Genomic DNA, 72089 nt, shown 5'->3' with positions numbered 1-72089 from the left:
AGAGTTGGTTCTTTGAGAAAATCAGCAAGATAGACAAACCCTTATCCCAACTAACTAAAAGACAGAGAGAGAGCATCCAAACTAACAAAATCAGAAATGAAAAGGGGAACATAACAACAGACAATGAGGAGATCCAGAGAATCATCAGGTCATACTTTAAAAACCTCTGCTCCACAAAACTGGAAAATCTAAAAGAAATGGATAATTTTCTGGATGGGTACCACATACTTAAGTTAAATCAAGACCAGATAAACTATTTAAATAGTCCAATAACCCCTAAGGAAATAGAATCAGTCATTAAAAGTCTCCCAACCAGAAAAGCCCAGGACCAGATGGTTTCAGCACAGAATTCTACCAGATCTTCAAAAAAGAGTTAATACTAATACTCTTTAAATTGTTCCACACAATAGAAACAGAAGGTACATTACCAAACTCCTCCTATGAGGCTACAATTACCCTGATTCCTAAACCAAACAAAGATGCAACAAAGAAAGAGAACTACAGACCAATCTCCCTCATGAACATTGATGCAAAAACTCAATAAAATACTGGGAAACAGACTTCAAGAACACATCAAAACAATTATTCACCATGATCAAGTAGGCTTCATCCCAGGGATGTAAGGGTGGTTCAACATACAAAAGTCCGTCAATGTAATATACCATATAAACAAACTCAAAGAAAAAAACCACATGATCATCTCACTAGATGCTGAAAAGGCATTTGACAAAATCCAACACCCCTTTATGATAAAGGTCTTGGAGAGATCAGGAATACAGGGTCATACCTAAACATAATAAAGGCAATTTACAGCAAGCCAACAGCCAACATCAAATTAAATGGAGAGAAACTCAAAACGATTCCACTAAAATCAGGAACAAGGCAAGGTTGTGTGCTCTCCCCATACTTATTCAATATAGTACTTGAAGTTCTAGCCAGAGCAATAAGACAACTTAAGGAGATTAAGGGGATACAAATTGGAAAGGAAGAAGTCAAGCTTTCGCTATTTGAAGATGACATGATAGTATAGATGAGTGACCCCAAAAATTCAACCAAGGAACTCATACAGCTTATAAACACCTTCAGCAACATAGCAGGATACAAGATTAACTAAAAAAATCAGTAGCCCTTCTATATACAATTGACAAACAGGCCGAGAAGGAAATCAGAGATACATCACCCTTTACAAAAGCCACAAATGATATAAAATACCTTGGGGTAACTCTAACTAAGCAAGTGAAGGATCTATATGACAAGAACTTTAAGTCCCTGAAAAAAGAAATTGAAGAAGATGTCAGAAAATGGAAAGATCTCCCATGCTCATGGATAGATAGGATTAACATAGTAAAAATGGCAATCTTACCAAAAGCAATCTACAGATTCAATGCAATCCCCATCAAAATCCGAACACAATTCTTCACAGACCTGGAAAGAATAATACTCAACTTCATATGGAAAAACAAAAAACCTAGGATAGCCAAAAGAATCCTGTACAATAAAACAACCTCTGGAGGCATCACCATCCCTGACCTCAAGCTCTACTATAGAGCTACAGTAATAAAAACAGCTTGGTACTGGCATAAAAACTGACATGTGGACCAATGGAATCAAATTGAAGACCCTGACATTAATCTGCACACCTATGAACATATAATTTTTGACAAAGAAGCCAAAAGTGTACAATGGAAAAAAGAAAGCATCTTCAACAAATGGTGCTGGCATAACTGGATGTCAATATGTAGAAGACTGCAAATAGATCCATATCTGTCACTGTGCACAAAACTTAAGTCCAAGTGGATCAAAGACCTCAACATAAATCCAGTTACTCTGAACCTGATAGAAGAGAAAGTAGGAAGTAGTCTTGAATGTATTGGCATAGGAGATCACTTCCTAAATATAATACCAGAAGCACAGACACTGAGAGCAACAATCAATCAATGGGACCTCTTGAAACTGAGAAGCTTTTGTAAAGCAAAGGACACGGTCAACAAGGCAAAGTGACAGCCTACAGAATGGGAAAATATCTTCACCAACCCCACATCTGACAGAGGGCTGATATCCTGAATATATAAAGAACTCAAGAAATTAGACATCAAAATGCCTAACAGTCCAGTTAAAAAATGGCCTATTCGGGCGGTGGTGGCGAACGCCTTTAATCCCAGCACTCGGGAGGCAGAGGCAGGCGGATCTCTGTGAGTTCGAGGCCAGCCTGGGCTACCAAGTGAGCTCCAGGAAAGGCGCAAAGCTACATAGAGAAACCCTGTCTCGAAAAACCACAAAGAAAAGAAAGAAAGAAAGAAAGAAAGAAAGGAAGGAAGGAAGGAAGGAAGGAAGGAAGGAAGGAAGGAAGGAAGGAAGAAAGAAAGAAAGAAAGAAAGAAAGAAAGAAAGAAAGAAAGAAAGAAAAAGAAATGGGCTATATAACTAAACAGAGAATTCTCAACAGAGGAAGCTCAAATGGCTGAAAGACATTTACAGAATTGCTTAGCATCCCTAATCATCAGGGAAATGCAAATCAAAATGACTCTGAGATACCACCTTACACCCATCAGAATGGCTAAGATCAAAAACACTGAAGACAGCTTATGCTGGAGAGGATGTGGAGCAAGGGGTACTCTCCTCCATTGCTGGTAGGAATGCAAGCTTGGACAGCCACTTTGGAAATCAATGTGGCGCTTTCTTAGAAAATTGGGAATCAATCTCCCCCAAGATCCAGGTATACCACTCTTGAGGATATAACTAAGGAATGCTCAATCATACCACAAAGACATATGCTCAGCTATGTTCATATCAGCATTGTTTGTAATAACCAGAACCTGGAAACAACCTAGATGCCCTTCAACTGAAGAATGGATAAATAAATTGTGGCACATATACACAATGGAATACTACTCAGCAAAGAAAACAATGACATCATGAGGTTTGCAGGCAAATGGATGGATCTAGAAAAAATCATCCTGAGTGAGGTAACCCAGACTCAGAAAGACAAATATGGTATATACTCACTCATAGGAGGATACTAGATGTAAAACAATGGATGACTAGACTGCTACTCACAACTCCAGGGAGGCTACCTAGAAAACAGGACCCTAAGAAAGACACAGGGATCTCCCAATGACAGAGAAATGGATGAGATCTACATGAACAACCTTGACGTGAGTGGGGGTAATGAAGGGCAAGGGTCGAGGGAAAGAAAGCTTAGGGGAGCAGGAGATCCCAGCTGGATCAAGAACAAAGAGGGAGAACAAGGAATAAGAGACCTTGATAAATGAAGACCACAGGGAATAGGAAGAAGCAAAGTGCTAGAGAGGTCCCCAGAAATCCACAAAGATACCTTCACAATAGACTATTGACAATGGTGGAGAGAAAGCCCAAGCTGACCTACTTTGGGTGATAGGATGGCCAAATACCCTAACTGTCATGCTAGAAATCTCATCCAATGACTGAGGGAAGCGGATGCAGAGATCCACAGCCAGGACCCAGGTGGAACTCCAGAAGTCCAATTGGCGAGGAAGAGGAGGAATTGTATGAGTGAGAATTGTTGAGACCAAGATTGGAAAAAGCACAGGGACAAACAGCCAAACTAATGGAAACACATGAACTATGAACCAATAGCTGAGGAACCCCCAACTGGATCAGGCCTTCTGGATAAGTAAGACAGTTGATTGGCTTGATCTGTTTAGGAGGCATCCAGGCAGTGGGACTGGGTCCTGTGCTCATTGCATGAGTTGGCTGTTTGGAACCTGGGGCTTATGCAGGGACACTTTGCACAGCCTGGGAGGAGGGGACTGGACCTGCCTGGACTGAATCTACCAGGTTGAGCTGAATCCCCAGGGGAGTCTTTGCCCTGGAGGAGATGGGAATAGGGGGTTGACTGGGGGGAAGGTGGGGGTGCAGGAGGGGAGGACAGGAGAATCCGTGACTGATATGTAAAATTAAATTAAATTATAAAATAAAAAAATTAGACCCCAAAAGGTACAACTCAGGAGAGATGGATTGCAGACTCTTAATGATTTTCAAAAATTGTTAGGAAGCATTTCCAACTTATAGGGTATCATTGGAATACCTAGAGATGGACTAAAAAAATTGGCTATTACCCTAAAAGGGGACAAGGACTTAAATAGTCCAAGAGAATTATTAGCCGAAGCTGAGATGGAATTGGCTCTAGTAGAAAAGACAATTTGAGAAGCACATGTGGATTGTGTGAATCCAGAACGTAAATGCATTCTGGTCATACTCCCCTCCAGACATTCCAGGTATTTTGATGCAGAGGGAAGATATTATATTGGAATGGATATTTGTACCATGTAAATCAAGTAAGAAGTTAAAGACTTACGTAGAAAAGATCTCTGATTTGATTCAAAAGGGAAAATTAAGACTTCACCAGTTGACAGAAATGGACCCAGTAGAAACTGTAGTACCTTTAACTAATGAGGAAATTTTCTCACTATAGAAAGATAATGAATACTGGCAAAGAGCTTGCAGTAACTTTTTGGGAGAGATTAACAACCACTATCCCAAAAGCTTGAGAATAGAATTGATAAAGAGAACTGAATGGGTCATTCCTCACATTATAAGACAAAAGCCAATTTCTGGGGTCCTCACATTCTATACTGATGCAAATAAATCAGGGAAAACAGGATACAAATCAGGAGACTTAAGTAAAGTGGTTCAAATCCCCTACAATTCTGTACAAAAGGCAGAAATATAGTGCCATTCTTATGGTACTTGTGAACTTCACGGAACCCCTCAATATAGTCACTGACTCTCAATATGCAGAGAGAGTTGTTTTACATATTGAAACTGCTGAATATATTCCTGATAATACAGAATTAACTTCATTATTCATACAATTACAGGAAATCGCCAGAAATAGGGAACATCCTATATATATAACACATATCAGATCCCATACAGGTCTGCCAGGACCTCTAGCACAAGGTAACGATGAGACTGATCAGTTGCTAATAGGGAAATGTGCTAGAAGCCTCAGAATTTCATAAGAAACACCACGTAAATAGCAAGGGTTTGAAGAGGGATTTCTCTATCACTTGACAATAAGCCAAGGAAATTGTAAGAAAATGTCCTACTTGTTCTTTCTATAACCAAACTCCATTAACCATTACCCACAGGAAGCAATCCAAAAGGTATACAAAGAAGTGAAATTTGGCAGATGGATGTGCTTCATTTCACAGAATTTGGAAGATTAAAGTATATACACTACACCATTGACACTTATTCAGGATTTCAATGGGCAGCTCCTTTGATTTCTGAACAGGTTGATTCTGTGATTACACACCTATTAGAAGTTATCATGGAAATACCTGTACAAATTAAGACTGACAATGCTCCAGCACATGTCTCCAATAAAATGAGACAGGTTTTTTTGCTTATTACAATATAAAGCATGTTATAGGTATACCACACAACCCCACAGGCCAAGCAGTCATAGAAAGATCCAATCGAAGTTTAAAGGATATGCAAAATAAACAGCAACAGGTGATAATGACTCCTAGAAATAGATTATATAATGTTTTATTAACCTTGAATTTTCTCAGTGCTGATGAGAAAGGAACAACAGCTATGGAGAGACAGTGGATGACAGAAAAAACTCCTGAGCTAAGTCAACCGGTTTATTTCAAGGATGTGTTGACCTCAGAATGGAAACCAGGATACGTCCTACATGGGAGAAGAGATTTTGCTTTTGTTTCTGCAGGAGAAGAAAAGCTATGGATACCAATAAAATTAATAAAAATTCAATTCAAATAGGAGAAACCCCTTGATGAGAAGTAAAAGCTCATCCACCAATGTGATGTCTCTACAAGTTGTAAGAAAAATTTAACAAACAAGGGTTGTGGCAGGGTTCTGTTTTCTGTCTTTACAGGATAATTGAAACACCCATCTTCTAGAAATCCTAAGACCTTGGACACCTAGATGTAAACAACAGAAGTAAAGAACCTGTTGGTACCAACATACTCTAATGGGTAATATCTCACTGCCTGACATCAATATCTCTTTAACTCTAGAATAGTTGTGGCCCTGATTCAATTATAAATTAAGCTGGCTTTGGAGTTGGAATGTGGTTCCCTCCTTCTCTAAATCCAAGCATGTTGCTAAAAGAAAAAGGTTAAGAGATTCTGTCTCATATCAGAAGAGCTGCCTGGTGTAAGACAGAAGAAAACGAATAATTTAGAGACCATTGCCATCTAGACTCCATTTCTTTCTATGCTTTTCCTTGCCTTTGAATTATCCTAAAAGCTTAACAGACTGTCAGATACTCTAGGCCTGTAGCCAATTTGAATGCACCAATGATGCTGAGAAAGGTGACTGTCCAGGCTGTCTCTGTCTGCTCTCACAAGATTCCTGAAAGTTGCTTGCGTCCATCTCCTGTTTCTCAGGTATTATTATATTCCTTCTCAGGTCTTTGGATGGGATTAAAGACTAACAGTTACAGTTACAATCTTCTCATATCTTAGCTAGAACATATTAAGTATTAGATTCAGGTTCTTCAGGATAGGACACCTTTTGGAATGATCTTTGTAATGTGCCATTTACCTATGCTCTAGACTTCTCTGGATGTTAGTATGTGTCTCTTGTTTGATGTTGCTCTTGTTGGTTGTAGTTCCATTTGTTTATGTCATTACCCATTATTTCTTCTTGGTGATTATTCATAATTGTATATAGTTTTGTGTTAAGTTAAAACTTTCTTTCTTAGACAAAAGGGAGAGGTATAGTGGTGGTTGTCTGTGCTTTACCCCTGAAACACCACCCCTAGTAGGCAGGAGGTAACTGTTAGGTACCTGCCCCCCTCCTGGGCATGGCCAACGAGAGACCCCTTAAGACCTGAAACATGCATGTGCTCATTCTCTTGACTACTTTGTGGTCTTGGATGCTGGGTGCTGGTATGGCGAACCAAGGCAGAGTTCTCCAGAGAACTGCGTTGGACTGTGCTTCACCTCTCCTGGATCCTGTGACCAACTTCCCCTTGCTTATTGTAAGTTAACTAAAAATAAATCCCTTTGACTACCAGGCAGACTGATGGAATTGCCCTGAATTGCCACTTTAGAGACTGGTCCTCAATTACAATGGAGGATCTGGTGGAAAGATGAGGTGAAGCCCATTGAACAATGAAGTAGGGCTAGAGGTTTGTAAATCTCCCAAGACCAATTTTTTGGAGAGGGAGATTATGCTAATGTAGAAAAGCAATCTGTATGATGACCACACCAAGGCTTTATGCAATGTGGCAGCCTTGCATGCTCGGGACAGAATTTAAGAAGTAGGCAGAAAACAAAACAAACAAACAAACAAAAAACAAAAACAAAACTGAGTCATTTACTAAAGTTATACCAGGCCCCAAAAAAACCTTCATTGATTTCTTACAAAGATTGACTTCAGCAGCAAATAGAATGATACCGAATTCAGATGCTAGGCAAATAATAATTGAATATCTGGCTTTTGAAAATGCTAATGCACAATGCAAAAGAGTCTCCCAAAGACCAAAGATCTATGCAAAACTTGGTTCAGGAAAATCAGAAAAACATGGTACCTGATAAATTGAGGAATTTACCCTTGGCATTGTATTTTTGGGAGCTCCTTTCAGGTAGTTTTGAACATATAAAAATCAACTGACGCCGGGCGGTGGTGGCGCACGCCTTTAATCCCAGCACTCGGGAGGCAGAGCCAGGCGATCTCTGTGAGTTCGAGGCCAGCCTGGGCTACCAAGTGAGTTCCAGGAAAGGCGCAAAGCTACACAGAGAAACCCTGTCTCGAAAAACCAAAAAAAAAAAAAAAAAAAAAAAAAAATCAACTGGCTAAATTGTAAATATAGAGAAAAATAAAAATACCCTGGGTGAAGGGAAAGTGCTTCAGTCCTTCGAGACTAGAACCCCCTAGAGCTGTAAAAGACTAAATTGATTCTTAAGGTGCCTCTGAGTCTTCTTTCCACAGGTCCATGTGAACCCACACACCTGTGCTATAACAATTCACGACAGAGCACAAATAAAATATCACCACAAGCTCCCAAGAACTGCATCAGGATTATAAATAGAGGACCTCAGAGTAGCAAGGGCTTAGGAAAAAATATTTTGTCTATCTAAAAGTCTTTAGGAAAAAACAGGCTCACACATTCTGAAGGTAATTCTCTTTTTTTTTCTTTTTTAAAAATTTTTATTATTAAGAAAATTTCTATTTATTTTACATACCAACCACAGATTCCCCTGTCTTCCCTCTTCTTGACCCCCCCAAGCCTTCCTCTCCAACCCACCCCACCATTCCCACCTCCTCCAAGTAAAGTTCTCCCATGGGAAGTCAGCAGAGCCTGGCACATTCAGTTGAGGCAGGGTCCAAGTCCCTCTCCCCTGCACCAAGGCTGTCTCACCATAGGCACTGGGCCTCAAAAAGCCAGCTCATGCACTGGGGACAGATCCCAATTCCCCTGCCTGCAGGTCCCCCAAACAGTTCAGGCTAAACAACTGTCTTGCCTATCCAGAGGGCCTAGTCCAGTCCCATGGGGCTCCACAGCTATTGGTCCACAGTTCATGCATTTCCACTAGTTTGGCTGGCCATCTCTGTACATTTTCCCATCATTATTTCGATGTCCTATTTGCTTATAGAATCCCTCCTCTCTCTCATCGATTGGACTCCTGGAGCTTGGCCTGGTGCCCGGCCATGGATCTCTGTTTCTGCTTCCATCAGTCACCGGATGAAGGCCCTATGATGACAGTTAGGGTATTCACTAATCTGGTTACTGGAGTAGACCAGTTCAGGCACCCTCTCGACTATTGCTAGTAGTCTAAGGTGGGGTCATTCTTGTGGATTCCTGGGAACTTCTCTAGTACTCTGTTTCTCCCTATTCCCGTGATGTCTTCATTTATAATGGTATCTCTTTCCTTGCTCTCCCACTCTGTCCTTGTTCCATCTTGAACCTCCCATTTCCTTATGTTTCCATATCCCATTCCTTGTCCTCCATTACCTCCTTCACCCCCAGTTTGCTCATGTAGATCTCATCTATTTCTCCTTTGCTGGGCTATCTATGTGTCCCACTTAGGGTCCTTCTTGTTAGCTAGCTTCTCTGGAACTGTGGGTTGTAGTCTAGTTATCCTTTGCTTTAAATCTAGTATCTACTTATAAGTGAGTACATACCATGTTTGTCCTTCTGAGTCTGGGTTACCTCACTCAGGATATTTTCTAGTTCCATCAATTTGCATGCAAATTTCATGCTGTCATTGTTTTTCTCTGCTGAGTAGTACTCCATTGTGTATAAGTACCACATTTTCTTAATCCATTCTTTGGTTGAGGGGCATCTAGGTTGTTTCCAGGTTCTAACTATTATGAATAATACTGCTATGAACATAGTTAAGCATGTGTCCTTGTGGTATGATTGAGCATTCCTTGGGTATATGCCCAAGAGTAGTATAGCTGGGTCTTGAGGTAGATTGATTCCCAATTTTCTGAGAAACCACCACACCGCTTTCCAAAGTGGCTGTATAAGTTTGCATTCCCACCAACAGTGGAGGAGTGTTCCCCTTGCTCTGCATCCTCTCCAGCATAAGCTGTCTTCAGTATTTTTTTTTATCATAGCCCTTCTGACAGGTGTAAGGTGGTATCTCAGAGTTGTCTTGATTTGCATTTCCCTGATGACTAAGGATGTTGAGCAATTCCTTAAATGTCTTTTAGCCATTTGAGATTCTTTTGTTGAGAATTCTCTGTTTAGCTCTGTAGCCCATTTTTTTTTTTAATTGGATTGTTCGGTATTTTGATGTCTAGTTTTTTTTTAATTCTTTGTCTTTTTTGGAGATCATCCCTCTGTTTGATGTGGGGTTGGTGAAGATCTTTTCCCATTCTGTAAGCTGTCATTTTGTCTTATTTACTGTGTCCTTTGCCTTAGAGAAGCTTCTCAGTTTCAGGAAGTCCCATTTATTAATTGTTGCTCTCAGTTTCTGCTACTGGTGTTATATTTAGGAAGTGGTCTCCTGTGCCAATGTATTCAAGACTATTTCCTACTTTCTCTTCTGTCACATTCAGTGTAGCGTGATATATGTTGAGGTCTTTGATCCACTTTGACTTGAAATTTGTACATGGCAATAGATAGGGATCTATTTGCAATCTTCTGCATGTTGACATCCAGTTATGCCAGCACCATTTGTTGAAGATGCTTTCTTTTTTCCATTGTATACTTTTGGCTTCTTTGTAAAAAATCAGGTGTTGATAGGTGTGCGGATTAATTTGTCAGGATCTTCAATTCAATTCCATTGGTCCACATGTTGGTTTTTATGCCAATACTGAGATGTTTTTATTATTATAGCTCTATAGTAGAGCTTGAGGTCAGGGATTGTGATGCCTTTATTATATAAGATTCTTTTAGATATCCTGGGTTTTTTTTGTTTGTTTGTTTGTTTTTCCATTTGAAGTTAATTATTGTTCTTTCCAAGTCTGTGAATAATTGTGTTGGGATTTTGATAGGGATTGCATTGAATCTGTAGATTGCTTTTGGTAAAATTGCCATTTTACTATGTTAATCCATCCTATCTATGAGCACAGGAGATCTTCCCATTTTCTGATATCTTCTTCAATTTCTTTCTTTAGAGACTTAAAGTTCTTATAATACAGGTCTTTCATTTGCTTAGTTAGAGTTGCCCCAAGGTATTTTACATTATTTGTGACTATTGTAAAGGGTGATGTTTCTCTGATTCCTTTCTCAGTCTATTTATCATTTGCATATAGGAGGGCTACTGATTTTTTTGAGTTAATCTTGTATCCTGCCATAATACTGAAGGAGTTTATTAGCTGTAGGAGTTCTCTGGTAGAATTTTGGGGGTCACTTATGTATACTATCATATTGTCTGCAAATAGTGAAAGCTTGACTTTTTCCTTTCCAATTTGTATCCCCTTGATCTCTTTTTGTTGTCTTATTGCTCTAGCTAGAACTTCAAGTACTATATTGAATAAGTATGGGGAGAGCAGACAGCCTTGCCTTGTTCCTGATTTTAGTAGAATCGTTTTGAGTTTCTCTCCATTTATTTTGATGTTGGCTGTTAGCTTGCTGTAAATTGCCTTTATTATGTTTAGGTATGTTCCCTGAATTCCTGATTGCTCCAAGACCTTTACCATGAAGGGGTGTTGGATTTTGTCAAAGGCCTTTTCAGGGTGGAATATTCTGTAGATATCTATTAAGTCCATTTGGGTCATAATAACTGTTAGTTCCCTTATTTCTCTGTTAAGTTTCTGTCTGGCAGATCTCTCCATTGGTGAGAGTGGGGTGTTGAAGTCTCCCACTACTAGTATATGAGGTTTTATGTGTAATCTAAACTTTAGTAATGTTTCTTTTACATATGTGGGTGCCCTTGTGTTTGGGGCATATATGTTCAGAATTGAGATTTCATCTTGGTGGATTTTCCCTGTGATAAATATTTAATATCCCTTTCTAATCTCTTTTGATTGATTTTAGTTTGAAGTCTGTTTTATTAGATATTAGGATAGCTATACCAGTTTGCTTCTTAAGTCCATTTGATTGGAAAGTCTTTTCCCAGCCTTTTACTCTGAGGTAGTGTCTGTCCTTGAAGTTGAGGTGTGTTTCTTGTATGCAGCAGCAGAAAGATGGATCCTGTTTTCATATCCATTCTGTTAGCCTATGTCTTTTTTTAAGAAAATTGGGACCCTTGATATTAATGGATATTAATGATCAGTGATTATTAATTCCCATTATTTTTTGATGGTAGTGTTGTGTGTTTTCCTTTTTTGGTATTTGTTGGTGTGGGATTATTTATTGCCTGTGTTTTCATGGGTGTATCTAACTTCCTTAGGTTGGATTTTTCCTTCTAGTGTTTTCTGTAGGGCTAGATTTGTGAATAGGTATTGTTTAAATCTGGTTTATCATGGAATATTTTGTTTACTTCATCTATGGTGATTGAGAGTTCTGCTGGGTATAACAGTCTGGGTTGGCATCCATGGTCTTTTAGTATGTGCATAACGTCTGTCCAGGACCTTCTGGCTTTTAGAGTCTCCATTGAGAAATTAGGTGATATTCTGATGGGTCTGAATTTATATGTGTCTCTCCTGGAGGATTCCAAAAAGTTCAGAGAAAAATTTTACATTTGATAACATTTTTAAAAACTTTTAACACTTCTGAGAGTCATCATTCTGTAGCCAGAGATTTCTCTGGTCCTGCCTTGCCCAGCACTCTGGATGAATCTCTCCCACCTGCAGTACCACTGCCATTTATAAAATAATTACTCTGAGGCTTATATTAATTACGAACTGTATGGCCTATGGCTTCAGCTTCTTGCTAGCTAGCTCTTTCATCTTAAATTAACCCATTTATATTAATCTATATGCTGCCATCAGTCTACTGATATCTTGTTGCTCCTTCAGCAGCAGACTGGCTTCTCCTCGACTCTGCCCTTCTCCTCTCTCTCTCTCTCTCTCTCTCTCTCTCTCTCTCTCTCTCTCTCTCTTGGATTTTCCTCCCTGGCTCCATCCTGCCCTCTCATAGGCCCATGTAGCTTTATTTATTATCCAATGGGAGCCACACATATTCCAAACATACAGAAAGACACCCTACAGTAAAGTTCTTTTCATTAAAGCTTATGTAAAATAAATGTACACAGGGAGGGGGGGATCTTCCTATATAGTTCTGGCTTGCCTTGTGTAGAACAGGTTGGCCTTAGACTTGGGAGGACTCTCCTGCTCTGTCTTTGGAGTGCGGGGGTTTGGGATTACAGGTGTATGCTCCATACCTTGGTATTTTCTTACAACAAGTATACACTGAGGCAGATTTTATACCCTACCCCACTGGTGCCTGACTGTGGTGGTATTCTAATTGTACTGAAATGTGATTTTGATTGTATGTTAATAAATAAAGTTGCCCGGGGGTCAGAGCTATTAGAGCCATAGACAGAGTGTGGCGGTGGTGGCACACGCCTTTAATCCCATAGATCTCTGTGTGTTTAGGGATACAGCCAGCATTGGAGACATATGCCTTTAAGACCTAGGGGGCTGTACATTCAGACAGTGACGAGGCAGTCACGTGTTTGGGTTTACAACCAATGAGAAGGCAGAACAATAATACTATAAAAAAGACATACAGACAGGAAGTAGCCCTCTTTCAGGAAGCTGGGACACCGCAGGCGGAAGGGTGAGATTTTAGCTCTGAGCTCTGACCTCTTGGCTTTCTCTTTTACATTGTTTCTGTGTTTCTTATTTAATAAGATGGTTGGTTACATCAACACCTGACTGTAGACAGATGACAGTAGTTAGGGCTCAGAAAAAAAGAAGAGAGAGAAAGTTCAACCTTGGTTAAGATTTCTGAGCATTCCAAGGCGGTATTTGGTTGTTCCTGTGTCACTGGGCATGGGATTATATGACTCTGGCTTCAGTAAGCTCCAAGATGAAAGACAGGAAAAACATACACAAAACAAAAACCAGTAACTGATACAAAAGGTGTTTTATTTATTTTGTGGAGCTACTGAATCAGGATCACTGAGAGATTCTATAGAAGATACAGTTTGAAAGATGCCAAAAACAAAATTCAAATCGGAGAATTCCGAGGGTCTGTGAGCTGTGAGGGGGGAACAGCCTCAGGTCCAAGAGAAAAGATGGAGGACACTTGGGGAAGACAACATGATGAACTGGATCAGAAAAGACACTGTGCCAAGTCATCCAGGACACCACTTCTGCTCTGGAGAGGGCCACACACCTACAACAAAACAGACAGGAGAGGGGTGTGTTCCAGAGCCTCCCGAGTGTGATCACAGCAGTGCACAATCCTCCAACAACGTTCCAACCACGTTTTCATCAGCATCCCCTCCCCTTGCTTCCCCTGTGTGGTGACTTCGGCTCCCACAAACACAAACCCTTACCTTCCTTTCCAGGGTGTGGCTCACAAAGGCCCTGGGTGTCTTGAGGGGCCACCTGATCGCAGGCCTTGAATGATGAAGACGGTGCCCACCACGATGCCCACGATGCCCACGGACAACCCCAGGGCGCAGACCACAGTCTCCGTCAGCTCTGACATGGGCGCTGGAACCTCGGGTTCTGGGAAAGTGAAGTGTCTGAGTCAGAAGGGAGTGTGTTCATGTATGTGTGTGTAAGAGGGCCTGTGTAAGGACGGAAGTCAATTCACAGAGATTTTAGGGCTGGGCTTATGGGAGAACATGAAGTCTACCATTAGAAACTCTATAAGAGTGGAAATGAGTTTGGTCACCAGAGCCAGAAGACAGGCTGTTCTAGAGACAGAGGACAAGAAAGTGCAGAGGTGGGTGGAGCTCACACACACCCCAGTGTTTCAGCACCGGCTCCTCCAGGCCCCAGTGCTCCACCTTGCAGTCATAGACATCATCCTCAGAAGGGATGAAGGTGAGGTAAACCATCTTGTGGAAGGAATAGTCACTGTTGGTGAGGAAGCTGGTCTCATAGACACCTTCTGTGACTGACTTGCTATTTCTCAACCATGTGACGTTGACCACAGGAGGAAAGATCTTGTCCACAAAGCAGATGAGGGTGTTGGGCTGACCCAGAAGCACAGGGGACTTGGGGAAGACAGTCACCTCAGGAACCTCTGGAAAAGAAACAGCCTGGATGTGAGTGGTTGATGAGAGTTTCTCTCCCTGATGTTCTGCATTGTCTGGTGAGGGAACCCCCTCAACAAGACTTGAATATATGATGGTCAAAGAGCCTGAGCATCCCTCCTGCTTGGAGCTGATGTGTACTGCATCAACTTTATCCCCATGTCCTTCAGATGTCTGTCAGAGCCTCTTTGAAATATTCAAGGAAAGATTCCAAGGGTGCATTGTGGGAACAAAGAGTTTTATATTACATGGACTATGTGATTTGTAAGAAGAGAGGATGAGGGTGATGAGATCTGGGCATGCCTTGGAAAGGAGAGGGCTTTTTGTTGTTGTTGCTGTTGTTTTTAATTTTATTGATTCTTTGTGGATTTCACATCATGCATCCCACTTATCTCCCTGTCCCCTTGCATCCACCCTCTGCCCTTGAAACCTCCTCCCCCCAAAGACAAAACTAAATTAAAAAGAAAACCCAAAACCAAACAAAACAAAGAAACAAAACAACAACAAAGAAGAATCATGTCATGGAAACTGTACTGTGGCCTGGTGAGTCACACAGTTTACCCTTTAGTCCATTCATCTTTACTTGTAAGTGTTCATTACCATGAGTCATTGGTCTGGCTTGAGGCCTCTGGCTTCTGTTATACCACCTGTAATGGGCTTTCACTGGGGCTCCTCTTGGATATCCTGTTGTCCTGTGTCATGGAGATCCTGCTGTTTTAGATCTGTAGATTCGTCCCCTTCACATGCTCCAGCAGTTTACAGATGAGGTGGAAGTTGAAGTGGGCCAACTCATAGCCCAGGTTCTGAGCCTGGGTGGTAGCTGGGTTGGTCAGATTGCCAGCTTTCCCTCATTGTCACTATCCAGGTGAGCTCTCCAATACTGCCTCAGCTAGCTCACCCAGTGCAGCCTGCAGCAAGGAGCGGAACCAGTTCTCCTGCTCTCAGGCCCTCAGATCTGGGTTCCCCTCACTTGTATTGCCAGGGCCAGCTCTGCTATTTTGCCCAGGTAAAGTGCAGGGTCCTCTCGCCCAATTGCTGTAGGGGGCTATGAGTGGGGAAGCAGGGTCAACTCTCCCACTGTCACATCCTCAGAGCTGGTTCACCTGCCTCCTGACAACAGGGTCAGTTCTAGTGTGCTGCCCATGAGGGGTGAAAGGTCCCCTGTCCTGTGTACTGTAGCTGGTGTAGGGCAGGGCTAGTTCTCTTACTCAGGTGACCCCAGGGCCAGCTCTCTCACCTGCAGCAGGTGGTAATGGGTGAGGGGGGAGGGCATCTTTCCCTCACCCATGCCACCACATGGCAGATGAAGGAGTGCAGGGTCAGCTCTCCTGCTCTTATGCCCTCAGGGTTGGCTCATCTGTGTCCCCAACCACAGGGTCAACTCTAGTGTGCTTCCCAGGTGAGGTTCATGCCTATGGTGAGGAGTGGAATTATCTTTCTTGAGTTGGTGGGGGAAGGTGGAGGGATGAGCTCTCCCTTGAGGGGTAGGGCCAGCTTGCCTGCCTGCTGCAATATCCAGCAAAGGGCAGGACTAATCATTCCAGGCCTAGTGAAGGGCAGGGCTGGTTCTACACAGCATGGTTCCAATGATCCCCGTGCTAACACCAGCCATGAACATCACCACAGACTCCAGCTGCAGCAGGACCATGGACCTAGACTTGGCCCTAAGCAGCTGCCCATGCCCAGATGTCTCCATGGCTCCAGGTGACAGCCACCCAGATCAGCATGGCCCCAGGCATGACATAGTTCTCAGATACTGACATAGTCCAAGGTAGCCAATTAGACCTTGGTCCTCTATATGGCCCTCGGTGACAACAGGAGCCCTGGATATCAATTCAGATATTGCTACTGTAGGGCCAAGGACCCAGATATGGCCCTTTGCAGCAATCCTGGCCCGGATGATACAATGGCTCCGGGTGACAGTGCAGGCCATTCAGATTAGGATGTCCCTGATGGCATCATGGTCCTCAGATGTCCTCATAGCTACAGATTGTAACCCAGACTCTGGGCATCTATGTGTCCTTCAGTGGCAACATGGGCCATGAACATCAATACAGACTCTGGCTGTGGCAGCACCACAGGCCTAGTCATGGTCCTAGGCAGCAGCCCAGGCCTAGATGTCACCAAGGTACCAGATGGCAACCCAGGCTATCCGGATCCACATGGCCCCTGCAGCAGCATGTCCCTTAGATACCAATGTGGCCCCAGGTGGCAGCCTAGATTCCTGACATCAGCACAGTCTTCAGTGGTCTCAGGAGCCACAGACATCAACACAGACCCTGGATGCAACAGGATCATGGACCCAGACATGGCCCTTGGCTGAGGCCTTGCTCCAGATGATATCATGGCCCCAGTAAACAGCACTGGCCACCCAAATAAGCCTGGCACCAGCAGGAGAGCAGCCTTTAGACATCAACATGGCCACAGGTTATAGCCCAGACCCTGGGCATCCATGTGGGCACTGGGCAAAACATGAGCCAGAGACATCAACACAGACCCCGGCTGCAGCAGGACCAGGGACCCAGACATGGTCCTCAGCAACATCCCAGATCATCACCATAGCCCCTCGGTGGCCACACAGGCCCCCCAGATTGGGATGGCACCTATGGCAGCATAGCCCTTGGACACCAACATGGCCCCACCACAAGCCTCTGTACAGCCACTAGTGATGACAAGGAGCCACGGACCTCAACTCAAGCTCCCTCAGCTGCTCAAGGGCCCTGAATCAAGACCCAGCTCTTGGTCATAGCCCAGGCCAAGGTATCTTTCTGGACTCAGTGGCCAGCTGACCATTCATGTCAGCCCATTGCTCATCACCCTCACTTCTCCAGATCCGCCTCTCTCCCCAGCCCACAAGCCATTCCACCTCCCCCTCTCTTCCACCTGCCCACCTTGCACTCTCTCACCACAATGGTGCCTGACTGCCCAGTGCCAGGGCTCTTGGTTGGTTAAATACTGTCCTCCCTAGTCATAAGGGATGGTGTGGAGTGGTTGCCTTTCCTAAATGAAAGGATTTTATAGAGCAGTGTGTCATATTCCCCACCAGGGAAAGGAGGGGGAACAAGGAGCTGAGCACCTACCATTGGTAGCTGGGGTATAATTGGATCTCTTGATCAAATTGTCCAAGTTGTGTTTTGCTGTAGCTGTCTCTTGCAGTCCACCTTGTGGGTCGAAGTTCAACAGTTGGCCAAACTCAGGAATACTCCAGACTGTCTCCTTCTTATCCAAGTCCACATAGAACTCCTCATCGCCATCAAATTCAAATGTGTACTGGCCATTGGGTCCATAAGACTGATAGACATTTATACCATATGAACCAATGTGGTCGGCTGGTGAATGGAGATGGATAACCAAAAAAAAAAAAAAAAAAAAAAAAAAAAGGAAAACAGAAAGAAAAAAGAATGTTATTGCCGGGCGGTGGTGGCGCATGCCTTTAATCCCAGCACTCGGGAGGCAGAGGCAGGCGGATCTCTGTGAGTTTGAGGCCAGCCTGGTCTCCAAAGTGAGTTCCAAGAAAAGTGCAAAGCTACACGGAGAAACCCTGTCTCCAAAAAAACCAAAAAAAAAAAAAAAAAAAAAAAGAATGTTATTAAATAAATTGATAGAAAACACTTTTTAAAAATACCATGAGCTTCATTTTTGGTACATTTCCATCACCTGCTTCTTCCACCCCTCTCAGTGTTGGCTACAGTCCAGTCTTTCCCTCTATGACACATGCTACAGGATGGCAGAATGTCATGTGTGTGATTTCTGCTGTCCTGACTCCATCAGTATCTGGTACATGATGGCCTAAGCCAAGGAGCTCACAATTGAATGAAAGAGGAAAGCGTCCTTCCAAAGAGTCAGTCAGTCTGCTTGCTTCTCTTCTTAGGTTTTGTCTCATTGATCTTTCATCATTAATAACACATCTGTTACATTTCATTTTTCTTCTAAAGAAGGACACTTTCCACACAGGGATCCCTTATCATTTTTTTAACAAAAGCATATAGAATCCTATAGAAAGAGAACAATGATATCATTACAAAATATGTGGAAACTGCTATGTCTAAAGTTCCTGCATTGTTAACTGTGGGGACCTACAGAACAGTTTTCTGATGTCTTCTGGAATAAAAGAAATGGAGACTTTATTAGATTTTACTCTTCTGTCAATCCTTACCTCTCCCCATGCCCCAAAATCAACCCTGACATTCACTTGCAGATTCATGGTGAGTTAAAGCTTTTTCCTTAAACAGTGAGTGTGTGTGAGATGCCATAGCAAATGGCCACCAGTGCAGATGGTCCCACCCAGAGGATGCCAAATAGACACCATTGTGAAGGCATAGATTTTAGCATTTAGTTTTTTATCGTTTATTCCTTCGTCATTTATTGAGTTTCAGCAAATGTCAGACATGGTGCTAACTGGCCAGCCAGGCCTGGTCTCTGCAGTCACCACATTTGCTGAATGCTAGGAGAGGTTGTCAGTAGACAGAGTACATGTAATGTGCTGTGAGCAGCTGTGGACAAGTTACCATCAGGTGTTCTGCACAAGCAACTGCCAATCAAAACTAACTATACCATCCTCTCATGGTCCTGCTGTCTGCAGGCACCTCATCCTCTCAGGGTCCTGCTGTCTGCAGGCACCTCATCCTCTCAGGGTCCTGCTGTCTGCAGGGACCTCATCCTCTCAGGGTCCTGCCGTCTGCAGGGACCTCATTTTCTTAGGGTTCTGCTATCTGTAGGGGCCTCATCCTTTCAGGGTCTTGCTATCTGCTGGGGTCTCTTTTTCTCACTGAAATGAAGGTTGCTGTTATTTTTCAATTTGCTGAAACCCTCCTCTCCTCTGAAGGTTTACTGTTGTGGAATACTAATTTAAGATGCCTTGGATTTTTTTTACCTTGCATGCTTAAGGCACCTGATTGGTATAATAAAAAGTTAAGCATCTAATAGCTGTGCAGGAGGTATAGGAGGGACTTCTGAACAGCAAGAGTAAGGAGGAGGAGGAATCTAGGCTCTGGAGACAGACATACAGAGGGAGAGATGGACAGACAGAGATGTCTGGGGTCACCCAGACAGACAGACATGGAGGAAGAAAGAAAACAGCACATACAAAATGAAAGAGATGTAAAAAACCCAAGGAAAAATGTAGATAAAAAGAAACAGATTAATTTAAGTTAAAAGAGCTAGCTGTAAATAAGCACAAGCTAGGGCTGAACAGAGAAGGACTCAGCTACAGTTTATCCTCAGTTTTAATTAATAGGCTTTCAACCACATTATGACCCCCAACTCCTCTGTCTCTCTATCCACATTTGACTGCTCCTCCGGCTATTCCCTTCCCAGTGTGGCCATCTTGGCTGGTATTATTAGCTCCCCACACACGCACACAAACCACACCTTCTCCTCAAAGCTTTCTTATCCATTAAAAATCATCTTCTTGATTTCTTCTCCAAATGTAGATGTACACAGCATTCACTTCAGCAGATTCTTGTCCTGGGCCACAAGTGTTGCTGAGGATACTGTAATGCCCCCTGCCACTACAGTTTTGGCCTTAGCTGGGGCCACTGTCCTCGGTAATGGTCTTTCTGCTTCATGACCTTCTTCATCCATCACGAGTCTGCACACTTCCCAGGAGCAGGACACTTCCTAGGGGCAGGACACTTCCTAGGGGCAGAATACTTCCTAGGGGCAGGACACTTCCTAGAGGCAGACAGTAGTATATATATATATATATATATATATATATATATATATATATATATATCAGTACCCACAACTTAGCTGAGCAGGTGCCTTACAAGGGAAGCATCGAATAATTATTGATATTTTTGAGGCCCATGGAGACTCTGGAAATGACCGAGAGGTGGCAGAACCATGTGAAGTCAGGGTCAGCAATGAGCCAGGATGCATCAGGACCTGTGCACTCCATACATTTAGTTCTGGGGCCCTTTCTTGATGAAAATATTGAAAGTCATATTTTATATATAAGACAATTGTAATATAGGCTGAGTTAAAATCAAAACATTTTCTTAGATCTCGAAACTTCACTTTTTTTTCTTCTAAACTCAAAAAATGTGGCGGCGGCGGCGGGGGGGGAATATTTTCACACAGCCCCCCAGTTCTGTGGTTCCTTGGAACGGTGCCCACTGTGCCTGCTCACACCTGGTTGGGGCACTCTAGTGTGGCAGTGAAGAAAGAGACTGGGGACAAAAGAGCCAAGCTCCCTGGAGAAGCAGGTGAGACGTCCACCTCCCCACGGAACTAGAGTGAGAGCAGCCTTGATTCAAAAGGTCCCTCCATCCCTTTCACTTCCTGTTTCAAACATTGGACTTTTCAACCAACGTTTTACAAAGCTGCTACTAACATCTGTAAAATGGCTCGGAGTTAAGAGAGAGGGAAAAGAATTACACAGAGAGTGCAGAGAGGGGGCAACACAGGCAGCTGGACTACAGGCTCCTGTATCTTGTGCTTGCCTGTGTTGCTGTTACAGAACTTCATTTATATGGGATGTAGGACAGGCCTATCTATTCCTTACTTTATTACAAAAATATGAACCAATATTTGAAATGAGAACAAGGAAGAAAATTTGACATTTAAAGGCATTTAGTAATGTTTTAAGCAGTAAAAGTCTCACTGTGTAGCCCAGGCTGTCCTTGAACATCTTCCTGCTTCTGCACCTAAGCACTGGAGTTCCCGGCATGCACTGCCAGGCCCAGCCTGTTTTTCACTATTTTTAAAGCACATCTACGTATTTGTTTGTCTTGGTCACTTGTGAGGTGACACATGAGGAAACCAAGATTCTGGAGGACTGTCCTGTAAAATGGTGGCCCCTTCTCTCACTTCCCACCAGGGCCAGTTCCTAGCGTGAAGAGTATAAACCCCAACACGAGAGAAGCGTTTTCCGTACATTTGTATACGTGATTCACGGAACTGTTTTCCCTAGGATACACTACAGGAGATGGGTACGAAGGGCTTCGACACTCTCATGGAAATTTGAGAGTTCGTGGATTTTTAAAATGAAAAATCATCCTTTCGTGGAAACACCCCCATTCTTGAGACACCCCAGCCTATCACAGAGCCCTCCACACTGTCCTCACTGGACCCACTATCAGGATCATAGCTTGATGAGCACAGCTCGCCAACCAGAGCCTCCTGAAGATGGGGTCACAGAGTTCTTAGACCGCCCAATACTGAGAATTCGTATCTCAGCTGATTCGTGTCTCCCTCTTCTCTCTTCCCATTTCCCGGCTCCAGGCGTCCCTCAGCCTGGCCACTCACCCTTAATGTCGTCGTCACCTCCGCAGGGGCTGAGCGCGGTGGTCAGGGCGAGGATCCCCAGAACCAGAGCTCTGCTGGGCGTCATCCTCTTCCCTGGTGGTCTCACAGCTGCTGCTCTGAGTCCTCAAGAGATTGTGAGGATCAAGCCAAGGTCTGACGCCAACCCAAACCCGCCACACCCAATCAGAAAATTCCATCGTGGTGACGTCACAGTTGCCAGGTGCAGAGTTTGTACTGAGAGGCCTGGAAGAGGCCAGGGAAACCCCCTGACCTGCTGCAGCCTCTGCTCCTAGAGGACCTGAGGGAACTCCCTGGGAAGGAGGGAGGTTCCACTCCAGACTCTTTCTCCTGTGCATGTGTGTGCGGCTGGCAAGAGAGGAGGGAATTTCTGAAAAGCCTCATGGATAGGTGAACTCTTCGATAATAATGACGTTCTTGAGAATTTTCTGGGCTGTATGGTCCAGGAGGTCTCCCCTGAATTTATTCCTTTCTTGTGACTTCCCCAACCGCAACATCCAGCCACTTACTCAGGCTCATATACATGCGTTAGCTGTTGTTTCTTTTATTTCTTTTCACTGTGTGTACAGAACACTTGAGATTGTGAGTCGACACCTCCCCAAGGGTCCCCACAGACGGTGGACAGTCAATGCCTTTGATCTTCCTACTGTGTAAACTCGGGTGGGGAGGCTCTTTGCTCCAGATCAGAATCCCTGGTGTTTCCAGTCGGAATGCAAAGGTTTTGGGACCCTCGGTCGCCATCAGGACTGCACTGAGTTTTATCCAGATGTCCCCCTTCTTTTCAGTAAATTTCGTGCTCTGTGTGTTGATGCGCCGACCACGTCTAAAGGAAGTTCAGGGGCACTGAACACACAAACAAGTCCGTCCAGTTCAATTACTTTTAAAACATGTTTTAATGTAAGAATGTTTAATCAAATATTGAAAGGCATTCTTGTAACTTAGAAAGTATCTTTCTTCCACAAACTACTAGGTTTCCCAAATTTGTTAACTTTTTATGTGAATATTTCAGATAATGTGAGGGACTGAGAATTAAGTCAAGGCAACCATGAGGGGTTATTTATATACATATTCTTTATAGAAGACAGTTTTCTGAATTTTGTGGAGGCCACAAGCTCTTGATCATTTAGGACCAGCTATTCTGTCCTTGTTAGAGTGTGTGAGCCTAGATCTTCACAGAGGTAGAGACTGTGGAGGCGGGAGACAGGGCAGCCCAGCGCCTGCCTGGGTCCAGTGAACTAGGTGCTGATTCAGCCTTAGTCGCACTGTGGACTTGGCTCCTCCTGGGCAAATTTATTAAGTAAATAATAGAGTTTTCCTACTTGTCCCCACTTGTTGATGGAATGAGAGAAAATTCCCTTTAGATTACGTAGGGACCAGTTTTGAGTGTCTGGATTACAGCCCCCTGTTATTCAACCAAACGCCCATCCAGGTGACTGTGAAGGTATTCCATGGGTATTCCATGATTAATTCTGTAACCAGTTGTTTTAAGTATGAGAGATGACCCTGGACAATCAGGCTGAGTTGGCCAGAGCTGGGAAGAGTGAGAACTGAGACTTGACTGAGGAGGGAGAGTCACTGTGGCCTCCGCCCTGCTGAAGACCACCTGCCCAGGGGTCCTCAGAAATGCTAGTTCACCTCCACATCTGTGTAAGCAAATTTCTTGCAATAGTTTTCCTGGTATATATCCTCACGGGCTTTACTTCCTTGATTCCAACAGGTTGATATCCAGAGAAGCCCTGTGTTTCCTGCTGGTGAGCTTTCTCTTTCCTTTCTCTGCTGATTGTTGTCTGGAGGTGTTAACAGACCTTATTAGATGTTGTATGACTTCCTGCAGAGACCTGAACAAATGTCTGTTCACCCAACAGGACACAGACATCACACTAATGAGATGACTCCACCCAGGTCAAGCTTGGTGAAGCAGCAAGTTTGTTGGAATTACTGACAGGATCACAAGAATTACTTACAGGCGCGTGGTGACCCAGAGGCAGCTACACACACACACACACACACACACACACACACACACACACACACACATACACACACCATCCCAGCATGGGCAATGTTCATGAAAACTGCATCCATGAAGTCCCCTACACAATTTGCCTGCAGCTGCATAGGAGAGCACCCTGTGGAGAAAAGAGGGACGAGCAAACCAAGATAAGTTCTTACTGAGGAGCTCTACTCAGCAATAGACAGGAAAAACTACAGACAGAAATCCAAAGCAGAGATGAGGGTTGGAGGGACAGCTCGGCCTTAGAGAAGAACACTGGCTGCTCTTACTGATGCTGGGAATTCAGATCCCAGCACCCACATGTTGCGGCTCACAACCACCTGAAATTCCTGCTGCATGGGATCTGATGCGCTTTTCTACCACTGGGGGCACAGCACACACACATGTGGAAAAGCAGGCACACACACATACAAATAAATAAATGTAAAAATAAATAAAAATAAAAGCAAAGATGAGCACACACAAAAGAAAAGAAGGCAGGTCCAGGAAGACATGCCATGAGGCCAGAGAGATGGCTCTGGGGTTGAGAGCACTGACTTCTGCTGCGGAGGACATGGGCCTTCCCAGCAACCACAGGGGGACCACAACTGACTGAAACTCTAGTTCCAGGGGACCTTCTGGCCACCCTTGGCACCATAATGTGTGTGGTGCACATGAACTCATGCAGGCACACACACACATATACATGAATAAAAACAGTAAATGAATCTTTTAAAGAGAATATATGCTCTGTGATTCCTTTTATTAGAAATCTTAGAGCAGGCACACTAATTCTATAATGTAAATTGGGATAGTGGTCAGATGTGGTAAGTCCACGGTGAACTCTGTGTGAAGTTCGTGAAGCATATTTCTCTATTTTAACCGTTGTTTTTATTTTTAATTATGTATATTTGTGTGTCTCTGTATGTGGATATGTGTGTGCATGTGGATACCCGTGAAGTCCAGAAGAGACATTGGACTCCCTGGATCTGGAGTTACAGGCAATTGTGAGACACCCAATGAGAGTTCTGGAAACTGAACTCAGGTCTTCTGAAAGAACAGTCAGTGCTCTTAACCCCCGAGCCCTCTCTCCAGCCTCTGCATCTCTTTTAAAATAAATTGTCACTGGAGCACATTCCTCATACATAGTATTAGGTTTTGTCAATACACTTTAATACAAGTGTGTCATGTACCTTGACAATGTTCCCCCACTGTTCCCATTTTCCTCCTCTGTTATTCCCAAACATTCCCCTAGACATTATCACTTCTATCTGTCCCACACACATATAATTTTTATATGTATCTAGAAAACCATATCTTGATAGAGGTATGAGTATAATTATTTGTCAAAATTTATTGGATATTATTCTTAAGACCTGTACAAATGTTATCGATATAATAAAAAGTTCACACAGTTGCATAAAACTAGGTCTAGTTCACAAACCATACAATGAGAAAATTATAACATTTGAAAGTTTTTCCTGCATTTGCTTTTCTTTGATCTCTGTATATCGGAGACATGTGAGGTTTATTTATCAGGTTTACTGCATAAAGAAGGATGACCAGCTGGGTGGTAGTGATGCTCACCTTTAATCCCAGCAGAGACAGAGGATCTCTGTGAGTTCAAGGCCAGCCTGTTCTACAGAGTGAGTTCCAGGACAGCCAGGGTTACACAGAGAATCCCTGTCTCAAAACAAAAACAAAAACAAACAAAACAAAAAGAGCCAAACCTTTAAGGTCCTTCAGCCAAGCATGGGTTATGATTCCCATGTTTGATTTATTTGGGGTCTGAGGACACAGCAAAAATAAGACAAAGCAATAACCTCACTAGGCTGGCCTCAAACGTGAAATCTCCTGCTTCAGCCTCTGAAATGTGGAATCACAGGCTTTCTAGAGCCGCCACGCCTGACTCTGCAGCTGAGGTTTCAATGGATGACGCAGTGCTGGCATTTCGCTGGTTTGTTGAAGGCAGGCATGACTGTGGGGATTGATATAATTAGTTATTTTATACATAATTTAAGGCCTATTTATCATCCCTACTGGTTTTCAGATTTAAGCTGTTGATTTTGGAATTTCATTTATTTGATTCATATCTTATTTCTTTCCCAGACCCTGGGCCAGGGCTTCAGCTCTCCATGTTTTGCTATATGTTTCCTATTTGCCAGCTTTTGCTGACTTTGGGACATGGCTGCCTTTGTCTGTACAGTGGCCCTGTTTCTGTGAGTGCCAATAGCTTGTTCTTCCAGAGACAAGTGATGTCACAGCCCACATCTGCTCCTCACTGGCTGAAGAGAATGCGTCCAATGCCTGCTGGTTTCACTTCAGCACAACTTAGGCTGAGGCTCCTGGCAGTGAATCTGGGTTAGCTTCTGCTTCCTTGGTAGGGATGATGCACTGGTTGGGGAGTGAGGGGTAGAGAGCAGAGGGCCCAGATACACAGCAAAGCCACTCAGTTGTCCTGAACCTGTCCTTAGAATAAATTCTTTATTACAGAGCTATAATTATTACCACTGTTATAGACAATATAAAACAAATGAAAAAAAGTCTCCATATAAGAACAATAAAAATAATCAGAACTCTGGGAAAATTAAGCAACATGGTAGTGGGGAAGGCTATTTATTTCACAGAATCACTCTAGTCTTAGATTGCGTGCGTGCGTGCGCGTGCGTGCGTGCGTGCGTGCGTGCGTGTACTCCCTTTTCATATTGATTCCTAGAAAAACAGCCTCAACGTTATAAAAATTTGTGTAGATGCTGAATGCTTTAAATGTATACATATATTTATCTTTAAGAACATAGAAGCTTTCAGTCTCAAAAATTTTAGTAATACTTTAATAATTCATTATATTCATTATTAAACACATGAAGTCAGAGTTCTCTCTATGTGTTTAATATATCTTCCCTCCACTAATAACTAGATATTCTTTCTATAGTTCTTAATAATGTCTGATTTTAGCGTTGTTTGGACCTAGTTTCTGCACAGCTTGCTTGTAATGGAAGTCTGTCTAAACAGGAGTGGGGTGGCTGAGTTTGGGGGTTGGGCAGGGAGACATGGATGGGACTCAGTCGTGGGTGTCTCCTTCTGAGGGCTTTGTCTGGGACAGGGTTCTACATGAGGTGGGGTCAGCAGGAGGGTGGGCACAGGTGCTACCTTTGAGCTGTGGTCACAGTCAAGGTTTGGACCCTGGTTGGCTCACTCCCACAGGTCTGCAGTGAACGGGTGTTTGTGAACAAGAACAACTTAAGGTGACCTCTCTTCCACCATGGAAATGCAAAGGGCCTTCATTTCCATGTCTGTTCAGTCCCAGGGGGTCCAAGGACCCCCCCAGGTTAGCTCTGCTCTGCTTACTGAACTGCCAGTGAGGGGCTGGAGAGATGGCGCCATGGTTAAGAGCACTGGCTGCTCTTACAGAGGACCCTGGTTCTGTTCCCAGCACCCACATGGCAGCTCACAGCCACCTGTAACTCCAGTTCCAGGAGATTTGATGCCCTCTGCTGGCATCCTCAGGTATTGCACACATATGGTGCACAGTTAGACACAGGCAACATACCCATGTATGTTTAAAAAAAAAATGCCAAGGACAATTTCAAGAGCCATGCCATATTGCCTGCCTGAGTTAAGTTTCTGTTGTCCAGTATTGAGCCACTAACCAGAAACTTTTGACATGCCTGGACAAATCCTGAGTTATTAGAAAATAACTTAACATTTCCTTATCTTTCTGCTACAGTGACCACTAGTAACAGTGTTTTGTGGTTAGGTTGCTTGGTTGGGTTGCTTGGCAACTCAACAGTCCCCTGATCTTTTCCTAAAGAAAGTTTCCTGGTCTGCTTCTATAAAACCCACCTGAGAAAAATAAAATTTTACAGCTTGATCAGAATACTGTCTTGCTGTCAATTCTTTGTGTCTCTTGTCCCTTCATTCACCATTCCCCCTTCTAGGGTCTCTGCTGAAGATCCTGCTGGTTGGGACAAAAAAATTTTTTTTTGAACTACCAATAAGCCCACAAATCAACTGCATTGGTCTGAGTCAGATCCTCACAGTTTAAGTCAACCAGAAAGTCTGGGTTGTGTTAATGGTAGAGGTGAGAGCATGAACCCAGACGTGTCCAGGAGTTCATTTTGAAAGTGACCACACTCACCCAGAACCAAACAAAGCACAAGTGGACAGCCCTCCATTCCCACTCAGTACAGAGAATTCCAGTCTTACTTGGCTCCTGGTCCCTGAGACTTTCTTCCCAGAGACAGCAGGTTCTCCTCTGCCAAGACAGTGAGAAAACAAAGACACTGGAAGGTGACCTGCCAGCCACAATGACCACAGTGGCCAATGACATAATAATTAATAATAATTACTATGACAACAATGATGATGACTCTCTTCTCTTTCTACTCTATTAATACCTTCATGCGTCCTGTGAGGTGGAACCTTTCTGTTCTTCCCTTTTCCATTTTACCCAGGTAGCCTAAGTCTGAGTAATGCGCCAGACCAGCAGTTGTGATGCACCATGGTCCTGGGGGAATTTATTCCACACTTCCTCTCACGGGCACCACAGATGTCAAAGCATCCAGTTGATTCCTCCAGTGATGAGGTTCACAGGAACCCACCACCTACACCCGTGACTGACTTCCCTTTTCTGTGGACTCCTCACCTACAGCCACGGGCTCTTCTCTCTCTCAGCTCTGACACAGCGTTAGGTGCAGGGCTGGGGCTCCCGGTGGGTCCAGCATAGCCCAACTGCAGGCAATGTTACAGTGTTCTCATGAGTAGGCAAGGAATCAGAACAGAAATTCAGTCGGATTTGCTTGAAACTATTATGTACTTTGAGGCTAGCAACCATTTTCAGTTTCATCAAAACCCAAACAAAGGTTCTTGAGCCCAGACCATAAAAGGCAGAGTTGGGATTTGGGTCCAACCTGGGTCCAACTGGAAGTTTCTGTAGTTGGCCTGAGATGGGAACTTTCCTTCTTTGGGCAGGAAAGTATGAAAACTCCAGCAGGGCGTGATCCAGTCTCCCCTTGGGGACAATGAGTCCGTGCTCATCAGATGGGGTGGGTGTTCATGTCTGTCTCTGTGAGGAATTATACTAATGTGAAATCTGTGTGGTATCACTGTAGCACTATTTTTATCTTGTACTTCCAAGAACAAGTAGATAAAATATAGCATGAGAGTGGAAGATGAGAAGTAAAGATGGCTAAAGAACTGGACAGTGGGTTTGAGTGTTTAACCCCCCACCCTCACCTCCCACCCCCACAGTCCTGCAGCAGAGACAGAGGCAGAGATAGACACTAGCATCCAGGGTGATTCCAGCAGGTGTGACAGAAATTCTACTCCATATGCAACCGCCCTGAAGTGAGGATTCTCAAGATCACAAACCTTAGTTCCTCAGGTCCAACCAGACTCAGAATAAGGCCAGGGCAATGCCTGTCTAGGTGAAGGGGCCTGCCACCAAGCCTGGGTTCTCCTGTAGAAGGAGAGACTGACTTCTGCAAGTTGTCCTCTGACCTCCACATACATGTACACACACAATAAACAAACAAACAAATACATAAATAAATATAAACAAATATTATTTGACTTTATGGATTATATCTCCATCCAGATTAGTGATATCTTTTCACTTATGATTCATTGTTTTCCTTTTGGTAAATTGTCATTTTCACTTAATTTTGGTTATATGTATTTCCTCTGAAAATTATCCTTTGCTCCCAGGTGTTAAAGGCACTGCTCCTCTCCCTGCAGCTTTGGGTGTGTCTTCCCAGTTAGGGAGTCACCAGAGACTGCTGATGTGGCCTCTCTACTTTACCTATTAGCTGGGAAGGAAAGTAATTAAGAAAATGTCATGGTTTCCTAGGAGATCTCTTCTATTTACTCTTCCCAGGGAAATCTATGCCTCTCTCTTTGGGCCCTTCTTGTTACCTAGCTTCTCTGGGGTTGTGGATTGTAGTCTGATTATCCTTTACTTTACAGCTAATATTCACTTATGAGTGAGTACATACTATGTTTGTCTTTCTGGGTCTGGGTTACCTCATTCAGAATGATTTTTTCTTGTTCCATCCATTTGCAAATTTCACGAGGTCATTTTTTTTCCTGCTGAGGAATACTTCATTGTGTAAATGTACTACATTTTTTTTAATTCATTCTTCTGTTGAGGGGCATCTAGGTTTTTTCCAGGTTCTATTATGAATAACAATGCTATCAACATAGTTGAGCAAGTGTCCTTGTGGTATGATTGAGCATCCTTTTGGTATATGCCCAAGGTTGGTATAGCTGGGTCTTGAGGTAGATTGATTCCCAATTTTCTGAGAAACCACCATACCAATTTCCAAAGTGGCTGTACATGTTTTCTCTCCCACCAGCAGTGGAGAAGTGTTCCCCTTACTTCACATCCTCTCCAACATAGGCTGTCATTAGTGTTTTTTATCTTAGGCTATCCCTCTTCTTGCAAGTAACAAACATATTATTTATTTTCTGAAGTTCTCAAGGTAAAGTTTAGACAACTAAATGTCTTTTCTTCAACCCAACAATCTTCACACAAGATATAAAAAGCATGAGAACAAGACTGTTCATAAATAATGGTGTTGGGGAGTGTAGTTCAGAGCTGTGATTGCTGGGAAGGCCACACTTGCATGGTTTTTTCTTTTAGGCCACCAACCAGCTCCCAAATTATTACAAAAAGACTTCTTATTAATTTTGAATGCTCAGCCTAGCTTGGGCTTGTTTCTGGCTAGTTTTTTTTTTTTTAACTCAAATTAACCTGTTTCTCTTTATCTACCTTTTGCCTTGGGGCTTTTTACTTTTCTTTATTTCTGTCTATCTTTCTTTCACTGCTTCTTCATAGCTAGCTGGCAGCTGCCTGGCTTCTGACCCTGAGAATGTACTATCAGAGACTATGGGGGTCCAGCCCCTTGATAGTCCCCTCCCAGGGTCCAGGAAGAATGTACAACCAGCTGATAATTAATCTTTGATGAAAAGAAATGAATCTATATACATGAAATTCCTTAGTCCATATACTTTATTATTCTGTGTCAGTTACACGCTTATATACTCTGCTCTCAAATTTAGCTCCTTTCTTGCCCAATATCTCTTTACATTTATCTGTTGTCCCCTCTAGGTTCTATCTTAATTCCTTCATCTAGTTCTGTCCCTTCTAGGTTATCATCCATCTAGTTCTTTCCCATATCAGCTCCTCTCCCATCTCCTTCTCTCTCATCTTGTTCTTCCTCATATTGTTCTTCCCCATCTGGCTCTTCCTCATCTTCCATCTTGTTCCTCTAGTACTCTCTTCTAGCCCTTCAGTCTACTTCTTCCCCATCTCAGTTTGTTCCTCTCAAGTTCTTACCCATCTAGTTCTTCCATTCTCTTTTCTCTTCTCTGTCCTGTGCCCTGGAAGTCCCGGTATAAAAAGGGAGGGTCTGAGCTCAATTGTATAAAGCTATTACTTAATGTCTACCTGACCTGGGCAGTGTCCCCTTGTGGAATTTACCTTAAGTCAGGAGACTTGTATGTGGGCTGCTATCACTGTTAGTCCTTGAAAGTTGGGCACCCACCTGGGCGATGTCTCCTTGTGGAATTTGAGTCAGGAGACTTGCACGTGGGCTGTTATCATTGTTATCCTCAGAAGTTGGGCACCCACCTGGGTGGTGTTTCCTGTAGTCCTTGAAAGTGGCTAAGGGAGATATCTGATTCCAGAGAAGGCCTTTCCTGAGGCAGTTCTCCAAATACCTGGAATGTGTATGTCCAGAGAGTGATCAGTCCACACTGTTAGCCCTTCTAAGGGAAAAGTCAGTTGGGAAAACTATGAAGGCACACATGATTTTCATAACAGAATACAGCTGATATATAACAAGCCAAGTAACACCAAAAACTCCTTGGGATTTGGCTTCCTCTGGAGGAATTCCCCGATTCCTCCCGGTAGTGACTTTGCCATAACCAGCTGAGTTCTTATGATATATTCCTGCGGCCTGCAGCAATGTACCTCTTTTTCTCTCTCGTTCTCTCCTTCTTCTTCTCTCTCTTCCCTTTCTAGATTCCTCCTCCTATTTATTCTCTCTGCCTGCTAGCCTCACTTATCCTTTCTCCTGCCTAGCTATTGGCCATTCAGCTCTTTATTAGACCAATCAGGTGCCTTAGGCAGGCAAAGTGAAATAGCAACACAAATTTACATAATTAAACAATGCAGCAGAAACAAATATAACACACCTTTACATAGTTAAAGTAATATTCCACAGCATAAACAAATGTAACATAGCTTTGCGAAGTTAAAATAACATTCCACAACACAACTACAGTAAGATGACTTTTTATAGGATGCTTGCTGGGCATAAGAATCTGATATGGCTGGGTGGTGGTGGCTCAGGCCTTTAATCTCAGCACTTGGGAGGCAGAGGCCAGCCTGGTCTATAGAGCGAGATCCAGGACAGGCTACACAGAGAAAACCAGTCTCAAAAAAAAAAAAAAAAAAAAAGAATCCAATATGACCAACCTCATCTCAACAGCCCAATAGTGTTGTATAGGATTGCTTTGCTGTTTTGCATTTCTCTGTGAACTTTAGAATCAGCTTGATACCTATTGAGATTCATTTGAGACTCTGCTGAAGGTTACACTGATTAGAGATCTTTTGGGATATTGCCATGTTAGGACTGTAGTCTTCTAGTCCATGAACTTGGTGTGTCTTTCTGTTCATTTTTATTTAACTACCTTCAACAGCATTCTGTAGTTCTTAGAGTGTTAATTTAGCACTTCTTTGTTAAATTTGGAACCATTGTAAATGGAATCATTTTCTTGATTTCAGTTTGGGTCATTCATCACAAGTGCATAGTGAAATTAATTTTAATTTTTATTGGAATTGGTTTTTAGACATTTCCTTCTTCTGTAGTTTTTCAGTTTCTAAAATGACCAATAGCAATATAATTAAAAAATTAGTCTTTGCTAATATTTACCCTGTCCCAGGAACCAGCTGAGTGCTAACATGAAAATCATGTAATTCAACCTATTTTACTATAGTCATGAAGAAACAAGGTCACTAAATAATTTGGCCAAATGATGACAAATGCAAATATCTTGACCATAGATGTAGTGTTCTTTACATCCTCTTCTGTAATTACAACTGAGATACTGAGCAACTGATCAGGCGGAATATTGCCTTTTATTGGAAGGTACCAGAGGGGAACACTGCGTTCCAGATGTGGTGAACTCTTGTCCAGATACTCTGACAAAGTAATGTTTATAAAAATTTATTTTTATTTTACATGTACGAGTGTTTGGCCTGAATGTATGTTTGTGTACCACATGCATGTAGAGCCCAAGGAGGCATGAAGAGAAGGTTGAATCTCCTGCACTGGAGTTACAGATGGTTGTGAGCATCCATGTGGGCTCCTGGAATCAAACCCAGGTCCTCTGGAAGAGCAGTCAGTTCTCTTAGCCACTGAGTCGTCTCTCCATCCCCCCAAACTAACATTTTTTAAATTCCTAGAATTTGAGATTAGCCAGAACTGGGTTTGAACTATTAAAAAAATATTTCTCTGGATCACTGAAAAGGATTAATTCTTAGTATCACATCTAGCTAATTAATTAAAAATATTTATTCAGTATCAGGAACTGTCATAAGTACTAAAGATCCAACAGATGACAAAAATACAATAAAAAATTCTAGTGGTGATTAGCTGGGATGGGAGCGCAGGTGGGGCTGCCTTGCTAGGGCCTGTGGTAACACGACTTTCCCTCACCTTGTCCCCGGACGGTCAGGTGTGACCATGGACTTTTCCAGTTCCCACCTCATCCACCCAGGTACCAATGCATCACTAGCAGGGAGCGGCCAGCATCACAGTCACTTCCTTCCCCTAACACTGACCAGGGACTTCCCACAGATTCATGAAGAATGTCTGATGTCCTTCCCACCCCGCTAATATCACATATGAAATCCTCCCTCTCTGCTCGGCTTCACGACCCAAGCTGCGATCTCCTGCCTTTCGGCACCGCAGATCTTCCTTTTCCCACTAAACCAGCTTGTCAGCGAATCCCCTCATGGCCTTTCCGTGTTCCTCTCCTCCACACTTTCTCTTCAAGATCTGCATAATATCAGACCTTCTTAGCAGTCGCATCTGCTGGAAACAAGTGACGCTGCTTCGCTCTCTATTCCTATTGGTCGAAGGAAAGCCTGCTGTGGGAACGGGGGTTTCCAAAATGGTTTTCTTTCTTAAAATGCGTCAGTGCAGAAAATGCTGGGCCATTTTCCCAATAGGAACTAACTAGCTGGAACTGAGACCCATGAGGTGGATTCTAGGTTTGAGGATGGGGATCATGGGGGCCATGGGAGAGAGGGAGGGAAGAAAGATCTCAGGAAGCTCATCTTTCTCTATTTCTTCAAGTTATATTTTCTAGTATAATTATGAGAATACTGGCCACTCAGTAAATCCAAACCCTCATTCCACCTGTCACTACCTAGCCTTACACCTACCCTGGGATCCTGACTGATACCTGGTGATTCCCACTGTCTGCAGCTACAGAATTCATTTACCTTTGCCATCTGGTTCTACCCTGTGTAGGACCTTTCATTCCTTAAACACACCCCATGACACCCCTGTGAAATCATTCGATGTTGTTTCTTCTCTGCCCCATATGGTCATTTAATTGACTTGAAACATACTCATTTCTCTAGTTTGTTTGTTTGTTTGTTTGTTTGTTTTGAGGCAGGGTGTCCCAGGCTGGTCTCAAACCCACTATGTGGGAGAGGTCAACTGTAGCCAGAAGTTTCTCCAGGCTCACCCAGCCCTGAAGTCCCACAGCCACTTATAAAATAATCACTCAGAGGCTTATATTAATTACAAACTGTGTGACCTATGGCTTAAGTTTCTTGCTAGCTAGCTCTGTCATCTTAAATTAACCCATTTCTATTAATCTATGTTTTGTCACATGGCTGTGGTGTTACCAGTCTGCTGGCATGTTGCTTCTTGGGTGACGGTCTGGCACCTCCCCCACCTCTGCTTCTCTTCTTCCTGTCTCTCACTTGGATTTCCCATCTAGCTATAACCTGACTTGCCATAGACCAGAGCAGCTTCTTTATTAACCAATCATAGCAACACATATTCACAGCGTACAGAAAGAGATCCCACAGCAGTCAACCTTGAACTTCTGATTCTCCTGCCCTCCGCTCCCCAGTGCTGGGCTTACAGGTGTGTGCTACCAGTCTTGATTCACATAATACTAGGGAATCGAACCCAGGGCTTCATGCATTCTAGGAAAGCAGTCTACCAACTAACTTTCTCTCAAGCACACAGAGTTACAATGTAAAAATCTTCACTGTTCTCATGGACTCATACATAGTAAAACAACTTTGCCAGCTTTTACAAACTCATAGTACCCCAATTCTGTGCTCTTGGTTTAGCTCTTGATGTGTATTATCACAGCGAGTTCACACTGGCTCTGGAGTCCCAGGAAACGAGATTTGCTGACCCCAGTCACACCTGCGATGTCATTGCCCTGAAGAATGTTTGCACAGTTGCAGCACCAGTGCATTAAAAATAAATTTATATCCTCAAAAGAAAACCATTATAAATATCTTCTCTTTCCTTCTTTGTTGTTCTTTTCCCCCTGAGATGTGGTATAATTCTATAGCCTGGCTGGCCTGGAGCTCATGGCAATCCTCCTGCATTCGGGGATTACTTACCTGTGTGAGCCACCATACCAGTCTTACACTTTTCTTTTGGATGTCAGGATGAACTTCCCCTAGTCCTATGGACTTCTCAGTGTGAAGTGCCACTGGCAGGGTTGTTACACAGAGTGAACGAGGTGATTGCCTCATGGAACCTGCAGACTTCATCTCCAGCACTTCCTGCTGATGAGATGAGCCTGTCTCAACCTCTGTTTCTTCCCTTCCCCAGAGATTCTAACTTCCTAGCTGTGATGAGATACCAGCATCACTACCATCTCCTTCCGCTCAAACCTGGGTGAGGTTTCCAGCCACAGCTGATGACCAAGCTCCCTGATTCTGCACTTGACATCTACCCAAGTCAGGCTGGAAGTAAAATGTGGGGCGTTCTTGGCAATCTGCAGCTACACCCTGTTTCTACCCACTAACCCAGGATACTATACCTGTCTACACCTCAGATCACATCAGCCATCCCCACGAGTTGGGGTGTTCTGTGTAGCATGGGTCAGTTGAAGAAAGAAGTGACTCCAAGATGAAATTTTAAGGCCTATGTGGCAACAGGAAGGTCCAGCCTCTCTGATGGACTGAACCCTGAATAGCCATAGAAAGATGTATTTGTTGATTGTTACACCAAGTTTTTTTTTTGTGTAAAGTATTTCCTCATGCCAAAGTCCCAACTAATCTATATGTCTCTGTAAAGGAGAGCATCACAGGCCCTCATGACTTTAGTCCTTTACTGTACCATTGCAGTACACAGTAACCCAAGAGCCTCGGGTGTGCCAGAGGCATCTTGTGACCAAAGTCATCGGAAGGTTGCAATATCCCTTCAGTAAAACAATTCTACAAATCATGGGAAACAATCACTGTTTTCCACAATGATTCTTCAAGGTCAAAGTACTTCTAGAAAACAACTATTCATTCTAATGTCTACCCCAGATACAGTGACTCAGCTAAATTCTTACAACATTTGCTCCTTTTGTTTAAGCTGTATTAATTACGTTGAAGATTATGCAGCCGCACAATGAAGACAGCCTTTTCTCTTTCATGCTGTCTCATAATTTTATGTATGAAATTCAGAATACATTTGAAAGCCAGTAAAATTATGATAGCAAAACCAAGTATAACAATAGTTAGGATAAGAAATCTATTTAAATGTTTCATAGGATTAAATGAAGCTACAATATTTGCAAGGCTTTTTAAGACATCCATTCCAGATACATCCGGTAACTTATTTTAAAAGGTTTCCTTGATTTATTGTTGTAAATCATAAATCATTTGAGAAGCATTTGGGTAACTCAACAAATTCATTTTAACCCAATCACACTTGCTTTCATTTAACCTTTAAAGATGTAATACAAGAAGTTGTAACATTCCAATCACATTTTAACTTATTTTATTCCTTTAAAGTCTAACTGATCTCCCAAAAGTAACACAGCTTGCCTCAAGTCAGCTAGTTCATTAACTATCTCACTGTTTATTTCATTCCACTGAGGCCAAAGTTCTGCAGAATGCTGATGCCAGTCTCTAACAAATTCAGCAGTTTGAATTTCTCTTCGAAGGGCCACTCTGTCTGTTGCAGCAGTAGCCGTCAATGCAATAATTCCCATAACCACAGCATTAATCATCCAACATGTTTTTTTTAGTATTCTCTCAGCGAGTTTCTGGACAAGAATCAGCACAAGTGAGTCTTTCTGTGGCCTCGACAACTTCACTGGTATCCAGATTGCTGGCCTTGCTCTAAGAATACATAAACTTTCAGAAATTACATCCAATAACATACAAGCATTAATACAGATATGGAGAGTACAACATTCACAAGTGATACTATAATTATTAGGGTGCCATTGTACAGGCCCTTCCAATAATACATAAGGTAATGGTACACACGCTACAAAAGTGTGACTTTGATTCAATTTAAAGAACAAAGTGTACTTACCATCATCAACGTTTAACTTTCCTTTTCATAGTTTAAAAGGGCATAAGGCACTTGCCAAATTGTAACAGAGGACCTGACATTCGAACCCCAGGCCATTGGATAGGTTCATCAACAGTAGAACTAATTTCTAAAGCTCCATTCAAATGATACCGCTGCCATCTAAACTCTGAGTGAGAATATTTTCCTTGAGGGGAGCTGTAAGGGCTCCAATCAATGACATCTCCATGGGAGATATTAATAAGCACTCAAGGTTTCCCACTTTTACATTGTTGCCAATGTATCCAGTCAGATTCCTTGGTAACCCACATCTCACAAGATGGTAGACTTATGTGTTGCATGAATCTTAAAAGGTTTTTTTTAATAAAAAACCCAGAACCAGATATTGGAATAAATGCTGAAAGATCAGGGAGACAAAGGAACAAGCCACTGCCATGTCTTACCTCTAGGGCTCCTCAGCCTGAAAAAGGTTTTAGTTCCTGTCTCCTCATGCCGTATATATATCTTTCTCTGCCCAGGCATCACTTTCTTCCTAGTGCTGGGATTAAAGGTGTGTGCCACCACCGCGTGGCTTCTGTTTAATCTAGTGGCTTATTCTGTTCTCTGATCTTCAGATAAATTTTGTTAGGGTACACAATATATCACCACATTTATGGGACTAGTAGAATTAATCTCCTGTCCTCTAAAACCAGATACATGAAGCATGTAAAATTTATCATGAAAATTCTGGGCAGTACTATGAGTACTATGATAGACAAATTTGAAAGGATATATTTAGATAGTGAGTTCCATTACCTATAAATATAGGAATTCCTTGCACTCCCACAGTGTAGTTTGAAATCTCCTAAACTTCTCCTCAGGTGTGACTGCCTTCCTGCTGAGCCACTCCTGGCCTGGATCCAGAGAGCAGCACCTAGCCCTAATCCATCCTTTGGTTCTCTTATCACCCTATGTGAATCTTGTCTGAGAGTCTCCCAGGATCAAAGCCCTATGCTATACTTGATTCAGAAAACCCAGAACGAGGTACCTGAGAGATCAAGGAATCAGCACTTGGCATTGTATCTTTGGGAACTCCATTCAGGTTGCTTTGAGCATATGGAAATAAACTGGCTAAACTGTAAATGAGAGAAAAATAGAAAAGCCCTGGGTGAAGGGAAAGTGCTTTAGTCCTTAGAGGCTGGATCCCCCTGCAGCTGAGAAAGGCTAGATTCATTTTAAGATGCCTCTGAGTCTTCTTTCCATGGATCCACATGAACCCACACAACTGTGCTGTGACAATCCATGACACTCAGGCTTAGCAGGTCCTCTCTGGTCATAAGGACCAGGTAGCTAAGAGATGACTACAAAAGGAATATCCATATCTCCTCAACTTACCCATTTATTAGTTGGAGGGCTGGGATATAGTTCCAGTGAGTATGATTAGTCCCTGTTTCCTGTATGGTTACCACAGACAGCATAGCAAGGAACAAAGTTGTAGCCAAACTATTGCTTCCTTTTTCAGTCAATTTCTTAAACTGTCCCCATGTAGGAGGATCAGTTGTCTGCTTCAAGGGCTTTCTGTATCTTTTTCTCCCCAGAGCTGTGTTATTCATATCAGCAGCCAAGGTATCTGGGAGACTTCTCTTGCTCATGTCTAAGTTTTATTAATTTTGATGGTATCCACAACTTCTCCTCTCCTGCAGAAACGTAAGTATAACTGGACCCCATCACAATACCTTCCCCATTTTCTATACTGATGTCAAGGCATCCTTGGAGTACACAGGCTGGCTTAAACCAGCAGTTTCTTCTATGGTTCAATGCCTCTCAGCGGCTGTTGTTCTTTTTTCATTAGCATTAAAAAAATTTAAAGTTAGTAAGGCATTATGTAATCTATCTCTGGGAGTCCTCATATGTGGGGCGTTTACCCACCACCCCCACAGTTCCCCAGAGTTTTCTTGAGTGCAATCAGCAAGAAATATTAGATAGAAGGATTTATAGCAGAGAATCTTGCAGAGATAAACAGAAAATAAAAGATAGCCTCGAGAGGGCCTGGAACCTATTCCAACAGGCCCCGACTGTCTCTGGCCCAGGGTTTTTATAGAGATGCCAAGGGGTGGAGCAAAAGACCTCCTCCCCCAGCACAGCCAAGTGCAGACCATCTCAGACACCTGCACTCAGGCCCGTGGTCCTGATCATCCTCTATTCGGACCTGCTGGTAAAGCCACAAGGAACCCGAGAACGGGCTCCCACACTCATATCCCCCTTTTGTTTTATAAGCATGTCCTTTAGAGTGTGATTAGATCTTTCAACAACTGCTTGTCCTGTATGTAAGGATTCTGTCCTTAATTATGTCACCATCCTGAGACTGCATCCAGTCTAAAAAGCAGGTGGGCCTTTTGTGCGCCCCCCCTTCTCTTTCTGCTCTCTTTCCTTCCATCTTTACTCCTTCCCTTCCTCTCCCTCCCTCTCCCCCCCCCCAAAATAAAGCTCTAAAAAGGTAACCATGGCTTATGATTCTTCCGATCAGCACTCTCCTCCGTTGCTGCAGCCAGCCAGGAGCAGCGCGCCATTTAACCAACACTGTAGGATTATGTAGTATTCATGTAATGTGTTTTATGTTATTCTGTGCAAAAAATTATTTCATTTTACTGGGAACATAAACTGAAAGACCCTAACCCTTCAGGCTTAGACCCCCCAAGCCCCAGGAGAATGAGGAACTAAAAATCTAGTTCCAAGGGCAACCTGACTCAGCCACTACTCAATCACCCCTGACACAATGTAACAATGTAAAGAGATTTCTATTAAGAGATGCGCTCAACTGTGACTGGGATAATTGCAAGTGTTCCAGGAAAGACCACTGTAACCTTTGTGTAACCTTCACTCCCACCCTGATACCCCCCTTGAGGTTTTGGGAAGAATGTGCATGCGGATGTGATTGTACCCACCCTGTGATCAGGCCATGATCTTGTGAAATTAGCCTCTAGACATAAAGCAATCAGAACGAAATTGTATGGAAATTGTAATCATATGGCTTTTGTGGGTTTTCCTTTTCCTTTAAAAGTACCTATGTGTCTGCAGTAGGGGAGACTCTTGCTCTTGGGAGGAGAGTAGCCCAACTGTACAGCCGCATCAATAAACCCTTGCTGTTTGCATCAACTGGACCGGAGTCTGGGTTCTTGGGGTGCCCACCCGAGAAGGTAGTACCCTGAGTCTAGAGTCTATCAAAACAGGAGCATTATCAGTTTTAATTTGTGTTGGTATACCCATTACAGCCATTGTCTATGGTGGTATTTTATTTGTACTGAAATGTGATTTTGATTGTATGTTAATAAATAAAGTTGCCCAGGGGTCTGAGCTATTAGAGCCATAGAAAGAGCATGGCGGTGGTGGCGCACGCCTTTAATCCCATAGATCTCTGTGTGTTCAGGGATATAGCCAGCATTGGAGACACACACCTTTAAGACCTGGAGGGCTGTACTTACAGGCAGTGACGAGGCAGTCAGGTGTTTGGGTTTACAACTAATGAGAAGGCAGAAGAGAAAGACTATATCAAGACAAACACACAGGAAGTAGCTCTCTTTTGGAGAGGTAGGACCACCGCAGGAGGAAGGGTAAAGTTTTAGCTCTGAGCTCTGACCTCTTGGCTTTCTCTTTTACATTGGTTCTGTGTTTCTTTCTTTTTTTTTTTTTTTTTGGTTTTTCCAGACAGGGTTTCTCTGTGTAGCTTTGCGCCTTTCCCGGAACTCACTTGGTAGCCCAGGCTGGCCTCGAACTCACAGAGATCTGCCTGCCTCTGCCTCCTGAGTGCTGGGATTAAAGGCGTGCGCCACCACCGCCCGGCCTTGGTTCTGTGTTTCTTATTTAATAAGACGGTTGGTTACATCTACATCTGGCGCCCAACGTGACAAGAATCCATTAAAAACCGCTTGGCTTGGCGGCAGGTCCAGTTTCCCGCCTCCCTAGCCAGGGCCCAGTTCTGCTTGGCCTCAGGCCAAACTAACCGTGAGCTACTTGCTTAAAGCTGGTGCTACAAACAACTCAGGCCTGCCCTGCTGAACAGGGCTCCTGCCTGTAAAGCCAACGCACATGGTCGGAGCTTAAGGAAGCCAGAGCCAAGCCTTGACTCAGCTCAAGAGGGAACACGTGGCTGGATTTAAGCTTTAGCTGGTTACGCTTTCTTGCATTCTCTCCCCGTCCCTTCCTCTCTCTCCCTCTCCCTCTCCCTCCCCCCCCCCTCTCTCTCTCTCTCTCTTTCTGGATTCACACCTCAGACACTAGGTGGCTGTTTTGAAAGTTCCTCAGATTTCTACTGTTCTATGCAGATTTGGCAAGTCACAACATATCAGATATTTTAAAGGAAACTATTTAAAAGAGAAATTTTTTCCACATTTAAAAAAAATTGGTTTTATGTGTACATTGGAAGAAAATTGGGCTTTGTTTGAAATTTTAGGCACTCTGACAATGGAACAACTATATGAGAAGATTAATATTGATGGAATTATGCAGTATATTACTATGCTTATCCTCATTATACTATTTAAAAAGATAGTCAATTTAAGTGCCAGGATGACAGCTTTAGAAAAACTTGTTAAATCTGTAAAAATTTAGACAGAAGAAATTAACAGTGAAGTTGTTTCAAGTTTGGATCATAAGGTTACAGAAAGAAAGCCTGTTTTCACACAGTCACCCTTAATTTATCCTGTAACCATACAGCAGTTGCCTAATCAAATGACTACACAAAATATTTGGGTTCCAATTGAAATGTTAGATTTATGAAGGTTTAAGGAGGCAATAGTATCTTATGGCATGCATTTCCCATATGTAAAGCAAATGTTAAACTCTTGGTCAACATATAATAGGATTGTGCCACAGGACTGGCGGGACCTGGCACAAGCTGTTCTGGAACCCAGCCAGAGGCTGCAATTTCTAACTTGGTTCAAGGATGAAGCTAAAAACATAGAAAAACAGTGGAGGGATAAAGGAATACAAGTTTGCCAGGATCAGCTTATTGGAGAAGGTCAATATGGTTCAGTACAAACATAATGTTTATATGACATCCAAACTCTAATTTTATGTCGAACGGCAGCCTTGAATGCATGGGACAGAGTTGAGGAACCAGGAAAAAAACTGAGTCATTTAAAAAGGTTATGCAAGGCCCAAAAGAATCTTTCACAGATTTTTAAGAAGTAAAGAAAATTTTGCCTTGCTGGGGATTACAAATTGCTCCTGAAAAGATACAAAGAGAAGATTCTATTAATTATTTAGGATATAAAATAGAGCTACAAAAAATTAGACCCCAAAAGGTGCAAATTAGGAGAGATAAACTACAGACACTTAATGACTTTCAAAGATTATTTGGAGACACTTCTCATCTACAAACTATTGTTGGGGTAAAAAATGATGAATTGAATAATTTGTTCAAAACCTTAGAAGGTGACAAGGACTTAAATAGTCCAAGAGAATTATCATCTGAAGCTGAGAAAGAATTGGCCTTGGTAGAAAAGAAAGTACATGAAGGCACATGCATGGTATAGATAAAAAGCTGGATTGCATTTTAGTTATTTTACTTTCTAGGCATTCTCCCACTGGAATATTAATGCAGAGAGAAGATATAATATTGGAATGGATATTTTTTACCAAATAAACCAAATAAAAAATTAAAAACTTATGTGGAAAAAAACTCTGACTTGATTTGGAAAGGAAAATTGAGACTTCGTCAATTAGCAGGAATAGACCCAGCAGAAATTGTCGTACCTTTAACTAAGGAGGACATTGAAAAATTATGGACAGAAAGTGAACCTTGGCAAAGAGCTTGCAGTAATTTTTTGGGAGAAATTAACAGCAAATATCCCAAAAGCGATAGAATTGATCTTATAATGAGAGCTGATTGGATCTTACCTCGAATTGTATGGGAAAAACCCATATCTGGAGTTCATACATTTTATACAGATGCCAACAAACAAGGAAAGGCAGGTTACAAATCAGAAAATTTAAGTAAAGTGGTTCGAAGTCCTTATAATTCAGTTCAAAACTCAGAATTGTATGCTATTCTGTTGGTATTAATGGATTTTTCAGAACCTCTCAACATAGTAACTGACTCTCAGTATGCTGAAAGAGTGGTATTATGTATTGAGACTGCAGAATTTATCCCTGAATTAACTTCAGAATTAACTTCACTATTTATTCAATTATAAGATACAATCAGGAAAAGGAATCATCCTTTATATATAACTCACATTTGATCCCATACTGTTCTGCCAGGCCCTCTAGCACAAGGCAATGATGAGATTGATAAATTATTGATAGGAAATGTGCTGGAGGCCTCAGAATTTCATAAAAAAACATCATGTCAATAGTAAAGTTTTAAAAAAAGGATTTTTCCATAACCTGGCAACAAGCCAAAGAAATAGTAAAGAAATGTCCTACTTATTCCTTCTACAATCAAATGCCATTACCAGCAGGATGTAACCCAAAGGGTACTCAGAGGAATGAAATCTGGGAGATGGATGTGTTTCACTTTGCAGAATTTAGAAAACTGAACTATGTACACCACACCATCGATACTTATTCAGGATTTCAATGGGCAACTGCTTTGAGTTCTGAAAAAGCTGATTCTGTAATCACTCCACTTTGCTAGAAGTTATGGCCATCATGGGTATACCTGCACAAATCAAAACTGACAATGCTCCATCATATGTCTCTGTTAAAATGAAACAGTTTTTTGCTTATTATAATATAAAGCATATTACAGGTATACCACATAATCCTACAGGTCAAGCAGTTATAGAAAGATCAAACAGAACTCTAAAGGATATGCTAAATAAACAGAAAGGGGTAACAAAAACCCCCAGAAATAGATTGCATAATGTTCTATTAACTTTGAATTTTCTGAATGCCAATTAGAAAGGAACAACAGCTGCAGAGAGACATTGGATAATGGATAAAACTACAGAATTAAATCAGCCTATATACTTTAAGGATGTACTGACCTCAGAATGGAAATCAGGGTATGTGTTACGTTGGGGATGAGGTTTTGCTTTTGTTTCTACAGGAGAAGATAAGTTGTGGGGTACCATCAAAATTGATAAAGGTTCGATTTGAAGAAGAGAGACCTCTTAATTAGAGGAGGTGATAGTTCATCAACCAGCATGAACATCCAATTCAAACTAACTTATACCAGTAACACATGCCTTTTCATTTAATCAGATAATAACATGCCAAAAAGGAATATCCCCAAAATAAGGCTTGGGGAAAGGTTTTTGTTTTTGTCTTTTAGGAGAATGAAGGTTAAGGAATCTGAAGAACACTGGACAAATGAGACAACTGAAGAAAAGGGACAAATCATCTATCCCAGGAAACAGAGTGAAACGGTGTATGGGTATATATTATCTAAAAAATTTTATAAGTCTTCCTAAATGTTTGTTTCTGCTTTTCTCTAAAGATTTAACACTATTGGTCTTCTAATAGTGCCAGTTCAATTAAAATTTAAAGCTGATTTTGGAGTTGCAGAATGGCTCTCTCCTTCTTTAAACTCAAGCATGTTGTTAAAAGAAAAATGCAAACTTCCTGTATCATGCCAGAATAAAAGAGACATCTTCTGCTATGGGACAGGACAAAAGCCCAATTAATTAAGGGACTATTCTATTACTAATCTCAACTCTTTAATTCTATTCTGATTCTTTAAACTTTTCTTAAAGTATAAATTTTATATCAAAACTTACAAGATTTATATATATATATATATATATATATATATACATTTTAAACTTTGTTAAGATATAAATGATCATATAGAGTACTAACTAATTCTAGAAAGAAAGCTTCAATTAGCTGCATATAAATGTCTTTGTGTTGGAGTCTCTTATCAGTTTTCTGCAGGAAATCACGGCCAGGCCTAACATCAACTGAAGTCTCCAGGAAGAAGATGGGGCCCCACAACAACAACAATTCCACATGGACAATAATAATATCACTAAGCTGACAAACATCACCTACAGATCAGCTTTGAACTACAATTTGCTCAGAGCAATTTTGAGATGATCCAGTCTCAAAGACTACTTGAATAAGGACTTGAGATAAACCCTGAACTTTGGCATTATACACAGACTTTCCTATAATTTGACAATTAACCTAAAATTTTTCTTTCAGGATAAAGATAACTTCGCCCATACCCAGCAGGAAGCAATTTTAAGAATATGATGCCCACAATCCCAAATAGGTGGTGTGGGGCAGGTGGTTTTTTGATCTTTTTAATGGGTTTTGGGTCTGGGATAATTTTCATTGTTTAGGGGGGTTGGTTACAAGTTGTTGTCAAGGGTTATGAAAAAGACTAAGCAAAGGAAATTAGATTTAAGGTTCTTGTTTAAAAAAAAGGAAAGAAAGAAAAGAAGAAAAAGACAATTACTAGTTTTAAATACTTTACATTGGATTGTATTGTTTTCTATTGTATACAAATTATATATAGTGAAATTGATATTGTTAGAAAATGCTACATGTATATTTTAATTGTATTTATACCACTCATTTAACAATGTAATGCAATTTTCTGATCCTTGAATGTTATTATTACCAACTATTAGGATATAAAGAAATGAAAGTTAGTAGTTAGACATTACAATAGAACTTGTAGTCATATTAGATATATTTTTAAAATTGAGCAGATATATTTTTAGATAGATAGGTCATCTTCAGACCCTTCAGAGATCTACAGAATATGGCATTTAAAATGTTTTTTTTTTTTTGTTGTTGTTTTTTTGTTTTTTTTTTTGTTTTTTCGAGACAGGGTTTCTCTGTGTAGTTTTGCGCCTTTCCTGTAGCTCACTTGGTAGCCCAGGCTGGCCTCGAACTCACAGAGATCCGCCTGCCTCTGCCTCCCGAGTGCTGGGATTAAAGGCGTGCGCCACCACCGCCCGGCTTATTTAAAATGTTTTAATAACTTAGAAATTTTTCTTTTTTGAGACATGTCGGCTCCTGGAAGTACCAATCTACTTCAGAGAAAATATGGGCATTGAAGAAACTTCATATGGAGTTAACTTTCATTGTGGCAAAAGTTAGCCACTGGACAACAAAGTATCCTCGAATCAACAGGACAAAATGGACAGACAGGACATGAAACAAAGGACTACCGATTCTTGCCAAAACAAGTGTGGTTATGGCTTTATCCAAAGGCATCTTCTGAGGCCAGGACAATATGGCACCATCCCTGAAGTGGCCTTCATAATCCAGAAAAGGTACAGTGCCCTTTTCTTCGAAGGCAGCTGAACAGGCAGTGGGCTGATGGCTTCTGATGTGCAGTGGAACAGCAGCTGAAACAGTTATTCTTGAAGAGTAACCAAGCTCACGCCTCTCAATAGTAGATTGTCATTTGCTGGAGGGATGTGTAGAATAAGGGGATGCTGAGATGAAGCCATATATACACAGCCAAGAAGAATGGACAGCTGAATTAAAAAACCATCAACAATTTCCACAATTTAAAATCCTGAATCATGACATGACACTAGTGGAATTCAGGTGTTTCTGGTACATGGACTGCTCTCACCCAATGTGAGGTTGAACTGTTGACCTTGTGTACATCCTATTTCACAAATGAGTCTGTCAGATACGCTAAGCCTATAACCTGAAGATGATGCCCCAACACTGCGGAGAAACCTCAGGTGACTGTCCAGACAGCTGGCTGTTTCTGTCAACTCACAGTTTTTTTGGAAGTTGCTTGCATGCACTTCCTGTTTTTATTTTTGTTAGCTAATGTTATTTCCTTCTTGGGTCTCTGAGGGAGTTGAAGATTAGTTAGTTATAGTTGAAGGTTAGTTAGTTATAGTTGAAGTTTAATTAAGATATAAAGTGAATTAGATACATTTTGAACTTACCAAAATAGGATAGATAATGAAATTATTTTCTCTGAATTTGTCAAATACAAATGGACTATACATTGTGTAGGTATTTATTACCTGTATATATTGTATATAGTTATTGAACTTTTGTATATAGTTTTTCTTTTGTTATAACCTTTTGCTTTTTTTCTTTTTATTAAAATAGAAAAGGGGAAATGTGGTGGTATTTTATTTGTACTGAAATGTGATTTTGATTGTATGTTAATAAATAAAGTTGTCCAGGGGTCTGAGCTATTAGAGCCATAGAAAGAGCGTGGTGGTGGTGGTGGTGGTGGTGGTGGTGGTGGTGGTGGTGGTGGTTGTTGCACACGCCTTTAATCCCAGCACTTGGTAGGCAGAGCTAGGTAAGTCTCTGTGTGTTCTGGGATACAGCCAGCATTGGAGACACATGCCTTTAAGACCTGGAGGGCTGTACATACAGGCAGTGATGAGGCAGTCACGTGTTTGGGTTTACAACCAATGAGAAGGCAGAACAGAAAGACTATATCAAGATAAACACACAGGAAGTAGGTCTCTTTCAGAGAGGTAGGACCACCATAGGAGGAAGGGTAAGGTTTTAGCTCTGAGCTCTGACCTCTTGGCTTTCTCTTTTACATTGGTTCTGTGTTTCTTATTTAATAAGATGGTTGGTTACATCTACAATTGTCTGTGGTGATATTTTGTTTGTGTTGTAACAAATAAAGCTTGCCTGAAGATCAGAGGTGGAGCTAGCCATTAGTTAACCATAGAGGTCTGGCAGTCTGTACAGACAAAAGACAGGAAGTTACATGGCGGGCAGAGAGAGGAATATAAGGCAGGTGGAGACAGGAGCTTGGCCTTTTTCGGTCTGTGGAGTCATGGAGGTAAGAGGTTATTGTGTCTGCTCCTTTACTTCTCTGATATTTCAGCATTTACCCTGATACCTGATGCCAGATGTGTATTATTAAGACAAATTAGAATTCGCACTACAATTGTCTCTAATAAAAGTGTAATTATAGAATCAGCCTTTTCAGAACTTAAGGCAAATGCCCATATATCCAGAGTATGTATCAAGAGTATGATGAATATATTTTAATTTTCCAAATTCTACTAAATGAAATACATCCATTTGCCAAATTTCCCTTCTTTGAGTGCTCTAAGGATTATTTCCTGCAGGTAAGAAATTTAATTATACAAAGAACAATTGTTATTAGGACAATTTTTTTATAATCTCTTTAGCTTGTTGCCAGGTTATGGAGAATTTTTTCTTCAAGCCTTTGTTATAACATGATGTTTTTATGAAATTCTGAATCTTCTAATACATTTCCTATTAATAACTGATCAGTTTCTTCATTTTCTTTTGCTAATGGTCCGGGCACTCCAGTATGAGACCAAATATGGGTAATATAAAGTGGGCAATTCCTTTCTCAGATTGCCTATTTTAGTTGTATAAATAATAAAGTTAATTCTGAATTATCAGGAGTAAGTTCAGCAGTTTTGATATGTAGTACAACCCTTTCTGCATATTGAGAATCAGTAATCACATTAAGAGATTCATTAAAGTCTAATAAAACCACTAGAATGGCATACAACTCTGATTTTTTAACTGAATCATATGGACTTTGAATGACTTTACTTATGTTTCCTGCTTTATAACCGGCCATTCCTAATTTATGTGCATCAGTCTACAATGTAAGATCTCTAGAAATAGGTGTTGTATTCACAATGCTGGGAAGAACCCATTCAGTTCTTTTTATGAACTGAAGTCTTTTAGTTTTATAAATTTATTGTTGATTTCTCCTAAATAATTACTACAAACTCTTTGCCAGTCATCATTAATCACCCATAATTGCACAATTTCAGCATTAGTATAGGGTACTACAATTTCAGCTGGATCCATTCCTGACAATTGATGAAGTCTCATTCTTCTTTTATAATTAATTCAGAAACCCTTTCTATATAGGTTTCTGACTTTTTACTCTGTTTATGAGCTAAAAATACCCATTCTAAAATATTATTTTTCCTCTGCATAATGAGTCCAGTAGAGGAATGGGTAGAAGATAAAATTACCAAAATACACTCAGTTGTGAAATATAATCAGTCTACACAGGCATTCTGTGTTTTCTGTTCTACTTGGGCCAGCTCCTTTTTTGCTTTAACTGTTAAACCTTGGACTATTTAAATCCAAGTCACCTTACAAAATTTGAAACAAATTACTTAATTCTTGAGTAGACAACCCAATGGTAGACGGCAAACAATTAATATCTCCAAATAATTTTTGAAAATCATTAAGAGTGTGCAATTGATCTCTTCTAATTTGTACCTTTTTGGCTGAATTCTCTGTTTACTCAATTTAAATCCTAAATAATTAAGAGAATCTCGTCTTTGAATTTTTTTCAGCAATTAAGATCTGTTGTTCCTCAGTAAACACCTTTTCAAGGATACCAGTATCAGAGGCAGCTACTAAAATATCATCCATATAATGATAAATAATAGACCGAGGAAGTTTGCTTTGGTTCCCAGTTCAGAGGTTTCATCCCATGGTCCCTTGTCCCCATTTCCTTCAGGTTGTAGTGAGGCAGATCTTATGGTGGGACACAGAGAGAAAGAAACTGCTCACTTTATAGAAGTCTGGAAACAAGGAGAGAGGAGGGGGCCGGAGCCTCTGTACCCCAACACACCTGATAGATGATTTCCTTTTAGGCTCCGCCTCTGCTGTCTCAGTAATGTCCTGGGCTAGGAACCAAGCCTCTGATATGTGGATTGTTGGTAGCCACTCAAGATCAAAGCTGTACAGCAGAAAGTGATGTGTGTGCAGGTTATCACAGATCACAGGGGTGTTCACAAATTACATCTGCTTCATGCAGTGGCCCGTGGCCTGTGGCGTGCGTTCCTTCTGTCCGTAAAGTTGATCTTCTGAGCTGAAGTGGCTTTTCTGCACTCACTCTGCTGCCCATTTGACTCTTTCTTTGGATTTCCTAAAATGTGACTTAAAGAGAAAAGTTCTGCATAATAACAAAACACATTTTATATTTATAACAGAAGTTAATATAACTCATTGCTCAACAGTTGAATAGTGGAAATATGTAAATAACTTCAAACAGATTAAGGAAGCTTGGAGATAGTCGTTTGATATATTTTTTATTAAAGGAAAACCCGGGAGCATCCTTCCTGTTATATTAGTCCTGGCGTTAGGAGCCTCAGGGCCCCACAGGTGCACTTGACCCCTGAAGTGGACACGATAGAGTCCTGGAAGACCGTTCTGGTGACAAATTGATTATTAGTTTCACACTTAATCCCAATGACCAAGTACTGATTCTCAGGGATGCTGGCAGAGGAGAGGGTTTCTTCTGGAGTCCACACCTTTTTTCTCCTGCTCCTACAGAACTGAAGATGTCCCCTGTAGAACCCTGGCCACTGTGAACGGCAGTTTGTCTTCTGCAGTCAGATGAGGTCTACCCTGTTCTCATTCCAGGTGTCCTGTCTTCACAGAGCCCTACAGTGTGATTCAGGGAAAACGCTGTGGAATGAGGTGTTGGAATTCCCTTCCTTTCAAGCCAGGACAGTAGTGGGTGGCCATCCTGAGTGACACAGGAGGGACAGGAACCTGCAGAGGACTCTGGAGAAGGCTGGGCTTGGAAGAGCAGCTGGCAGAAGGCCAAGGCACCGCCTTCCTAATGTGATTTCAGCCAATCAGAAAAAAGATCCTGGTGACGCTTTTGTTGCTAGGTGAAAAGCCTGTGTGAAGAGGCCTGGGAGAGCAGGAAATCCCCTGTGTGACACAGACTTCCCTCCACAGCCCCAGGACAAAGCTGAGGAGCTTCTCCTTAGGACAGGAGTAAGAGAGGCAGAGCCCTCAGCTGATTGTTGGAGGTCTGAGTGGGGGTGAGGTCACGACAGCATCCATCTCCAAGGTCCCTGTACGTCCATGTTTGTCTGCCAACGGTTCACATCTGAGTTTATGATCCTCCTTTATGATCCCTGCACAGGCTGAGGTGATCTGTGTCCATCCTGAGCACCACTGCTGGTGGGAGCCAGGGCTGTCCCTGTCTGGTTCTCTGCATCAGGGTGAGCAGTGTGGACCCCAGCAATGCCGCAGTTCACCTGCACTGTCAGAGCCCTCAGGGGACTTCTTGCTGCCCCCCCCCCCCGTACCCCTTTCCCTATCTCCCTGGATGACTTCTATCCCCTGTTTAACTAGGATCTAAAACCATAGAGATAGTTTCACTGAATGAGGGAGAGAGAGACTTACTGTTTAGTCAGTGGTGTTTGCCAGGCACTGCTCTAGCTGGTTGATAATTAGGCTCGGTAGTGTATATTTAGATGAGACAGTGGTTGGAAGCACACACTGATGACTGCCACTCAGGCTGGCACAGTGGGACAAGCCTGTGGACATCCTTCCTGAAGCTGCTGGTTCACATCTTTGACTTTTTGTCTTTGAAACTCAAGGTGACTCTGTCTGGAAGTCCTAAATGGTTACAGAGTTTTCCTTTGCTGACATCAGTGGACCTATTTTATGGCTGTGGAGGATTTAAACAGCAGAAGAATTCATAAGGGAAAAGTTGGATTAATTAATTTCTCAATTATTTTTGTTGGAATATCATGAATGTGATAGATTCTTGCATGAGGAAAATTTCTGAGTCTGCAGGGCTGGGTCACATTAACCTGCTATTTCCAAACTCACACACGACAGTTTTCATTGTTAACCACATCACATTACCCTTTACTGTGTGCATATGAAGATCTAGGTGTACAGTGCACAGAGCATGGTTTACATTTGACAAGAAGTCCGAGATTAGAAAGAGGTTCAGTGACTTGTTGACTCCCCAAGAACTCTGCTTCTCACCTGAGGCTCCTCAGAGTGTCAGACATAACAAAGGATGATCTCTGTCCTCTGATACATGGTTCCTATTTAATTTCCCTACTAAACCACCCAAGTATAAGAATATTAGTTTTTAAATAACTATCTAAAGTTGTCTAGACTTAACTCGCTTTTCTATTTTGGCTCTTTAAACCCCAAACATAGTGAGTCTGCAGTTTGGACAGGCTTACCCTGTAAATGAGAGGAGCTGTCACCTCGAAAGGTTAACCCAGTGGGGCTCCATGAAGATTCAGACCAGGCACAGCATAGAGAGCCTTTGTAAACAAATGTCTGCCCAGAGACAGATGACACGCTTCAGCTCCTGTGCTGATTGGCTCCTCTCCTGGGACCTACCCCAGTACTCAGAGGCATCTACAGATTTTTGCTCTCTGAAGGGGCACAGCAGGTCCTGGTGACTGCCATCACCTTTTCCTTCGAGATGGCTCTACAGGTCCCCAGCCTCCTCTTTGCAATAACTGTGGTGCTGACGGTGCTGAGCAGCCCGGGGGCCGAAGGCAGAGACTCCCCAAGTAAGTGTCGGGCAGGGCTCTCCAGAGCCAGCACTCTGGGGGGACTGGCTCTGAAGTACCCTGGGATGTGGGGGGAGCATGATTGAATGATTGAATCCCGATTTTAGAGGAGTCTTTTTTTTTTTTTTTTTTTTTTTTTTGTGGTTTTTCGAGACAGGGTTTCTCTGTGTAGCTTTGCGCTTTTCCTGGAGCTCACTTGGTAGCCCAGGCTGGCCTCGAACTCACAGAGTCTTTTATCATAGATTTCCTTTTTCTGAAGAGTGGGCAAAGCCACATTCTCATTTCTATATTATAATATTGGAGTTAGGATCGTACCTATTGCACAGGCCAAGACTGGCGTATTAAAGTAGGAGGAAACAGAGTTTAAATCTAATATCAAGGGCAGGACAAAGGGAGCACAGGGTAACGTTTGAGGAAACAGCAGAGTTTGCCATAGAACACACACACAACCAGCCCCCCCCCCCACCCCCAGCCCCGCCCTGCTCTTTGTCTGGAGGAAGTGCTGGATCCTGAGATGGGGAAACACGGGTCAGTGATGGTCTTGTAGTCCTGGTATTTGAGGAAAATTCCTGATGTGGAGTGAGTGGAGGCTTAAGGAAGGCAGACTCTCATCTAACCGCGAGAGAAGCCGGCAGACAGGAGTCTTAGGTTCTTCATCAAATGGAATCTTGAGGACTCAGGCACTTGGATTGGTAAATCTAATTTCCAAGAAGAAATTAGGCATAGAAGGGAAATATGTGACACATACCGAGAGACCCCTCAAATCAGAGACAGGGGAGTACTTTACATAGATCTCCCCGCGTCCTCCGGTGTCCGTCCCCCCCCCCCACCCCTCAACCCCCACCCCACCCCCGTGCAAATAAATGCCCACTAGGATCGGGAGGGCAGGGCCGTTTGCACTCAGAATAAAATCCCACGTGGTTGGATTGAGGTAGCAGAAGCAGCCGAATATTTTATTTTAGTTTTATTAGTTTTTATGTATTTATATTTATTAACTGTTGTTTATTAACTGTTTTATTAGTTCGTTGAGAATTTCGTACAATGTATTTTTATCATATTACCCCGTCTTCCAACTCCACCCAGACCAACCCCCCTTTCTACTCACCCAACTTTGAATGCTCGCTTTAAAAAAATTTTTTTTAAACCGGGCGGTGGTGGCGCACGCCTTTAATCCCAGCACTCAGGAGGCAGAGCCAGGCGGATCTCTGTGAGTTCAAGGCCAGCCTGGTCTACCAAGTGAGTTCCAGGAAAGGCACAAAGCTACACAAGAGAAACCCTGTCTCGGAAAATCCAAAGAAAAAACTTTTTTTAAAAAACGCACCAAGTACAGTTTGCGCTTCCTGGGAATATTCTTTTCAGGACGAGTCGGTCTCTACACTCCCTCCCTCGCACTCTTTTTTTTTTTTTTTTTTTTTGAGGACGGAAACCTCTCCGAGGTGCCACTGAGCCCGGTGGAGGCCGGATCCACGGGGAGAGTCCCGACCCCTCTAAGTCAGGCGGGTGCCCTCCCGACTGCCCGTCCCGAGGCTCTGAGGTCCCGGGACCGCGTCGTCCCCTCCTGAAGCTCCGGCGCGGGGTCAGGCGGGGCTCCGGGGTCTCCGCTGCCCGGCGCCGCCCCAGGCTGACCGCGTCCGTCCGTCCGTCCATCCGCAGGGGATTTCGTGCTCCAGCTCGTGAGCCACTGCTACTACACCAACGGGACGCAGCACATGCGGTATGTGACCAGATACATCTACAACCAGGAGGAGTTAGTGCGCTTCGACAGCGACGTGAGCGAGTACATCGCGGTGACCGAGCTGGGGCGTCCGCAAGCAGAGTACTTCAACAGCCGGAAGGAGATCCTGGAGCGGACGCGGGCCGAGATAGAGACGGTGTGCAGAAACAACTACGAGGTGATGCTCCACACCTCCCTGCGGCGGCTCGGTGAGCGCGGGGCGGTCCCCGGGAGGCAGCGGCCGTGTGGCGGGGCGGGTCCCGAGGGAGGGGACCCTGCAGCCAGGGTTCCCAGCGTGAGGAGCTGCCACAGCCTCCCTGTCCGTCCTGCACCACACACACAGCAGCTCCATGGAGTCTCCCTCCTTCCTCACCTTTGCCCTTTGCCCTTTTGCCCTTTGCCCTGTGCGGCCCATGCTCCCCTCTGACCCAGAGCTCCGCAGCCAGGACTCAGGGAAGCTAAACTGGGGAGAGGCCATGATCCTGTAACGATATGTTTTAACTTTTGGCGCTGAGTAATTATTCCCCGCCATTCTGTTTCTCTGATTGTCTCTTTGAGGCCGAGGCTGTCTTTGTGTTGGCTGTTTGCTGCCTGGTACTAACCAGAATCCATTGCTAGCGTTATGTTTGTTCTCTGCCCTCGGGGGTACATTGTGTTGACTCGGATCATACTAAAAGTTTGTGATACAAAATTTGAGGGAAAATACTAAAAACAACAGAAGAGTCACCGGAGCCCTGCAGCTGGAGTTAGAAACGGTGCTGGGAACTGAACCTAGGTCCTCTGCAGAGCAGCAAAGGGCCCTACCCACCAGCTCTCTCCAGCCCCCAGGCTTCCTTTCCTGAGGGGAGGTGGCTGTATGTTACCTACTCCACCCTAGAACCAGCAGTTTCTTTAAGGGAGCCTGGCTCCATTTCATGGGACCCAGTTGCATCCTAGAGTATATATAACCCCTCTCAGGGGACAGTACTGGCACCGCCCTCTGAAGCTTTCACTCAAACTGAATCCTGTAGACATCGCCTTCCTTGGCTCATTTCCACTTCCAACTCTGACTCTCCGAGATCCTCTTAGACATGATGCCAATTAAAGGGTCATGTTAGCTGTTGTGTTCAAATTTAATACGGTACATCACAACTGTATGAACAATTAACTCAAAAGGTTGCTATGGCTTTCTGGGCAACCTTGCTATTCAACTGAAACAGTCCACTGTTCTGTCCCGTGGACAGTTAATTCCTCACAGCAAGAGAATGCAGTGATGCAATGGTAATTAACACATTACGTCTGTACGCTGTTTTCACTCTAAGGGGTAAGAGCACACAGTCAAACCCAAGTCAGAAGCTCATTTTTTAATAAAAGGGGGACCTGTAGGGCCCTGGCCCCCGTTTTGGGTAACCGCTGCCTCGCTTGCAGACCTTGACCTTGATATCCTCCCTATGCTAATTCCCTGCCAGGTTCCACCCTCCTGGATGATTAAGGGAAGTTCCTTGTCTGTGTATCCTGCATAATGGGCATTAACAGCTTAGATGCAAGATTGTAAAACATCAGTAGCAAACTTCTGCCCTCCGGGGTTCTCCCATTGTGCTGTAAGCCTATACTTAAGACCTCTTCCCTCCTTCAATAAACGACATTCAGCATTTAAAATTTTAAAAATATATATATATATATATATATATATATTTGAATGAATACTGTGAATGTAATCTATGAATACCACAAATGTGATTAATATCATGAGTGTAATTAATGAATATCATGAGTGTAATTTAAAAAATAAATAAATAAAAATAATTGCATAAAAAATAAAATTAAAAAAAAAGAGCACACAGTCAGAAGGCTTCCGAGACAGTGGGCACGATGTATAAAGTCAATGGACATCTATCTGAATGTGCATGATACTCTGAGGAGATGAGGGAAATGATGTGCTGGAGTTATTTTTGCACTTTTTCTTCAAAAATAGTAAACTTGAAATTTTTTTATAATTGTTTTCTTTTGTCTTACTTAACATTTCGTATTATATAAGAACCACTGATTCTTATTTTCCTAGTGACCATTAAGTTTACATTTGTGGAGTGGATCTTCATTTAGTATTAGAGCTCAGGTATTTCTACCGGCCTCTTCCCCATGGGGACATCTCACTAACCCTCTCCCTGTCCATGTGCCCTCCCCCTCACTCCCTGTCCACAAGGCCCACATCTCACTGTCTTTTCTCATCTGTCCCCTAGAGCAGCCCAAGGTGGCCGTCTCCCTGTCCAGGAGGGAGACCCTCAACCACCACAACATGCTGGTCTGCTCGGTGACAGATTTCTACCCAGCCCAGATCAGAGTGCGCTGGTTCCGGAACGGCCAGGAGGAGACGGTGGGGGTCGTGTCCACACAGCTTATTAAGAACGGGGACTGGACCTTCCAGATCCTGGTCATGCTGGAGATGACCCCTCAGCGGGGGGACGTCTACACCTGCCACGTGGAGCACCCCAGCCTGAAGAACCCTGTCACCATGGAGTGGCGTAAGGGAAACTTTTTTCTCTCACTATGGTCCCCACACCAATGGGATTTAATTATTACCCCATCCAGTGCCACCCACCCCATCACTTGTCCTGTGCAGTCCGATTCCACTACTTAACTGAAAAGTATCTCTTGCCTCACAGTAAGGACATCAGGAGAACCTTGACTTAATTGTCTTTCCAGACAGTAGTTCTGGGAGATCACTACATACACTAGAATCTAGTCCCTAATATCCAGATGAGTTGACAGTGAAAGCTAGTGCCTGGATATTTTGGCCCAAGATTATAGATAAGTGTGAGGTGCAAACATCCACTTAGCCCCTCCCTCTCACAGCTGTGTTCTACATCTCTTATCTGGCCACCCTTATCCATGCCCTTCATCACTGTGTTCAGATCCCCTGGCCCTTCCTTGCCCTGGGTAAGGTCAGAGCAGAGAACCGGGTCCTCCCAGCTCCTTCACTTCTTACAACATGGACTGGGCTTCAGGCTCTCAGTCAGGGCTGTTGTGATGTGTGGGGACAAGGCTGACACTCAGGCTCTGCTCCCCAGGGGTGCAGTCCGAGTCTGCCCAGAACAAGATGCTGAGCGGCGTCGGGGGCCTCGTGCTGGGGCTGATCTTCCTGGGGCTGGGCTTTTTCGTCCGTCACAGGAGTCAGAAAGGTGAGGAGCTCTGGGGAAACTGAGGGGGGTGGACTGTGCTGAGGGAGGGAGCTGGGCTGGGGGGGGACATGGGAGACCCCGGGGGGGGCATGGGAGACCCCAGGAGGGACATGGGAATCTGACTTTGCTGGTGGTGTGGCTGTGCCACAGAGCCATGGTGGAGCCCATTCTGGGATTTCCCCCACTGTCCACTCTCACTGGCTCCTTTCCTCTCACAGAGAGCACAGGCCTTGCTTTCCCTCATTCTGGTGTCAGTTTCATCCATTTTTTTTTAGTGGGGTGATGCTCAGGGTCTTAGTGAACACGTGATGAGAGAGCAACTTCAGCTAAGGCTCATGTCCTGTTGCCCCCTTGGGCTGCATGAGAGATCCCTGTTTTTATAACAAGATCTTTCTCTGTGACTTCCTTTTGTAGGACCTCAAGGACCTCCTCCAGCAGGTAATATTTCATTTATTCTCTGGTGTGTGTGTGTGTGTGTGTGTGTGTGTGTGTGTGTGTGTGTGTGTGTGTGTATGCAGGTGTGTGGATGTGAGGGAAGGGCACGAGACAGGTATAATTAACACAGTCCTGGTTCACAGCCTTTAGGAAGCTTCAGAGGTTGTTCCTGAGCAGGAATTTGCCACATCACTTGAGTGGCGTCTTGAGCTGAGCCTGAGCCAAGTCTTGAGTTTAGACACCAAGATGTTGCCTGCTCTGAGCTCCTCACTGGAGACCATGGCCATGGACATTGACAGTGACAGGAAGAGGCTGACAGTCCTGCAGAGGAGACGGATCCTTCATATTCCCTGGGGGTGGGGGCGAGTGTTGGCTTCTCCTCCACCTCCCACACATTTGTGTTCTGTGCAGCTCTGGCCTCCCTTAGCTACTTTCAGATCTGCACAGGTGATGGGGAAGGTGGCGTGGCCTGAACACCAGCTTTCTTTGTCTAACTCTAGGATCCAGGAGGAGAGTCAGGCGTCTCCATGGTAACCTTGTGTGACCACCCCTCCCTCTCTCTTCCACAGGGCTCCTCCAGTGATTCAGGAGAGTGTTGTGGCAGAGTTGGCTGTCACACTGTAAAGCCTCTCCCTGCTCCCAAATTCCCATCTGTGCCAGCCTGTCTGTCCTTCTCTGGTTCAGAGTCCAGCATGGTGCCAGTGTGCCCACCAGCTCAATGATCCCCAACTCTCCAAGGCTCTGTCTTTGGCTCCTGGACTGATTCCAGAGACTGTCTGTGTACTACAGCATGATCTACTCAGACCCCCAGGCCTTCTGTTTCCACTGTCCCACACTGGCTCCTGAAGAGATGTGCTGAAAACATTCTTCTCTTTTTCATAATTAAACATATTCTGAATTACATGTATCCTGAACCTCCTTAACTGACAGGGCTGGGTGGAAACAGTGTGGGGCAAGGTGACCCAGCCAAACTGTGGCTAGAAGTAGTGAATTATACTACAAAGGTGATTGGAAGCATCCTGGACTCCATGCTAAGGTGGGCTGAGGAGACAACACCAGCTGTCACATCTTCATGGTTCAGATTTTTGTTGTTCGGTGTCCTGTTCTCACACCATGCCAGCCTCTTCCAGGTTGGTGAGGACAGTGCAATGCTGTGGATATCACTCTATGTAAATAAAACACTGATGGCCAGTGACCAGGCAGGAAGTATAGGCGGGACAAAGAGAGAGGAGAATTGGGGAAACAGAAAGAAGGAGGAGGGAGACTGCAGCCACCGCCAGGACAAGCAGCATGTAGAGACTCTGGTAAGCCACCAGCCACGTGGCAAGGTATAGATTTATAGAAATGGGTTAATTTAAGATAAAAGAGCAGTTAGCAAGAAGCGTGCCACAGCCATACAGTTTATAAGTGATATAAGCGTCTGAGTGATTATTTTATAAGTGGATGGTGGGACTGCGGGGCTTGGGGAACCTGGAGAGAAGCCCTCCAGCAACAGTGCAAACAAACATGATAGAATTGTTGGTGTTATCATTCCTAGCCACTTTCCAGCTACATGACCGAGCATGCACTGTCCATTAGTCAGGCAAAACGCTTAGTCACTCTAGGGCCTTATTTCCTGTGTAATCCATTTGCCTCATAGTCGCGTAATCTGTGCACAGCGTGATCATGTATCTATGTGCATTCATGGTGTAGCTACGTAAGCCCATATGCACATAGACAAGGAGACCTATAAAGGCAGGCTCCAACTCCTCCCCGACTCTTTCCTCACTTTTTGTTTCTATTAGGCCAATCCATGTTCCCTCCTTTTCTCCCTCTCTAATAAAACTCTTATAGTGGGTTTTGTTGAACCTCGTGTTTTCTCTCGCCTGGTAAATAGCACCACAAATAGCAGCGGCCCTCCAGGGCCCAGACTCACACCACCCACTGCAGGGAATCCATACAGTACAACCTACATCCTCACAGTCACACTCCCTGACACTAGGCAAATTCTGTCCTGTCTACATCAGCTCTTTCACCCTAACAGTCAGGCCCTGTCCCAGTTTGTAGAAGCTCACCTGCAGCCCACCTCTGAGGACTTATGTTCTTAAGAACTATTACTGCCTCTTGTAAAATTTGTCAAAAGTCAGATCCTAATTCCAAATATCAAAGCTAACCTTTTCCCATCCACCAGGCCAGAAGTTCCCCTCCTGGGGACTGACTGGCAACTCAATTTTACCCATATACCCACTGTCAGATGAATTAAATATCTTCTCATGCTTGTGGATTCTTTTTCAAGATGGGTGGAGGAATTTCCGGTTTCTAATAAACAGGCTCAGACAGTCACTGACCTCCTTCGCAAGGAGATCATCCAATATTTGGAATCCCTGCTTCTCTTCAGTCTGATAATGGCCCGGAGTTCACCTCCCAGATTTCCCAGAACCTATCTAAAGCTCTTAATATACCTTGGCATGTTCATATATACCTTACTGTCCTCAGTCCTCAGGGAAGGCAGGAAGTACCAACTGCTCTTTAAAAAAACATTCTTATTAAGATGTCACAGGAACATCACCTTGACTGGGTGAAATTATTCCCTATAGCTCTTTTCAGACTCCAGGCTCTTCCCAATCAATCCCTTTCAATTGTACCATTCAAACTCATGTACGGGAGGCCAGTTCTAACCCCTGGCCTCCTATCCAAACCTTCACCCCTCCCTGGCTACCTGCTCACCCCCTTGCTCTATCTCCCCCATTCTCTTCTATGGAGTTTTGCTGATCACTCCCTACCCCAGCCATGTGGCATCTCCTGCCCATCCTCAATCAACATCAAGGATCAGGTTCTTCTTTCCCCCCCAGGCCAGCACCCTTTATCCCTTTCCCCCTACATGGTAGGGATCCTTCAAGGTAATTCTTGTAACCCCCACAGCTGCTAAGCTCGAGGGCTTCCCCCACTGGATTCATCTATCTCACCTGAGGCCTCTTAGCCCACCCCCCACCCAGGGGAATTCCTCCTCATACACCGTGATGCAAACAAGGTCCTGCTCTCTTAAGTTCCAGAGGACACTGAGATCAACTGCCTTGTCTCCAGTTCCTGAAGAATGAGGTTTCATCCCACAATCATACTCAATCCTACTGGACTGGGAACCCCATATGTTTTTCTTCCTGATTCCCCCTCCACGTTTTGTCTCTCTTGTCCACATTCTGCTTCATCAGTTTCCCTCTGTGTCTCTAACAACACATTCAAATTTCTAATGAACCACTCAGCTCTGTTACAGGACCACAGAGCCAGAGGTGCAAGGACCATCAAATACACCCAGGTGGTAAGAAACAGTAACACTCCAGAGGTATTCACACCCCTAGATTCAAAAGGGTCTAGACTCTGCTGAAGAAGAAGAGGAGGAGGAGGAGGAAGAGGAAGAGGAAGAGGAAGAAGGAGCAATCAATCACCGGTATCTCCTGGATGCTGAAATGATACCATGATAATAAAAGGAAACATGTGCCTTAAGGTTTCTCTCAGGTGAAGATAGAAAGCCTAATTGGTAATAATAGAAAAAATAAAGCATGTCCCCAATTTCTCTCTCTCTCTCTCTTGCTAACACTAACCAATAAAATTCTCATAACAGAGTACTAAAACTATAATATCATGGCTGCCAGCTCAGGATTTTAAATTCCCTTTGGCTGCTTCTTAATATATTTAACATTTGTCTTCTTCATAAACTTAAAAAATTCTTCTGAGCTCCAGAGTCGGCTTGGACCCACCCAGACAGGTCAGATCCACTTCAGATAAGTATCATTCAAACTTTCTTGGTCTCCCTGCCCAAGCCCCTCATCCTGGGACCCCTCTGGGACCTCCCCCTCATCTCATCTCCCTCTTCCCCCCAAAATAATTTTTTTCCTAAACTTCATCCTCTGCCTTGCCAGCACTTTGTTAGATCTGAAATGTCAGATCCAAGAGGTAATGGAAGATTCCACAGGGCTAAAAGACTACCTCAGAACACCGGCTACCTCAAGAAGACCCCCTCCCCACCCCCAGAAACCAATGCCCACCGAGTCAGCTGGAAGCAGTTCTGGGAGACACAGCGCCCCCATTCCCATTCACCCGCCACTCCTAACCCCTTACTTATTATAATAATAAAAAGGGTGGAATGTTATCATTCCTAGCTACTTTCCAGCTACACGACCAAGCATGTGCTGTCCAGCAGTCAGACAAAATGCTTAGTCACTTCAGGGCCTTACATCCTACGAAACCTGTGAGCTGCATGATCATGTAACCTATGGGCATGCATGGCTATGTAAGCCCAGATGTGTGTGTGAGAGGTGACCTATAAAAGCAGGCTCCACCCCCTCTCCAACTCTTTCCACACTTTTCGTTTCCGGTAGGCCTATCCATGTTCTCTCCCTAATAAAACACTATAAGTGGGTTCCATGCACCTCATGTTTTCTTTCGCCCAGTAAATAGCGTCGCAAATAAATAACAGTTGGGGGACAAGATGCCATGACCTCTGATCACCAATGTCTCAAATGTGTCCTGTGAAGTCACATTGATTGGGGCTCATTTTCATTTTCTAAAGATCACAGTCAATAATAAAAGTAATTTTTGTGTTTGCAAATGATAACCCAAATTAGCCTTATTTTGTTGATGTTGTAAGGATGCTGGGGGTTGTTGGTTTCAGAAGTGACTAGATACATGTAACTGATGAGGGTCATCTCTCCTCAGCTGTCACGGCCATCTATTCTCTCCTCCACTGCATCTCCTGTCTGTGTGTCTCTATGGTGTGCTCTCTCCATCTTTGTCTCCTGTTCTTCTCATGTCTGTTTCCTTACACTGAGCTTTTTCTCTCCATTTTCTCCATCTACACCTGTGCTACTGTCTGCTTTTGCTCTTTTCCTACTACTTCAAATCTTATCTCTCGTTCTATGTGTATTTCTGATTCTGTTGTATGTCTACCATTGTTTCGGCAATTTCGGGGGAATCCTATTGACCAATCCTGGGCAACATATACAATGCTGACAAACACTATCATGTCCACAAGGATGTGAACAACTGGCACTGTGTTCATTCCTCTTATTAGGGAAATGAATCTCCAGAGCCTCAGCATGGAGATAGTTACATCAACCTTGGGAGGCACCTGGATCTCCAGATCCTTCACAGCAGGGGATAAGGGGCAGTTTGGTTTTGGTAGGCTTGGAACTGTTCATGTTGATGGTCAATTTGGAGACCCATCTCTGGGCACATTTGTGAGAGGCTTTCTAGATTAGATTGAGGTGTGAAAACCCATCTTAAATGGGCTGAGGTCCCCAAGAGGGGAAAAACACAAGCAAAAGGGGATTGGACATTCATCTCTCAGCTTCCTTACAGTGGATGCACTGCAATCTCCCGTCCTGCTATGAGCCTTTCCCATGATCATGAGCTGTTTGTTCCTCCTTGAACCATAAGCCAAAATAAAACCCTGACTCCTGTTGCTCCCTGCTGGTGTTTTGGCAGAGCATTGAGAAAAGTGACTAATATAAAATCCAACATATGTGGGACAGTCATCTGTGGTTCTTGGTCCCTTCACTGGAGGAGCCAGCTCACATGTGGACCACATTACGCAGGCACATGGTGTCTATCATCACTGAGCTGAAATTCTTAGGGTTGGAGCCCCTATCCCCTGTCAACATTGTGACCTCTCGATCTTAGTGCCATTCTCTATCTGGTTACCAGGGAAGAAGCCACCACACACAGTGGCCTCTTTGAAGTGGTGTCAACCCTAAGAGCTCGAGCACATCTTCAGGTTTTTCATTCTTTAACACAGATGAATCTGTCGCTGAGACCATGGAAGACCACACCTCTGAGGAGCACGCCCTCACTCACACACCTTGTCTAGAGGACATTAGTAGGATTCCTATCCTCTGGACAGGATCAGAATGGAAGGTAGGTAGTCCTTCTTATCTTCTGTGATCCAGGCTGCAGTGTAGGTTTTCAGCCAGGGGCACTATGGGGTGTACAGACTGCCCTTAGGGTTCTGTTCTCTGAGGTTGTAGTCTGAGTTTTTTCAGAACAAGATGTTCACACACACACACACACACACACACACACACACACACACACACACACACTGTCCACAGAGACCAGAAGAGGGCACCAGATTGCTGGATCTGTAGTTACAGATGGTTGTGAGCCATCACATGGGTCCTGGAAACCTAACTCAGGTCCCTGACAGAGCAGCCAGTGCTCCTAGCCTGTGAGCATCTCTCCTGTCCCCAGTTAGAAGGTTTATCATCATCCTCAGTGATCCTTGTTGCTTACATTACAGGACACAGTGGGTTCTGTACTCTTTTTCAAATTGAAAAAGACCACTTTCCTCAGCAAATGCAGATATCCTGGCCGAACCCCAGGTGGAGCTCCAGGAGCCCAATCGGTGAGAGAGAGGAGGAATTATATGAGTGAGAGATATTGAGACCATGATTGGAAAAAGCACAGGGACAAATAGCCAAACTAGTGGAAACACGTAAACTGTGAACCAATAGCTGAGGAGCCCCCATGGAGCTGGATCAGGCCCTCTGGATAAGTGAGACAGTCGACTGGCTTGAACTGTTTAGGAGGCCCCCAGGCAGTGGGACCAGGACCTGTCCTTGGTGCATGAGCTGGCTTTTTGGAATCTAGGGCCCATGCTAGGACACTTTGCTCAGCCTAGGTGAAGGGAGAGGGAATTGGACCTGCCTCAACTGTATCTACCAGGCTTAGCAGATTCCCCAGGGGAGTCCTTGCCTTAGAGGAGGTAGGAATGGGGGGTGTATTGGTGGGAGGGCTAGGGGGTGGTGGGAAAGAGGACAGGGGAATCCTTGGCTGATATGTAAAATTAAATTAATTATAAAATAAAATATTTTTTAAAACGACCACTTTCCTCTTGGGGAAATGGGAACAATTTGTATTGGGTTTTTCAAGGGGCCTCCATTTCCTGTAAAGAGAACATTGCTTTAATCTTGCTAAGAGAGGAATCAGGGCTGGGAATAGTCAGAATTTAGGGAGACACTGAGGTGTGCTTTTTCTAGTTGAAACACAAAGAGGAAGAGGAAGAGAATACATTCAAAGGCACACAGCTCAGCACTATCACACCACAGGCTGGAATATTCTTAGTGTCAGGTCTGGACAGCTGTATAGAAACAACTATTTCTTACACACAGTTCATTAGGCAGTATAGTATTTAACTGATAATTTAATAAGTAGCATGTATAGCATTTACAAAAAAATTTGCCAGGAAAAAGAACTATGTCTTAGCAGTTCTTAGTAGAAGAGCTTGGAGGACAGCAATAAAAACCAACAGTCAGTTTTAAGCATTCAGTCTTGAAGAGCATCAATGTGAAACTGGGCAGTGGTGGCGCACGCCTTTAATCCCAGCACCTGAGAGGCAGAGGCAGGAGGATCTCTGTGAGTTGAAGGCCAACTTGCTCTACATAGAGTTCCAGGAGAGACAGGGCTATCTAGTGAGAACCTGTCTCAACAAACAAACAAACAAACATTAATAGGTCCTTTTTTACAGTGATGATCATCAATATTGTATAAATATCTGCAAAAATTCCCAGGCTCCTCTGCTATTAAGTGGAAGGCAGGTGACTAGAACCAGCAAACAAAGGTTCCAGGGGGTGTATGTAGCATGTTAGACTTGTCTCCTGCTACCAAGGATGTGATGTCATCACTTTAGTGACGGTGTGTGTGACGTGATGTCATCACTGTAGTGACAGTGTGTGGCGTGATGTCATCACTGTAGTGACGGTGTGTGTGACGTGATGTCATCACTGTAGAGACGGTGTGTGTGACGTGATGTCATCACTGCAGTGATGGTGTGTGATGTGATGTCATCACTGTAGTGACGGTGTGTGACCTGATGTCATCACTGTAGAGATGGTGTGTGACATGATGTCATCACTGTAGTGATGTGTGTGTGACGTGATGTCATCACTGTAGTGATGGTGTGTGACATGATGTCATCACTGTAGAGATGGTGTGTGACGTGATGTCATCACTGTAGTGATGTGTGTGTGACGTGATGTCATCACTGTAGTGATGGTGTGTGTGACATGATGTCATCACTGTAGTGACGGTGTGTGTGACATGATGTCATCATTGTAGTGATGGTGTGTGACGTGATGTCATCACTGTAGAGATGGTGTGTGTGTCATGATGTCATCACTGTAGTGATGGTGTGTGTGACATGATGTCATCACTGTAGTGACGGTGTGTGTGACGTGATGTCATCACTGCAGTGATGGTGTATGACGTGATGTCATCACTGTAGTGATGGTGTGTGTGATGTGATGTCATCACTGTAGTGATGGTGTGTGTGACGTGATGTCATCACTGTAGTGATGGTGTGTGTGACGTGATGTCATCACTGTAGTGACAGTGTCTGTGATGTCATCACTGTAGTGATGGTGTGTGTGATGTCATCACTGTAGTGATGGTGTGTGATATGATGTCATCACTGTAGAGATGGTGTGTGACGTGATGTCATCACTGTAGTGACGGTGTGTGTGACGTGATGTCATCACTGTAGAGATGGTGTGTGTGACGTGATGTCATCACTGTAGAGATGGTGTGTGTGACGTGATGTCATCACTGTAGTGATGGTGTGTGTGACGTGATGTCATCACTGTAGTGATGGTGTGTGTGATGTGATGTCATCACTGTAGTGATGGTGTGTGTGATGTGATGTCATCACTGTAGTGACGATGTGTGGAATGTTAGAAGCTTTACAGCCTAAGGTTCTTGAATGAACTAATTATTCTTTACTGGATTAAGCCACTAAGATTTACTCACTACTGTAAGACAAAAATTATTGCAAGATGATTTTGTCCTTTCCATTTATCCTGAAATATTTCAATTAAGGGGAGAGTTAATAGTTGAGTCAATGAAGTTCAAAAAAGAGACAATATCTACCACCTCATGTACTTAATTTTTTATGTGTTGTGAGAACATTTGAGATTTACTTTTGTAGTAATTTTCAAACACACAGTGTGCTGTTATTAACGATATGTGGTGGTACTGTGTTCCCCAAAATATTGTGCACCCTAATAAACTTATCTGGGGTCAGAGACAGAACATCCACTAGATTCAGAGGCCAGAAAATGGTGGCACACACGCCTTTAATCCTAGCATTCCAGAGGCAGAGATCCGTCTGGATCTCTGTGAGTTCAAAGCCACATTGGAAACAGCCAGGCAAGGTGATTCACGCCTTTAGTCCCAGGGAGTGAAGGCAGAAAGCAGAAAGACATATAAGACGTGAAAACCAGGAACAAGGGCTGGTTAAGCTTTCAGGCTTTCGAGAAACAGTTCAACTGAGATCCATTTGGATGAGGACTCAGAGGCTTCCAGTCTGAGGACACAGGATCAGCTGAGGAATTGGTGAGGTGAGGTTAGCTGTGGCTTGTTCTGATTCTCTGATCTTTCAGCATTCACCCCAATACCTGGCTCCAGGTTTGTTTTTATTAATAAGACTTTCTAAGATTCATGCTACAATGATAGACAGCATGATGCATAATAGACTTCTAGAAATCACCCTTTCAGTCTAACTGAAACTTTACAACCTTTGACCGACATCTCTCCTTTCCTCCTCCTCCCTCTGTTCCCACCCTCTGCCCTGGGAACCACCATTATCTGTTCTACCACTTTGACTGTTTTTAGGATTCCATGTGTGAACTCATGCAGTGCTCTTTCTGTGCCTGCTTATTTCATTCTCCATGTGCCCTTCAGGCTCATCCCTGTTGCTGCAAATGATGGCACACACACATGCACACGCACACCCCACATCACATTTTGCTATCCATTAATGAAAATTTAAGCTGTTTCCATATTTTAGTTGGTGGATATTGTTACAGTGAACATGGGTGTGCAGATGTCTCTTCAACACTGATATTTTTGCATATGTACCCATAAGCTGGATTGCTGAATTATATGGTAGTTTTATTTAAAAATTTAGGTGGTGAATTTTCAAAAGCATTTGTGTGTGTGTGTGTGTGTGTGTGCTTTCTTCCACATGACTAGAAGTGTGTTTCTGCAGTGGTTGCTGTCCTGTTCTATTCACATTCTCTTTGGGACCAAAGCATTCTTTCATTCAACTGTGCTCCCCCGGAATTGCCTTAGGTGATGAGAGCTGCCTCACTGGATTTTGCTCCACTTGTCTGGGGTGTAAAGACCGAGACCTTTACTCTAGTTTGGGCAGCCTCAGCTGCCTGTGGTTTAGACCATGAACTTCCTGTGGCTGAAATCAGTCCACCTTCTAAAGCTCTGTTTGAATTCATGGCTCACCCTGTGAAATCCATCAGTTACTACAGTCAGTTAAATGTGTTGATCTCTTTGTGTTCTTCCCTTACATATGCTCAATTTCTCTCATCCCCCTTCTTAGAGGAAGGCATTGACATTTCTACCCTTCGTTTTCTCTTCTCCTTTACACTTCCATGTGTCAAATTGAGCTTTCTGCCCTTTTAATCCTACCAGTTGGAAAAAATGATTATCTTTCACAAACACCACCACTCACTCAATGCCCTTGGTTTGTCATGGAACTGTAATAGTGAGATCTATTGTGGAATATTATTTTAAGATGTGTTATGTTACATTTGTTTACACTGTGGATCATTTGTTTAATGATGCAAAGATGTGTTGTATTCTTTTATGTTGCATTTGTTTAACTCTGTGAAGCTGTGTTACTGTGCCTGTCTAAAACACCAGATTGGTCTGATAAAGATCTGAATGGCCAATAGTGAGGCAGGAAAAAGGATGGGCAGGGCTGTCAGGCAGAGAGAATAAAAAGGAAGAGAAATCTGGGAGGAGAGGATCTGTAGCTTGAGCATTTTCTCTCTGGGTTCTGCCAAGCCCCAGCAGTCCCTTAGCCCACTTATAAAATAAACATACAGACACTTATATTATTTAAACTGATTGGCCATTAGCTCAAGCTTATCATTGTCTAGCTCTTACTCTTATATTCAGCCCATTTTTATTAATCTATACCTTGCCACGTGGCTCGTGGCTTACTGGCGTCTTCACATGTTGCTTGTCATGGTGGCGGCTGGCAGTGTCTCCCCAACTCAGCCTTCCACTTCCCAGAATTCTCCTTTCTCCTTGTCCTGCCTACACTTCCTGCCTGGCCACTGGCCAATCAGTGTTTTATTTATACAGAATGATATGCACAGCAAGGATCAATGAGCAAGAACAAGAGGAAGAGGAAGCTAGGGGCCAGCCACATAGCTGCATAGACAGTCACAGAGTGTCAGTGTGAAGTAAAGACTGAAAGTAAAATATACAGAAGTAAGAAAAGGTAAAAGTCATACAGGCCCAGCAGCGGAGACAAGTGGACGCAGGTGGGCCTGTGGCGGCGGGCCACAGGGGTGGACAGGCCCAGGGGAGAGGGGCAGACGCAGCTTGGAACGGGGACGCCCCTAGCCCCAACACCTGGGGAAGAGGCTATCTCCGTGGGTCGGAACCAGGGCGAGTCTGGACACTCCGTCTGGGGACAACCCAGGGCCCAACTGCTGATCCTGTGAAACCCAACAACTTGGAGGTGTTGGTGAGACTACCCTGCTCAGCTGAAACCCATCTGGGAGAGGATTCAGATGCCTACAGTTTGAAGATTGAAGAAACAAGATCAGCTGAGGAGTTGACAAATGAACAAAACGTGATCTGGGAACACAGAAGAAGGCGCTACCCAGTCACCAAACCAGATCACCAGAATCATAAGTATATAATTCACTGACTGAAATCAGCTGTCCCTGAAGAAACAGCCCAATAGCACCAATTTAACCAAGAACCCCTACTAAACCAAGACTAAAAATTAGAACAAGAGAGGTACTCTCAGACACAGACACCACCTGCACTGCACAGAGGAAAAGATGAGTAGACGCCAGCGCAAAAATACAGGCAACAACATAAAGACCTATATGGCAACATCAGAACCTAGTGATTCTACACCTGCAAGACCTAAACATACCATGACAGAAGAAACAGAAGAGATCAACCCTAAAAATGACTTTAAGAAGATGATAGAGGCCCTTAAAGAAGAAATAAAACATTCCCTCAATGAGGAAATAAAAACTTTCCTTAAAGAGGAAATGAAAAACTACCTTAAAGAGGAAATAAAAACTTTCCTTAAAGAGGAAATGAAAAACTCTCTTAAAGAGGAAATAAAAACTTCCCTTAAAGAGGAAATGAAAAACTCCATTAAAGAGGAAATAAAAAACTCCCTTAAAGAAATGGAAGAAAAAACGAACAAAAAATGGGAAGAAATCAAATCAAGCCTAGAAAAAGCAATTAAACAAATGAAAGAAACATTCCAAGATCTGAAAAATGAATTTGAGACAATAAAGAAAACACATGCTGAGGGAATGCTGGAAATAGAAATCCTGACAAAACGAACAGGAACTACAGAAACAAGCATAACCAACCAATTGCAAGAGATGGAACAGAGAATCTCTGACACTGAAGACACGATAGAGAAAATAGATTCATCAGTCAAAGAAAACACTAAAGACAAAAAAGTCGTAACACAAAACGTCCAGGAAATTTGGGACACCATGAAAAGACCAAACCTAAGAATAATAGGGATAGAAGAAGGAGAAGAATACCAACTCAAAGGCACAGAAAATATATTCAACAAAATCATAGAAGAAAACTTTCCTAACCTAAAGAAAGAAATACATATGAAGATACAAGAAGCTTACAGAACACCGAATAGGCTGGATCCAAAAAAAAAAGTCCCCTCGCCACATAATAATCAAAACACTAAACACACAGAACAAAGAAAAAATATTAAGGGCCGCAAAGGAAAAAGACCAAGTAACATATAAAGGTAAACCCATCAGAATAACACCAGACTACTCAATTGAGACTATGAAAGCTAGAAGATCATGGACAAATCTCATGCAGACACTAAGAGACCACGGATGCCAACCCAGACTATTATACCCAGCAAAACTCTTAATCACCATAGGAGGAGTAAACAAAATATTCCAGGATAAAACCAGATTTAATCAATACCTGTCTACAAACCCAGCCCTACAGAAAGTACTAGAAGGGAAAATTCAACCCAAACAAGCTAAACACATCCATGAAAAATCAAGCAATAGATAATCCCACACCAACATACACCACAGAAGAAACAAGCTGGTGTAGCTATCCTAATATCTAGAGAAAAAGGATGTTTCAAAAGAGAAGAAGTCTTGTGGCAATGCCTCAGTGGTCCAGGTAACTACCAGAACTCGGAAAAGTTGGTTGAACTTGAGATTGACTGGGAGGACAAAGATTTAAAAAGCAGAAGATTCTCTCAAGACACAAGTTGTGTGATAATAGTGTGTTTTGTGTGTGTGAATGAGAATTTGTAAATGTTGAATTCTAGGCTTCGACAATCATTGTCAGTGCAGATTAAGCTGCAAGTATTTATGCTTTAAAACTTAAATTATAAAGCTAGTTACGTCTTTCTAACAACTAGTTTTAATGTTTATGAGCATATTTTACCTACATTACCTTTTCAGGATGTTGAGAAAGATGCATCATAAGCACAGGCTGGAGGCTGGGGGCTAGATGGTTTTGAGGAAGAGGTCTTGGTGGACTCTTTCATAGAGCAAAGGGAAGCAATGCCTTCTGGGAAATGAGCTAAGTTTTAATCTAGTCTTTAAGATTAGAAGTCAAAAACAAAAATATTAAGGAAAGGAAAACCTAATTGATCTTTGAAGTATTGTTATGTGGAATTGAGTGGGACTTTTGAGGCCTTTCTTCCAGAAAACAAGGACTTGGTTGTCAGGCCTATATTAGGCCTAAACCTTGGTGCCATGTAGTTGTACTTAAATCATTTCAATGGAAAGTGTCTTAGTGATTGGAACTTCTAGTGCAGTTTGGAGTTCTTCCATTTGAAAAATGTGATATTTGCATGGGATTGTTTGAATCTTGTTTTCTAGTCCCTCCCCATCACCACCCTCATAGTCTGAAGGTAGATTTTTCTCTTGATAAAGGAACAAAAAAGGTGAACATCTTGTTTGTAAATAGGTATCTAGTAACTAGTGGTAAACTTGAAATGGTAGAATTCTTTAAAGCCTAATTCTAGATAGCCTTAAGAAAATGTATCTTAATTACTTTTGAACCTGTATTCACCTTGTTTTTTTTCAAATATCTTAAGTTATATTTTCTTTTTCAGAGCTGCTTCTTATTTGGGGCTACTT

At 43.1% G+C, this 72089-nt stretch overlaps 2 protein-coding genes across 2 annotated transcripts; one reads left to right on the top strand and one right to left on the bottom strand.

Moving 5' to 3' along the window:
* Positions 1-13421: 13421 nt before the first annotated feature.
* Positions 13422-21966, bottom strand: LOC114705823 (H-2 class II histocompatibility antigen, A-F alpha chain). Its single transcript, XM_028887941.2, has 5 exons — positions 21815-21966; positions 17644-17892; positions 14272-14553; positions 13856-14030; positions 13422-13692 (listed from the first exon to the last, which is right to left on the bottom strand). Exons 1-4 carry the CDS (start codon positions 21897-21899, stop codon positions 13876-13878), a joined length of 771 nt encoding a protein of 256 aa, XP_028743774.1. The 5' UTR covers positions 21900-21966; the 3' UTR covers positions 13422-13692; positions 13856-13875.
* A 30489-nt stretch (positions 21967-52455) lies between these two features.
* Positions 52456-58830, top strand: LOC114705843 (H-2 class II histocompatibility antigen, A beta chain). Its single transcript, XM_028887956.2, has 6 exons — positions 52456-52620; positions 54274-54543; positions 56554-56835; positions 57382-57492; positions 57907-57930; positions 58497-58830. Exons 1-6 carry the CDS (start codon positions 52530-52532, stop codon positions 58508-58510), a joined length of 792 nt encoding a protein of 263 aa, XP_028743789.2. The 5' UTR covers positions 52456-52529; the 3' UTR covers positions 58511-58830.
* Positions 58831-72089: the final 13259 nt, after the last annotated feature.

The sequence above is a fragment of the Peromyscus leucopus genome, chromosome 16_21, assembly GCF_004664715.2.
Source record: "Peromyscus leucopus breed LL Stock chromosome 16_21, UCI_PerLeu_2.1, whole genome shotgun sequence".
Taxonomy (NCBI): domain Eukaryota; kingdom Metazoa; phylum Chordata; class Mammalia; order Rodentia; family Cricetidae; genus Peromyscus; species Peromyscus leucopus.
This window is presented reverse-complemented; position numbering and strand designations above follow the sequence as displayed.

Bases quoted from the DNA above. Each gene is read 5' to 3' on its own strand.
- LOC114705823 (XM_028887941.2), bottom strand. From the start codon at position 21,899: ATGACGCCCAGCAGAGCTCTGGTTCTGGGGATCCTCGCCCTGACCACC. The intron at 14,554-17,643 runs GTAGGTGCTCAG...TTTCTTTTCCAG, and splicing joins TTATACCCCAGCTACCAATG to AGGTTCCTGAGGTGACTGTC. The intron at 14,031-14,271 runs GTGTGTGTGAGC...TCACTTTCCCAG, and splicing joins GCCGGTGCTGAAACACTGGG to AACCCGAGGTTCCAGCGCCC.
- LOC114705843 (XM_028887956.2), top strand. From the start codon at position 52,530: ATGGCTCTACAGGTCCCCAGCCTCCTCTTTGCAATAACTGTGGTGCTG. The intron at 54,544-56,553 runs GTGAGCGCGGGG...TCTGTCCCCTAG, and splicing joins CACCTCCCTGCGGCGGCTCG to AGCAGCCCAAGGTGGCCGTC. The intron at 56,836-57,381 runs GTAAGGGAAACT...TCTGCTCCCCAG, and splicing joins CCCTGTCACCATGGAGTGGC to GGGTGCAGTCCGAGTCTGCC.